Raw genomic sequence first — 72089 nt, forward strand, 5'->3', positions numbered from 1 at the left:
GGAAGAGAAAAATCAACACGGACTCCAAGGTTCTGAGCCTGAATTACTTAGAGGATAGTGGAATAAGTAATGGATTTAGAAAGTTTAAGGTGACAGGCAAGTATGAGGGGAAAGACCAGTAGTGCCATTTTAGATATTTTCAATTTGTAAGACTGGCAAAATCCTCATATGGAAATATATAAAAATCAATTAAAATTTTGAGAGTAGGGATTAAGAAGAAAAGTGAGGACTTGAAATATGGATTTGGAAATTATCTGCATTGTGATGGCAAATAAAGACAGGATATAGCCTGACTTTAGGATTATGTCACCAGGGGAGAGAATAGAGAGAAGAGAAATTCAAGTACAGAACAACAGAAATTATTCCAAGTTTGGTGTTTCCATCTCTGCCCATACCAAGACCACTGGCTCACTCCAAAGAGCTTTCAGCCTTCTGGATGACCATTTATGATTCCACACATCTTGTATGTAAATCAGGAGTTTTTTCAAATGTTCATAATTCTTTGTAGAAGAACTGCCTAATGCCTTTTACTGTGGTAAGCTGCTTTTGAGGTAATTTAATACAAATCCTTCATCTTACACATGAGGAAGCTAAACCCTGAGAGGTAATGTTGTCATGGTTAGTTGCAGAGCAGAAATTCAAACCCACGTCCTTTGATTCAGAATCCATACTCTTTCCACCAAACTATGCTCATTTGTCATGGAGTACTTTATACACATCATCCTTTCCATCACAGGCTAGATAACCACAAATGTTGACTCTAGACGTTTTCACTTTTTTTTTTTGGTGGCCTAGAATTCTAATGCCTAGATCCTTGGACAATGGCTTTCAAAATCAGAACCACTATCTTCATGGTCATTCCCTCCACACTGATCAAGATTGTACAATCTACATGATCTTCATAAATTTCTTTTAAAATGATAGAAACAGATCAGCTAGGTGGGGCAGTGGATAAAGCACTGACTCTTGATTCAGGTGGACCTGAATTCAAATCTGGCCTCAGACACTTGACACTTACTAGCTGTGGGACCCTGGGCAAGTAACTTAACCCTCATTGTCCCACCAAAAAAAAAATAAAATAATTAAACAAAATAAAATAAAATTATAGAAACATACATTGTGGATTTGTGGTTAACTCATATTCAGTGATCTCAAAATTGTTGCTAATCCCCAAACAATGTGAATTGTAGTGTCCATTGAAAATATTAAGTATCTTTTGGTGATGAAAAAAAAGATAAACTTAAAGATGTGCAGTTTGGTGGCAGCTCCAGCTGGTAGTTTCACTGTAGTGTGAATAACACTGTATTTCTTAGATACCCCACTGATTGCAACATCAGGAGAAAAAAAACAACAACACCCCTCCCTGCTACTTTGACATACACACACACACACACACACACACACACACACACACACACATTTCCCAAGCTAGCACTGGTATTTTAAAAACAGTGTTTAGACTTTTAACACTAAAATTTATTCTTTTCCAAAACTCCAAAGGGAAAAATATTGATGTGGTTTTTACTTGAGGTAGGGAAAGAGGGTAAATGGGGTTGTTGAACCTTAAACAATCTGGTGCCCTTCTTTGCCCTCATAGGTGACTGGAGAACCTGTTCAGACCATTGGAACACTGTTGTTAATGTCAATGTTTGCCTTCCTAACTTTACACATTTTTTGTCACTTTACGACATGTTTATTGGTCTTGGAGGGCAAGGGATAAAATAGGAAACTGAAATCTTGTAACTATGGCTGACTTGCCTATTGTGTAGATAAGCCTCATTTAAAGGCTGGCTGGACACTTGTGTGGCAGCTGGACAGAGCAAGGGAATGAGCAACTACAGCCATTAATCCCCATTCACATCTGAGTCTCTGTAAAATTTGTACCAGCAAGTCTAGAGTAGTTAAATATATGGCTCCGGTAATTAAAAAGGTTACAGATGAATATTATTCAGTCTGCAAACAAATCTGCAAGGGGGTTCAGGAACTCTACCTTGAGGATTATAGCTTATTTGTGGAGTTTCAGCAGGAAACAGCTAATTATGACACCTGCACAACTTTATCCAAATCGGGCCCTTGAGATTTCCCACCTTGTGTAGAGAAGTCAACCTTAGCCTTTCTGAGTTTGTAATCCACAGTTGTCGTCATAGGTGAGAACAGAATAATCAAGCAAAGCTTTGTGAATAGCCCTGATGGAGAAAATGGTTTGGTTAATGGTACATACAACTTTCATTTATATCAAGACAGCTGTCCTGCGTATCCTACTGCAGAGAAGTTGGCATTGGCATTGGCCCCTTAATGGACTCTATTTTTGCTGAGCATATCAGTGCCCCTTTTGAGAGTGCTGTAATTCTGTACAACTGACCAAACTTTACAACTTTACAAACTTACCTGAACTTTACAGGGTATATACACCATTTTAAGTATCTGTAGTTTCACTGGGGTAGGAATTCTTTCTAGTAGTTCAGATTGTAACATATCTATGACTTAGTATCAAGATAATTTGTTTTGCATTAGCTTAAAGATAATTAATAGGGCTACAGTAAAGTTCAACTCTACAAATGTAATGCCATTCTCATCTACAGTTTTGGAAAGAACTGTCACATTGCTACTGGCATGAGATAAACTGACATACGAGTAGAGAAAGCAGATACGAAAATAAAGCAAAGGTGCTCAAGTCTTGAACTAAAATTTTGAGAGTGACCAAAAAGGAGAGAAAAGGAGGACTTCATGAGGAAGGATATGATGTCCCAGTCAGAACCCTCCATTCTATTTCTTTTTTCTTCCATTTCTTTATAGTTCTACCCAATTGTGGAAAAACTTTCATATTCTAATAATGTCAATGACTGCATGTGATGTGGTCATCATGACAAAGGACTTTGGTTTGGCAGATGAAAGATGGAAGCAAATTAGAAATTAGAAATATTATTGTACTATTTACCCAAGAAATAAAAAGGTTTGAGCCAAACTAATAATCTCAACATTTTTGGAGTTTTCTCAAAGGCATACTAACTGTCTGTGAGTCAGGGTTGCATAGTAGAAAGAAGGTCAGAGTTGAAGTAAGGAAGACATAGGTTCAAGTCTTGCTCCTTACTGTGTAGGTATAATGACCTCTAAGTGCCCAGACAACTCAAATATGTTGTATATCTAAATGGGATTATGATAATTTTCACACTTGGAATTCACTAAATCAGTGATATCACACACACACACACACACACACACCCCAAAAACAAAACAAAAGTGAATGGACAAATGTAAACTTAACTAAGTACTGAATTCTCAAAGTAATTTACTTTGATAATGCTCATGAGCCTAGCACCTCACCTATATGTCCTTGTGAAATACTAACATGTTCCAATATGTAGTTGCAGCTTTAAAGGAACATGTCAACCTGATTACTAGTGTGTGTTTTTTAATCCTTTGTTGTTCTACAACAATAAACAGAATTTTTCCTCTTGATGATGGACTGTCCTTTCTCTGCTGAGAAATGTAGCAGCTGCTTTAGTGATACTCATAACATTTTAGAGTAGATTTTTATTGATACCTTTTGTTTTTATATCTAGACATTGCTCTGTATCTCTCTTCCAAACTCCTTCCCAGAAACCATTCCTTATAACAAATATTTTGAAGGGGAAGACAGAGAAAAGAGGAAGAAAATAAAGCAGCAAAAACAGATCAATTATATCAAAGAAATCTGATGTTATATTCAATGTTTCACATTCATTAGCCCCTCACTTCTTCAATGGAGTAGGAGAAGGTGCATATCTTTTTTCAAGGACCAAGTTTGTTCTCTATGATTTCACATCATTCATTTTCAATTGTTCATGATGGTTGTTCTTTCCATTTACATTGTTTTATTCATCATGTATATTGTTTTCCTGGTTCTGCTTACTTCACACTGTATCAATCTATGTCAATATTTCTATACTTTTCTGTATTAATCAGATTTGTTGTTTTGGTTGTTTTTTCTCCCATCAAAATATTCCATTACAGTTATGTTCCTCAATTTGTCTGGCCATTTCCTAATTTATGGACATCCCCTTTTTTCCAGTTCTTTATTACTACAAAAAGTGCTGCCACAAGTATTTAAGGACACATTTAACATTTCAAACATTTTCCTTCCATCAGACATTTCATTGTTTTCTAATGTTCTACTCTTCACAGGGATGCACAATGGGATATATATTTCCAATAGAGTTTTTGCAACCTAGAGAACATCAAGTCATCTTTTTAGTACAATTTTTTTTGTATTCTCACTTTCAAACAGTCTGACAAATCCCACAGTTCCTAATGTGTCCAAGATTTTATCCACCAAAACATTATATTTATAGATCTTACTGCTGGGTCGTCTCCTTCAGCCTCCTACACAAGGACAGAGGTTTCTCTCTACCATTTCCCTAAGTGTTACATCCAATTTTCCCTTGAATACCTCTAGTACTAGTGCCTTGACAGCTTCCTGAGGTAAATTATTCTACTGCCTGATTGACCTTCATGGTTCAGAATGTTCTTTTTCCCAAAGTCAAACTTTCATTTCCTTCTTCTAATTTTGGACCACATTTCATCAGATTCTGGTGAATGGAACAACTACTCTAAAGAGACTTGAATCTTAATGGTTTCTGGTATTCTAATGACAATTATACTAATGTTGAAGTCACACCTTTCGGTCAATGAAATATTAACCTTATAATATATTTTAGCTTTGGAATTTTATTATTCCTGTTGAGATAATCCTGTGTATTTTATACCCTGAATGTTCCCAGCAAGATAGAACACAAGGTATGGAGTTCAATTAGACCAAGAAAATAATTTTCTTGTCACCAAAAATAAACTTCAGTGTCTCAATATCTAGATATTCCTTCTGATTCTGATTACATATTAAAGTTACTATATTCTTTATTCATCTCCCCTCTTCTTGTCCTAAAGAACTGAGATGTTGGATGCTTTCTCATTCACCTTCCCCTTTCTAAGGCCCTGCAAAGGATGGAGAGAAGTAGTATCCATAATCATCCTTATGCCCCTTGTACACCATCCATTCCTATGCAATGATGTATAAACTGGCTTTTGCTAGATAGTCTGTTTGGGGCAGTCCTAACAGTAGGGAAGGAAAAGGATAGGCACACACCAAAATCTCCTGTTCACAGCAATACAGAGTAACCATTGGGAAGACAACAGTGGGGCCCGGTAATACAAAATGTCATTTCTGTGCCAGGCTCATCACCAGGGCAGGGTAATAAGGTCAATGTGAAAACAACTGGAAGGCATATTCCCAAGTAAACATGGACTGAGTGAAAATGGCCCAACCTTATGTTGTAGAATCCAAACCCATTGAGTCAATTGCCAGAAAACATGACATGACCTTTCAGATTCAGTGAGCATCAGCTCCAAGAGCAGGCTGCCGTGCTCTTTTCCATTTCATTGCTGCCCCCTGAGGGCTTCAAGTCACCGGAAATAATAGCTTGGGTTCCAAATCTGTACTCATTTAATGAAAAAAAAATAAAAAAAAACACCCATGGCATCCAGTTTGACCCTGGTGGCAGAATTTTTTTTATATGCTAAGCTCAATTTCTTCCAACTTAACATTCTAAATGCTTTTATAAAAATGTATTTTCTATCTCTTATCTTTCATGGGCTTGTAATTTTCACGAAAGACCTTTTGGTTTGAATATCTCATGAACTGGTAAGAAAGAGACCCACTAGGTTTATATTTGTGAATGAAAAAAAATCTATATTTTCAGCAGCTGTAAGCTAAAAGATGGGCGAGCTATTACAGATTTGCTCCTTGGTTTACATGATGGAAGGGCCCTTCCCCCTCCTCTCAAACTTTATAAGTTTAGCTGCCACACTTGAAATCTATGGTTTTACTAAAGGGACAACCCCTCCCCCTTTCTTTCTGCTAGCATCAAAAGTATAAGGAAAACTCGTTGAGCTCCAGTAAATCAGTGGAAGGGAGGTCTTTTTCCCTGCCACCCACCCCAACCCCACACTGCATGCCAGCCATGAGTTCATGTTGTCCTAGTCAAGCCTGTTCCGGGACAGGGCCACTTCCTATTTACATCTTCTTCCATTTTTAACAAGACTTTATGAGATTTCATAAGGCAGCTGACATCAGCCCCCTTTCTGGGCACCTGAGCAGTAGGATATCTATCAGCTACCAAAGCAGTTGTGGCAAAAACATCAAGAAAGGCACAGTTAGCTGAGAGGGAGTTATCCAGTGAGAGACTTTTGAAAGAAAAAAACCCACTTGGCATTGTTCAGTCTTTACTCAGTGGGGGCAAAATGTAAAATAAGTAATAAGCAGCTCGTTCCAAGAAACTTTGTGAATGTACCAGTGAGATCCCATTATAAACTGATTATAAATATTCTATAATACTTCTCTGTGTGGTAATAGAACTATCTTCCTATTCCATACCTTATTCATGTTTTAATTCTGGCAGCCTTTTCTCCCACTTCCTGTCCATACCACCCTACCCCCCACCACTACCCCCAGCTAGGGAGGACAAACCAAAAGTTCCCATGTAGAATAGGGATTGGTGATGGTTGCCAGCCCCTATGACTTCAGCCTAGTTGTACCTGACTAGTGAAGGTGCCAGAGAGTTAAGGCTACTCCACAGTGGTGATGCTAGCTCTTAGACTGAAACTAAAAGGGAGGCAATCCTGAAGCATCCTAACATTTTGGGAACTTTCTCTTGAATCCTGACCCCACTTTTGAATCATATTTTTTAAATTATTTATCTGAATGTGTTCACGCTTTTAAAAAAAATGGAAGTTGTTCTTTCCTTTAGAAACTCTATTAAAACAACATAGGTAGGGGCCGCTAGGTGGCGCAGTGGATAGATTCAGGAGGACCTGAGTTCAAATCCGGCCTCAGACACTTAACACTTACTAGCTGTGTGACCCTAGGCAAGTCACTTAACCCCAATTGCCTCACCAAAAAAAAAAATAGGTAGGGCAACTAGGTGGCACAGTGGATAAAGCACTGGCCCTGGATTCAGGAGTACCTGAGTTCAAATCCAGCCTCAGCTACTTGACACTTACTAGCTGTGTGACCCTGGGCAAGTCACTTAACCCCCATTGTCCTGCAAAAAACAAACAAACAAACAAAATAGGTAGTTGGATATCATCTTAAAGTCAAGAAAACTTAATATGCTTCACCTTTCCATCTTCAATCAGTGGAAAGGTAGAAGAAAAACAACCAGGAATTTGATGAGCTGGAGAACTTATCTGTTTTAAATAGCTGATACCAAGGCCTACTATAAAATCACCATAGTCTTAGGACTTTGCAAAGATTCTGATTTTTATAAACTATTCATCAGGGAAAACTCCTTTGGAGAAATTCTAAACCATTTATTATTATTTGCAATAATAATTGTAGAACCATATTCATGTAGGCTAAAGTTTATAAAACACTCATGTGAGCTTCATAATAAGCCTATGAGGTAGGCACTACTGATATTATTATAGTGATATTTCACAGATGAGAAAATTAAGGCTCAAATAGGTTACATGACTCCTAAGATGCAGTAGGGTATAATGGATAGAGTGCTAAACTTACAGTCAGGGAGACCTGAGTTCAAATCCTAGCTGAGCCAGGGCAAGTCTTTTCTCTGTGTCCCAGTTTATTGTTGTTGAGCCATTTTCAGTCAAGTCTGACTCTTCATGACCCCATTTAGGGTTTTCTTAGCAAAGATACTGAACTAGTTTGCCATTTCCTCCTCCAGCTCATTTTACAGATGTAGGGGTCAAATTTAATATGGGGAGAGTTAATTGAGTGGCTCACCGTAATATTGGGGTTCAGAAAATAATGAGGGACCTCTAGACCAAAAGTTTCTTCCCTTCCTAACTGCCTTTTTAGTTATTTTTCCCAGGCCAATAAGAAAGGAATTTAACAGCCTCTTTTCCACAAACAAATCAGGTTTTATTAATGGGAATAAAATACACAGCAAAGGTGAAATTAATTAAGCCAATGACAAGGGAATAGGGAAAAAGAAAAATGGATAAGCTTCCTGGCTCTAGCAAAGACTGACACAATCCCCAAACTTGCTTCTGGCTCAGCTAATTCAAAGAGCTGGGCTCGTTTTTATTAACTCACCACCTGGGGTTCGTAGTTTCAATAGGAAACAGCTGTGCAGACTCTCAGCATTCTGCTCCCAGAAGCTCACCAACAGGAAAGATGAGCTCCCCTCAGTGAGCATTCCCTTTTCTACTTTTACTCTCCCTCCCCCAAAAGAGAGGTCCTTCAAGCTGGATGTTGGAGAGCGGTTCCCCTGCTGACATCAGCAGCATATGTCACTCAGGGCAGGCCAGGTGTGGCCCATATCCAATCATCCCTAGCTGGTTTCCCAAACAGTACTAGATCATTCAAGTGGGACCCCTGAGCATCTGCCAAATTCCATTATTTTATCATATTCCCTCCTTTGTTTCTTTAAGGAACGCTGAGCATTTCCTTGATGAAACAGTTAAAAATAACAGAATATAATACCCTATGCTAATAAACAATATGTTAATAACAATATAGGAAAGGGAGAAAGGGAAAATTTTGTCCAGAGGGGCAGTCTCTCATGGACCTGTGCTTTGACAATGTCCACAAAGGGAGGGCCTCTGCAGAGAATACATATTACAGATGGCATATATAATAACAGAAGGGAAAAAAAAATGTTCATTTAAAGTTTTTAAAATCTTGTCTTCTTTGAGTGTTGAGACATCATCAGGGAAACTATTCTGGTCTGGATTCTGGACTCTGGTTGTCTCTGGGTACTTTTACTTCTTTAGCTATTTAACTGCTGGATTTTCACTAATCTTTAGTATAGCATTGTCAATGACCAAATTAAACAAAGAGAGTTCTTCAAAATAGAACTCACATTTAAACTTGATAAATACAGCATATCACACAGATGAGGAACTAAGGCAAACAGGGTGAAGTGACTTGCTCATAGTCACATAGCTGGTAAGTGTCTGAGGTTAGATTTGGACTCAAGAAGATGAGTCTTCCTAACTCCCAGCCCAGCACTCTATCCACTGTGTTACCTAACTGCCCCTGTCTTAGTTTTCTCACCTGTAAACTGAGGGAGCTTATCTCTTCAAGCTCTAAATATATGTTTCTATGACTTGCCAATGGGTATATAAGTACTAAGTGCTAGAGATGGAATTCAAATCTATCTCTCTCTGATGCTAGGTCCAACATTATATCCATTAAGCAACAATACCTTAAGTTGTGACTGTATAAGATGAGAAAATCTTATAGCAGGGAGGGGATATAACAAATTTAGAATGTAAACATTTCATTTTTATCACAGAGGATTGTCATCATCCACTGGTTCACTAAATACAAGTTAATTGTTTATGTATTGCACATGTAGAGTTCCCTTAAGGATAATGGATGCTAAGAGCTTTCCTAACAGAATGTGTTTCTATTAGAGTATAAAATGATAAATGGAGGTGTGTTTCAATATATCCCAGGAGCCAAGAACTGTTATTCTCTAAGGGTTACAAAATACTTTGTATGGAATCATGAGAACTCAATGTAATTGCTAATTTATCATCTAAAATTCTTTCTGGTCACAGGTTTGTCTTAACCAAGCTATATAAGCTACATCATCTTAATTTTTATTACTTATGGTATCTCAATATTAAAGTGTTATATGCAAATGTTATATTAATGAGAAAATGCCACCTTAAATACTGTCATTCCATTTTACCATGTTTTACTTGAGAGGTATGCCAAACAACTGATTTCTTTCTAATACTTCCAGTGAAGTTCACTCCACAAAGAACTCAGGTTTAGAAAAGAAAGATTGGCTTGCTTGTGCCAGCTCAAGGTACATCAAAGCAAAGCCATATCTGATATCTTACATGCCCCCACTAGAATAGAAGTTGGCCATAAATAAACCAAATATTTTCTCATTTACATTGAAAAGTTTCATTTTAGTCAACATATCTAACACATCTATATGACTACAGTAGTCTCCTAATTGTTCTACCTGACTGATCTTTCACATGGTTAGCAAAAGAATCTTCCCAAGGTACAGTCTGATTCTGATACTTCTCCTGCTCAAGAATCTTTAGTGGCTCCCAATTGCCTCTACGATATAAAATCCTCAGATTTACATTTAAAGCACTTCATATTTTGGTTACAACCTACTTTTCAAACATTTTACATAACACCACTTTGCAGTTCTATATTCCAACCAGTCTATGCTCAATACAGTTCAGTCATTTTCAGTTGTGTCTAACTCTTTGTGTCCCCATTTGGGGTTTTCTTTGAAGAGACACTGGACTAGTTTGCCATTTACTTCTCCAGCTCAATTTACAGATGAGGAAACTGAAGCAAATATCTGATTTGCCCAAATAAGTTATTTACCCAGGGTCATACAGGTACTAAGTGTCTGAGGCCAGATTTGAACTCAAGAAGATGAGTCTTTCTGACTACCAACCTGGCAATCTATCCACTATACTGCCTAGATGCCCCAATTCTGTTCAGTTCCTCAAATGTCATATTTTATGGCATGCCTCTATGATTTTATACCACCTGACCCCCTCCCTAGAATGGCCTCTTTCCTCAGCTCCACATCTTAGAATACCTAACTTCCTTCAAAGGAAGGAAGTTCATGGCCTAGTTCCTATGGCAATGTACTCTTCTTTCTCAAATCAGTGTGTGTTTACTTATCAGTTCACATGCTATGCTCCATTATAGAACATGAGCTCTTTGAGATCAGGAGGGAGTTATTCTTTTCTGTCTCTGTAAGCCCAGTGACTAGTACTGGGCCTTGCATGTAGTTGGCATTTCATAAATGCTTATTTAGTTAAGTCTATTAAGACCATAATTTTGTATGATACTATGCTAGGCATTATAAATTGTTCATGATTAGAAATAATCCCTTTCTTCAAGGAGCTCCCAAGTTAACTTAATTTATATTCAAGCTAGTGACATTCAGAGAGAAGACATTCCAGTAAGTAAACAAGGCAAAATGGCAACTAGATAGAAATTCAAAATTTATCATAATATCTTATTCATTTACTAATTTTAAAATTAGATTAAAGTGAGTTCCTATAGGCAGAGGGATAACAAAAGACAGCTATATGCTTGCCTTGATCATTGGGCCATTGGGTCCGTAATTACAGAAAATAGTTTTAGATGCATATTCATTCCCTCTCTCCTTCCCTGTCCCCCCAATTTTAAGGGTAAAATAAATGATGTTTGCATTCCAGATGACATAAGCATTAATCAACTGTTTGTATAAAAATTGTGGTGAAAATAGAATGTTCTCAGGAAAGATTATTTTTCCTGATCAGAACAAGGAACTGGCATATTCTGTGCCTTGCACTTCTGCTTGGAGGGCTATGGCAATGAGCAGAGTATATCACCCTCAGGGCTTCCACTAACTGGCATGATGTAGGGTACCTTAGTTAACCTAATGCATTGTATATAATTTATCAATATATTTCACATCATTCTTCTCAAATAATGTAATACTCAGAGCTGCAATTTGCTAGAGCCCATAATTAACACATGCATTCCAACTGAGCAAATTCCATAAACGTAGGGCATAGAACTCCCTTATCACATAAAGTTAATCCAAGGGATAGTTAGCAGTCCTTCCTATATTGAATAAAGGAAGCAAATGAACACTTATAATGTTCTGAAACAGAATGGCATTGCTATTAGGTTGCCTAATGCAGTATTTTACTATTTACTGTTGTACATAATGCATCATCAGGCCACTGACAGCAAGCTTGAATCAGAAAAAAGGTGTGTGTGTGTGTGTGTGTGTGTGTGTGTGTGTGTGTGTGTGTGTGTGTGTAAATAGATAAAAATTTGAACACTGGTGAAATAACCTATAACTTTCAGAGAAGTTGATGATAAATACATATAACTAACAAAGGAAAATGGTCATCTTGTTATTTTTCTTTTAAAATTATTTTAGGCATGTTGAGATGAATAGGCAAAGAAAAAAGTGGACAATAGACAGCTTCTCTGGGAGAAAGATAGACCAGGATACACCCTCAGAAGAAGATAATAACAAAGTCAAAGCTCCACCATCCAAAGCTTCCAAGAAAAATATGAATTAGTCTCAGTCCATGGAGGTGCTCAAAAGGGACTTTGAAGAGAAAGTAGGAGAAGTAGAAGGAAGATTTAGAGAGGTAGAGGAAAGAATTGAAAGGGAAATGAGAATGATGCAAGAGAGTCATGAGAAAAAAGTCAACATCTTGAAAAGCCAAATGGAAAAGGAGAAACAAAAGCTCTCTGAAGAAAATAATTGCCTAAGAATTAGGATTGAACTAATGGAAGCTAGTGACTTTATGAGAAACCAAAATACAGCAAAGCAAACCCAAATGAATAAGAGAGGGCATTATGAAATATCTCCTTGGAAAAACAGCTGACCTGGAAAATAGATCCAGAAGAGATAATTTGAAAATCATTGGACTACCTGAAAACCATGACCAAAATAAGAGTTTAGACACCATCTTTCAAGAAATTGTATGGGGAAATTGCCCTGATATTCTAGAAGCAGAAGGTAAAATAGAAATTGAAAGAATCCACTGATCACCTCCTGAAAGAGATCCCAAAAGGAAAACTTCCAGGAATATTGTAGCCAAATTCCAGAGATCCCAGGTCAAAGAGAAAATATTGCAAACAGCTAGAAAAAAAAAAAGAATTAAAATACTGTGGAGCCACATTCAGGATAACACAAGATCTAGCAGCATCTACATTAAAAGACCAGAAGGCTTGGAATATGATATTCAAGAGGGCAAAAGAACTGGGACTACAGCCAAAAATCACCTACCCGGCAAAACTGTGTATAATCTTTCTTTCTTTTTTTTTTTTGTAGGGCAATGAGGGTTAAGTGACTTGCCCAGGGTCACACAGCCAGTTAAGTGTCAAGTGTCTGAGGCTGGATTTGAACCCAGATCCTCCTGAATCCAAGGCCAGTGCTTTATCCACTGCGCCACCTAGCTGCCCCTGTGTATAATCTTTCAAGGGGAAAAATTGGACTTCAATGAAAAAGAGGACTTTCAGGCATTTGTGATGAAAAGACTGATTTGTGATGATGCTGAGAGGAGCAGAACCAGGAGAACATTTCACAGTAACAGCAACATTGTATAATGAACAATAGTGATAGACTTGACTCTTTTTAGCAGTGCCACAATCCAAAACAATTTCAAAGAATTTCACAATATAAATTGTTCTCCACATCCAGAAAAAAGAACTGCGGGTTATGAATTCATATTCAACCATACTGTTTCTACTTTTGGGCTTTTTTTCTTCTTTTTTGAGATTTTTCCCTTGTGCTCTGATTCTTCTTTCACAATATGACTAATGCAATAATATGTTTAACGTGATGGCACATATATAACCTATATCAGATTGCTTTCTGTCTTGGGGAAGAGGGAAGGAAGGGAGGGTGGGAGAAAAAATTAGAACTAAAAATCTTATGAAAACAAATGTTGAAAACTATTCTTATAGGTAACTGGAAAATAAACAGTGATGTAAAAAAGGAGCTTCAATTAAACTTTTAAAACTTCTTTAGGTTTTAATCATCTCTTCTCTTTCATACAATGAGAATGCAGTTAATTCAGGAAGTATAGGAAAAGACAAAAAAAGAGATCAGAGTTGAATTTATACAACTAAGGTAAACTAAAGAGCTTAGGAATAATATAGATTTGAAATAATTCAGCAAAATATAAACTTTCTGAGGTCAAGGGCTATTTGATTTTTTGTCTTTGTATAACTGACATCTAGCACAATGTTTTTCATATAGCAGGTATTAAAATGTTTATTGAATTAAATTAAATTGAATTGAATAGCATAACTCTTCCCAAAAGAATGTTAGCTCCTCGAAGGCAAGGAATATTTTTCTTTTTTGTTTTCACTGACAGCAGTGAGATCAGAGACTCCTGGTGTGATAGAAGAGAAAGCATAAAGGACAAAAAATGTGAAACATTGATGTGTGTGTGAGAGAGAGAGAGAGAGAGAGAGAGAGAGAGAGAGAGAGAGAGAAAAGGGGTGGGGGGGACAGGGGTGAAGGGAGAAAGAGAGGGGGAGTTGGAGAAAGGAGAAAAGAGAGGCAGTCAGAGAAAGAAAGAAAGACTGGAAGAGACAGAGAAAAGGTTATTGAATCTTTATAGAACAGCCCAATGCACAAAAATTCTCAAGGTCACAGAAGGAAACAAAAACAGAGAAAACTACCCAAGTAACCAGATTCCTTAGAACTGTATTTCTCAGCTACAAAGAAATCTCACCCTGCCATTCTGGCAATTGCCTTAGTTAAAACACAAAATCCTAACACTACATTATAATGGGCCAATGTAAACATTCCTGGAGACCAAGTTTCTCCTTGAGTTTATATACTGCCTTTAGGCAACCACACAGTGGGCTAGAAGATGATGTCCTTAAGATAATATTGCTGCCTTTCCACTCCTATAGCTCAATTGCCCTAGCTTCATGGTTGTGATATTTTATACCCAGCTTAGATTCCATAGCCAAACATTTTAACAGTATTTTTGATAATACCCTAGAATTTGTTGTCATTCTTTTTCCCCAGTACCCAACCCTAGGTAGGCCTACTGTCCACATGTCTTTGCATATACCCATGGCCTGACATCGGCAATCAACTACATAATTGCAGTCTCTGACTGTGGCTGTGCCAGCATATTAATGCTCTCCAAGAGATAGGGAAGAACACAAGCCATCACAATAAAGAAACTTAAAATTTTCAAATCAGGTCGTCAGAGATTTAAATAGTCAATTCCTTGGCACTCCCTGACTTTTGGTTTTCTAAATGCATATAGGTACTTCTTAATCTTTACCTAACAACTGCTCTTCTGGACTGTTTTTTGTTTCTTAGTTTTGTTTTGTTTTTGCGAGGCAATGGTGGTTAAGTGACTTGCCCAGGGTCACACAACTAGTAAGTGTCAAGTGTCTGAGGCTGGATTTGAACTCAGGTACTCCTGACTCCAGGGCCAGTGCTCTATCCACTGTACCACCTAGCTGGCCCTCTTCTGGACTGTCTTAACCCTTGAATCTAATCATTCTGAAGACACCCTGGTACAATACAAACTTAATTGGACTCTTTGCTTTCTCTGCTCTCAACTGGAATGCCCTTCCTTCAAGTCTTCATTAGAAACTGAATTTTCCCTTTACCCAAAGACACTACCCAGAATCTCATAGCCACTGGAACATGCTAGCCCCACCTTGGGGAGATTGTGATAATATTACTCAGATCTACAAATAGACATCTTACAGCTACCATCAGACAGCTACTTCTTCTTGCTGTTCAGTTGTTTCATTTGTGTCCGACTCTTCATGACCCCAGTTGGGATTTTTTTGGCAAAGATATTGGCTTGGTTTGCCATTTCCTTCTGCATTGCAAACCCCCAAGGTTTGCAAACTCCAGACTTGAAACATTGTAAAAGCAATTGTCTCAAACCTCTGAGAAGCTAATAATGTTACATGGAAACTAGGAAATGTGAATGCACCAGATTCCTAACTAGGACATGATTTTTATATAATAGCCCTAGAACTAGGTTAAAGGAAGAGATCTCCCATACTTTTTTATTATGTAAAAAGAGGTCCTCCAAGAGCTCTTAGTGAGATGCAAATTGTTTTTGTATTGTATTTTTTCCTACTTCCAACATGATGGTTTCTCCATGACTTGGTCCAAAGTGTACTTTATCATAATTCAGCTAATGGAGGAAACTGTCCATTTGTCCACCTTCCTTAATAATAGATCCTAGTACCTTAAAATCTATGCCAGATAAACAAAAATTATGACATTCCACCAAACTAGAAATAGCTTTGAGTATAATTCCCATCATGGAGACCAGGTCATTTAATATAGTAGGACTATATATAGGGGGACTATAATATATGGGGACTGTTACCTCATAGGCCATACCACCTTCAGAGGTACTTTAGCCTTGTTTGTACTATAATAAAACTTATCAAGAACATGAGTAATCAGGAAAAATTAATCATTGAACTGGTTAGAATTCTGATGCTCTTTACTGTTATTTTACATTATTATAGTCATTATATAGATTTTTCTCCTAATTAAACTTACTATGCTCTATATCACATCATAGAAGTTTTCCCAATTTTTTGGAATTCTTCATATTCATTGTTTCTCCCAGTGCAGTAATATTCCATTACAATACCTAGTTCACACATTCCTTAATTGATGATCGTCCCTTTCTTATTCATTTTATTCTATCATAAAAACCAGTATTGCTATAACTATTTTTATGATATTGGACTACTACTTTGATTGCCTTAGACCAGTAGTGATGTAATTGGGCCAAAGAAGATAAACAGATTGATTAATGGTTTTCCAATATAATTACAAATTGTTATAAAGGAAGGCTTCACCAAAACTGAATTATTACGCTGTCTTCTCCCAACTCTTCCAGCATTTGCCATTTTACTCTTTGTCAATGTGATAGGGCTTAGTAAAATCTCAAAAATTTTTTAATTCCTGCATATCCTTCTTCAAGTTGACTAATCAAGAAAAATTCAATCTGGGACAAGAATATAGTCACAGCTATATTTAAAACATGGAACTAGCACTTCAAAAGGATATAGTACCCCATTAAGGTACATTCTGATAAAAACCTCCAGGCTACTCAATACTACATCTGATGGCCACTAATTATAGATAAGTTATAGAAATAGAGATATATACATGTGTGTGCATCGTGTATATGCATGCACACACATAACTGAAATGGAAAACAGATCGTGACATGATTTCAGAATAATCAAAATACATGAAAGCCATGGCCAAAAAAAGTCTAAATTTCATATTTCAAGAAATCATTAAAGAAAACTTCCCTGATCTATTAGAACCAAACAGCAAAGTGAATATACAGGGGCAGCTAGATAGTTCAGTGGATAGAGCACTAGCCCTGGAGTCAGGAGTACCTGAGTTCAAATCCGGCCTCAGACACTTAACACTTACTAGCTGTGTGACCTTGGGCAAGTCACTTAACCCCAATTGCCTCACTAAAAAAAAAAGTGAATATACAAAGAATCCATCAATTTCCTCCTGAAAGAAACCACAGGATGAGAACTCCAAGAAATGTCATAGCCAAATTTCAGAGCTTAAAACACAAATTTTTAAAAATACTTCAAATGATCAGAAAGAAAGCATTTAAGTACTGAGAAGCCACAGTCAGGATCATGCAAGATTTATAAGCCACTACCATAAAGAAGACTGTATCCTAAAAGGCAAAAGTTATAGGCTTAAAACGAAGAATAATGTACTCAGAAACACTGATCACAATCTTACCAAAGAAAAAAATGGGCCTCTAATGAAAGAAAGGACTTACAAGCATTACTAATGAAAAGACCTGAGTTGAGTAGAAATTTTGAAATACAAACACAGGAGTTGAGAATCAAAAAGGCAAATATGAGAAAGCAGACTGCACTTAAAAAAAGAAAAAAATACTTTCTAATGGAAGGGATGATACGTCTCCACTCAGAACCATGATATCATCAGGGATTATAAAGTTAAATATGACAGAAGGCCTGGGAATGGCTTTGTTATATTTGATGCTCTGAAGGAAAAAGGAGAGGAAAAGGAGTATACTAGGGAAAAGAAGAGAGGACAAGTAGGGGAAATCTCATGTAATCAAGTATGCAAATAGGAGACTATACAAGAACAGCAAAAGGTGTAGGAGAAGCAAGCAGCATTTGAACTTCACCTTCTTCTCAACTGGCTAGAGGAGCATATAATACACAAACACCCAGAGTTGGATGCAGATTCATTTCACTCAATGGGAAAACAGGACCTAATGGGGAGAGAAGAAAATTAAGAGTAAGAGTAAGAGAGAGAGTATATATTAAGGGGGGGATTAGTCATAAGTAAAACAAATTCTGACTATGAAGAATAGAATTTCAGAAAGAAGAACTTAAGAGGGAAGAAATAAAATCTAAGAGGTTTTTTACTGGAGTCTAAGCAAAGGAAAGAGGAGTGCAAAAGCAAATTGAATCAAATATAGAGGAATATCTTCCTTCTTGCTTCCTCCCCTCTTCTTTGTAAAGAATCAGAAAACAAAGTGAAAGATACTGTACAGAATAGGAAAGAGGGAAAAACATAATTATCATAACTGGGAATGAGAATAAGACAGCCTTACTCTTTTTTAATTTTTATTTTTATTTCTTATCCATTGTTTTATTTTCCCAAATTACATGTAAATGCAAATTTTGGCATCAATTTTTTTAAACTTTGTGTTCCAAATTTTCTTCCTTCCTCCCTCCCCACCCCCCCCAAGACCTCAAGCAATTCAAAATAAGCTATAAATGAGCAGTCATGCAAAACATTTCCACATTAGCCAGGTTGTGAAAGAAAAAAGACAAAAACAAAAACAAAACTTCAGATAAAGGAACTAATAAAAAAATTATACTTCAATCCATATTTAGACATCACCGGTTCTCTCTCTGTAGATGGACTGAATTTTTCATAGGACCTTCAGAGTTGTCTTGGATTATTGCATTGCTGAAAATAAGCAAGTCATTCATAGCAAATCATATTACATTATTGCTGTTATTTTGTATACAGTACATTTCACATCATATCAGCTCATGTAGTCATTTTGAGTTTTTCTGATAGTATCCTGCTCATCATTTTTTATAGTAAACTACATTTATATAGTACTTTAAAGAGAGATTTCATTACAATAAACCCATGAGGTTGATTCTTGCAACAGTAATAGATAACATTTATATAGCACCTTATACCTGACAAAGAATTTTCTTCACAGTAGCTCAGCAAAGTAAGTACCACACATTTTATCATCATCGATCAGTTCTCATCATCATCAATCCATCTTCAATGAAATCAATTAATCCCCATTTCCATCCAATCATCATTATCATCATCTTACATTATTCTTGCCTCTGCTTCAAAATTTTTTTCACAGTTACTATTGTTAACTGTTTCCCTCCATCCTATTCCCTTCCCCATGATATTTACTCTATTTTCTATGTCCTTTCACCCTATCCCTCCTCGAAAGTGATTTGCTTCTGACTGCCCCCTCCCCCAATCTGCCCTCCCTTTTTTCACCCCTCCCTCTTTATCCCCTTTCCCTCCTACTTTCCTGCAGGGTTAGATAGATTACTCCACCCAATTGAGTGTGTGTGTGTTATTCCCTCTTAAACCAACTCTGATGAGATTGAGGTCTTTGAGCCAATTCTGATGAGTTTAAGGTTCATTCACTGCCCTGCTTGTCCCCCATCTCTCCCCCAATTCCATAAGCCCTTTCCTATTTCTTTCATGTGAGATTTCACCCCATTCTAGCTCTCCCCTTCCCCCTTCCCTAGTGCATTCCTCTCACCCCTCAATTTTACCCTAAAGATGTCATCATGGTTCAGCTAAGTGACACAGTAGACAAAGTGCCCACCCTGGACCCAGGAGGACAGAAGAGCCTTACCCTCAAAAAGTATTGATGACCCAAAAAGGGATAGAGACCACAGAAAATAAAAAGGACAATTTTGATAACATATAATCAAAAAAGATTTTGCACAAAGAAAATGAATGCAACTACAATTAGAAGGCAAACAGATAACTGGGAGAAAAATCTTTGCAACAAATATCTCTGAAAAAGGCCTCATCCAAGATATATAAAGAACTGCTTCAAACTTATAAAAATAAAAGTCATTTTGGGGGTGGCTAGGTGGTGCAGTGGATAAAAGCACCAGCCCTGGATTCAGGAGTACCTGAGTTCAAATCCGGGCTCAGACACTTGACATGTACTAGCTGTGGGACCCTGTGGTTACCCCATTGCCCTGCAAAATAAATAAATAAATAAAAATAAAAGTCATTTCATGATTGACAAATGGTCAAAGGATGTGAATAGGAAGTTTCCTAAGGCAGAAATCCAAGCTACCAAAGGCCATATGAAAAATAAATACAACAGATTAGAGAATTTTAAATTAAAGCAACTCTGAGGTTCTACCTCATATCCATCAGATTAGGAAATCTGATTTTAAAAAAAGAAAATGGCAAATGTTGACAGCCTGAAGGAAAAAGACATTAATATACTGTTGGTAGAGTTCTCAACTTATCAAAACATCATGGAAAGCAATTTGGAACGACAACCCAAAGGTTGCTAAATTATTCAAGCCCTTTGACCCAGTGATACCACAACTTGGCCTATACCCCAGCGATCAAAGAAACAGGAAAAGGAGTCAAATGTACAAAAGTATTAATAGCAGCTCTTTTATAGTGGAAAATAACATGAAATTAAGGGAGTGTAAATTATGATAAATGAATGCAATAAAATACTGTTATTCTATAAAGAAGTAATGAAGGGGCAGCTAGGTGGCACAGTGGATAAAGCACTGGCCCTGAATTCAGGAGGACCTGAGTTCAAATCCGTCCTCAGACACTTGACACTTACTAGCTGTGTGACCCTGGGCAAGTCACTTAACCCTCATTGCCCCGCAAAAACAAACAAACAAAGAAGTAATGAAGCTGGTACTGGCTAAGAAATAGAGTGGTGGAGCAGTAAAATAAGTTAGGCACACAAAACACAGTAATAAATGAATATAGCAATCTCCTATTTGAGAAACCCAAAGACTCTAGCCCCCAGGATAAGAACTCACTATTTGACAAAATTTGACAAATTAGAAAAGGAACAGTTTACTTGTCAGATCTTTGGGGAGGGGAAGAATTCATGACCAAAGATGAGATAGAGAACACTATGAAATGCAAAATGGATCATTTTGATTACATTAAATTTAAAAGGTTTTGCACAAACAAAACCAATGCAAACAAGATTAGGAGGAAAGCAGTAAGATGGGAAACAATTTTTACAACCAGTATTTCTGATAAAGGCCTCATTTCTAAAATATGTAGAGACATGAATCAAATATATAAGAATACAAGTCATTCCCCAATTGAGAAATAGCCAAGAGATATGAACAGGCAGTTTTCATATGAATAAATTAAAGCTATATACAGTCATATGAAAAAATGTTCTCAGTCACTACTCATTAGGGAAATTCAAATTAAAACTACTTTGAGGTACCACCTCATGCCTATCCAAATGGCTAATATGATAAAAAAGGAAAATGATAAGTGTTTGAGAAGATGTGGGAAAATTGGAACACTAATGCACTGTTGGTGGAGTTGTGAACTGATCCAACCATTCTGGAGAGCAATTTGGAACCATGCCCAAAAGGCTATAAAGCTTTGCATACCCTTTGACCTAGCAATACCACTACTAGGTCTAATCCCAAAATGATCATAAAAAGGGAAAAGGGCCCACATGTACAACAATATTTATAGCTGCTCTTTTTGTGGTGGCAAAGAGTTGGAAATTGAGGAGATGTCCATCAATTGGGGGGATGGCTAAACAAGTTGTGATATATGAATGTAATGGAATACTCTTGTTCTGTAAGATATGATGAGCAGACAGATTTTAGAAAAACCTGTAAAAAATTACATGAACTGATGCTGAGTGAAATAAGCAGAACCAAGAGAACATTGTACACAGTATCAACAACATTGTATGATGATTAACTGTAATAGACTTAGCTCTTCTCATCAATACAATTACCCAAGACAATACCAAAAGAATCATGATACAAAATTCTCTCCACATCCAGAAAAAGAACTATGGAATCTTAATGCAGATTGAAGTATACTATTTTCACTCATGTTGTTTTTTTAGTTGTTTCTTCTTGCATTTTTTTTCTTTTGTTCTGATTCTTCTCTCATGACATTACTAATGTGGATATATATTTAACATGAATGTAATGTATAACCTATATCAGATTGCTTGCTGGCTTCTGGAGGGGAGAGGGAAGGAGAATGGGAGAAAAATTTGGAAATCAAAATCTTACAAAAATGAATGTTGAAAACTGTCTTTACATATAATTAGAAAAAATTAAATATTAAGAAAATCAAAAATAAAATTAAAAAGAAGTAATGAAGCAAACTGTTTCAGAGAAATTTGGAAGACTTGTATGAACTGATATAGACTAAAGGGGACAGAAACGGGACAACAATTTGTATAATAATAACAATATTGGACAGATAAATAACTTTGAAAGACTTAAAAACTCTGATCAATGCAATAAATATCTGTTACTCTAGAGGACTACTAATGAAACATGCTACCCATCTCCTGGCAGAGAAGTGACAGATTCAGCATGCTAATTGTGATAGAGATTTTTAGACATGACCAATATGAGAATTTGGTATTTTTAACCAAGCATATTTGTTAGAAAGGTTTCATTTTATTTTGTTTTCAAGGAAAGGTGGAGAGGTTTGGAGGTAAAGAAAATGTCTTTTTTGTTCATTGAAAAACAATTTAATTCAACTTTTAAAAATCTTTAGCTATAATCCAGGCTAGACTTGTTAAATGGTGTTGTTCAGTTGTTTCAATTGTCCAACTCTTCATGAACGCATTTGGGATTTTCTTGGCAAAGATATGGGAGTGGTTTGCCATTTCTTTCTCCAGCTCATTTTACAGATGAGGAAACTGAGATAAATAGGGTTAAGCAACTTGCCCAGGGTCACACAGCTAGTAAGTGTCTGAGTTCAGATTTGAACTCAGGAAGATGAATCTTCGTGACTCCAGGTCCAGAACTCTATCCACTGCATACTGATTCTCAAAGATGTCACATATCTAATATGATAAAGTATGTTTTCAGGAGGAATAATTTAATAGCATTAATATCATTTCTCAAAATCTTGTAAGCTCAAAGAAATAAAAAAGAATTAATAGAAAGACAAGGAAAAGGATCATATAAGATGAGCAGGCATGGATATGAAACAGATAATCTGCATCTCTAGAAGGAATACTCTCAAAGATAAGCTCATAGACCTATCAATGTATTATTATATTCTGTTTAAGAAGGCAGGGAAATCTATAATTCATTTTAGAAGAATTTCCTTATAAAGTTTTTACTTAATTTTAGGAGTTAACAATCCACATGATCAAAAATAGGGAATTATATGTATAAATTATAAGTATAAATACAGTGGTTTTTGTTACTATTCTGTATCACAGAGAATATATGAATAAAGCCATGTACATTTTACAATGTAATCACAATAAAATTAAATGGAGATATTTATGGGAATTATAGCCCAGTTTAGATAGAATTGCAGTTACTGCAGTTGCTCAAGTAATAAAGAAACTGATAGATTTTTTCACTTAAGAAAAATGCAAAGGAATTCTAATAATCATATAGAAGATTACATCCTTTCTATGTATTATTTAATATGTCATACAAGTATTATATAGTATATATTTGAATTTTTAGAGATTTAGAAAGTAAATTATTTGAGGCCTGAGAATATGGAGGAGACAAAGATAAATGCAGATCAAGAAACATAGAAAAGTAGAAACCCAATGTTTAAAATATATATATCTCCAAGACTAGTGAGGTTAAAACTAAGATTATTTTTAAAAACTAAGATTATTCCCAATGTAATAGCAATAAGTTCTCAAACTTCTATTCATCTGAAATGATTGGTGGAATTCTGCCCCCATAAAAATAACTTGTTATTTATTAAGTTCCACCCCCCTTCAAATGGAAGCTGAGGCACCTTACACAAATAAGATAGAAAGGTATATTAAAAAATCAGTGCTAAAAATTTTTTTAAATCAGCACTGAAGGCCTTCTAAAAGAAGATGATTACATCACAAATTTAGCAAAGATAGGAAGAGTAGACAATTTAATGTATCTACATAGATAATCACAGGATGGGCAAGGCAAGGGTCATCTTCCTTGACTAAGTGGTCATCGGTTGGATGCCTCCTCATGTATGGGCAATAGACCAGAAGGATGACAAAGGGCAGACAAACAACAAAAATAGTTGAGGGGTGTGGGGGATTTTCTATAGCATTAGGAAAAAACCCACCTACACTAGACTTGGTCACAATGATTAGGCAAAAGGTGGAGATCCAGTGGTTCTACCATCCGCACTTGCCTTGATCACTGGCTTATCAGTGGTTAGGAAAGTGAACATGTAACCTGTAGTTTAAAGTTTGGGGGCCTAGTATAAGATAGAATCTATCTAACCTTATCTAATTATCCCTAAATATAAAATATATCCCCCTAATCTTATATAATTGTAATACATATGTGTATTAATATTAGTTGATTAAATTGACTAAATGTATATTCAAAGATAAGTATAGCAGAAATAATCACTACCCCTATGGAATCATATTAAACTGAATAATACTGATTGGAATACAATAGAGGTTAAAAAAATCATTCAACACAAAATTCCAGCTCTTGTAGAACATTAATTGTGTCACTTTTGTCTTTTATCTCCAGCAAATAGCATTATTCCTAGCACATAGTAGGCATTTCATAAATGCTTGTTTATTTAATGAACCTTCACTACTTAGATTTTAAGGGACTGAGTTTGCAGAGGCAAAGCAAAATGAGGTATCTTAAGCATGACTGGCAAGGCATTAATCACCAAGGAGTTTTGATGATTAGAATTTCCAGTCTCACTATCCTTGTTCAATGAATAAATCAGTAATTACTTAGCAGAGATTCTGCTAAGGGTCCATAAGCTTATTTTTGGCAATATTTTGATCACTATTTTAATTGGGTTTTTTGTAATTGTGTGTATTTTATACATTTAAAAATATTCTCCTTAGAAAGGGATATAGGCCAATGGGGTCCATGACACAAAATTTATAAGAACCCCTGACTTAATGAGTGTCTTGTGCATGTCCAGCACAAATAGTATTGAAACAGGGAGTATCAAAGAAGTATAAAACTGTCATTTGAACAAAAAAATAGATTAGGAAGAAGAGGGGACAGGTTTACATTAACAGAGCAGAAGAATAATGTCCTAGAACAGTGATTCTCAACATTTTTTATTCCTTGAACCTTTTTTGATAACAACAAAATGTATTATAAACTCTTAGAGTAATTTAATATCTACTCATAATATTCTTTTTGATATATTAAGTGCTTAAAATAACTTCAATAGTTTTACCCCCAAAAAGCTCCAAATTGACAAGTATATTATGTAATTATAAGTATAAAATACAGCATTGTGTTCTGCCTATAATTATAGAAACTCTAAATATAAAATTATAGTACTCTAATTATAAAATAATTATACATATTTTTGTGTATTCATATTCTGTGTGAATTAAAAGATACAATCCAGCAAGACATCATATGTTTACTATTATCTAAAAGACTTTCTATTAAATATCTTTATTTTACAAAAGTCATAGAGGAAAAATAGATTTGTAACATAATGAGCAATTCGTTACTCCTTAAGGCACCATTAGAGAAGTTTTAGTGTAAACCCCTTGGACCATCATCACAAACCACCAAGAGGTTGTCAAATCCCCCAATGGGAAACACTAATGTAGAATATTCCCAGAAAAAAGTTACAGTTATTCTCCCATGCCTTTAAGATGAGGTTCAGAAAAAAAATGATAAAATAATGACTTCCAACCAGGTATAAATGATTTCTCCATTAAACACTTGTTGACTTAATAGCTTGGTTAAGAATGCAAAAGACATCACCATTCCTACAGAAAGCAGGAGAAGCTTTCTAGTAATCTTGGCTAATCCTTTTTCATAATATAGTAAACAGCTGGTACTTTTCTGGAAAGAGCTCACTCTGCTAAGGGAGTGTGGAGGGGGGACTATCAAGTCAAATAAAATGGCCTGTTATTCTTTTTATTTGTAAATGGAGGATAAAATAAAAGTACGACTTTCAGAAGAGCCCCAAAACTAGGCTTCTGCACAGACCCAAAAATAAAAGAATGTCAATGAAAGGAGGGACTTGAACCCTTGTGAGTGCCAGTTTAACAGCACTGCTAAAGAAAGAGCCAATCCTTCTCCAGTACTTAATAAAGGGGGAAACTATCACCCAGAAGTCTGGGGTAATAAAAAGTCTTGACATCTGTAGATAACGAGGTAACATTATCCACAGGGAGCTAATTTACTGTGGTGAGAGGGGGAAGAGTGATTGTATAACAGGAAGGTTCCACTGAAAGTAAGCTACTGCTAGGTAAGCCCCAGAAAACATAATCATTAGTCCTGGGTTTCACCCTCCATTATGCTAAATGCTCACTTACATTGGCTGGAAACATTTTCAAAACAGTCCAACCCAAGGGAAAATCCATTCTTAGATTTTATGAAAACTATTTTTTTCAAGATTAAGAAGAACCCTGGGGGCATTTTAAGGATACCAGTACATAGGGAAGCCACAAGAACTTTGTGGGGATGGGGAAAAAAACTGAACTAGGAGTCAATTGGCCCTGGGTTTGGGCCCTGATTTTGCCACTTACTAGCTAGTGACCTTAAGCAAGGTACAGTATCTCTAGGCCTCGGCTTTCCATAATTTAGGGGGGTGAGGCTATCTGATCTCTAAGAGTAGTATAGAGGAAAGAACACCAGCTCTGGAGTTAAAGGACCTGGACTCAAATCCTACTTTGGATGTTTTCTGTCTGGGGTGATCTTGGACAAGTCACAATCTCCATGGTCCTCAGTTTCTTCATCTGTAAAATAAAGGGGTGGAAGGGATGCCTATGAAGTCTATCCCAACCCCATCTATAATCCTTTGATCTCATCCTACTCTAGTATCCTATTATTTCTTGTCACTGGGGAAGCAATGAGCATGATTTTGTTGTTTGTTATTGTTATTGTCATTGCGGAAATGGTGGTAGTGGTTTTGGTGTTATTATTTTATGAACTACATTTACATTCTCTGTCTTTACATTTGAAACTAGCCTGGGATTTTTTCTCTTTCTTCTGCACTCAAAAATGTCAAAATCCTTGCTACCTAGCTTTACATTGCCTTACCTTATTGGTTATAAAGCTAAGGTTATAAGGCTAATCAAGTCAATGGTTAAAGCACATATGACTCATAAATTGTTCATCCAATTATACCAGGACTTCTCATGAATACAATCTGCAAGGAAAATGAATGCTCAGAGAACACACCAAGAGGAAATTGTTAAAAGTTCAGCATGGCAGGGGACAGATAGGTGGCACAGGAGATAAAGCGCAGGCCCTGGATTCAGGAAGACCTGAGTTCAAATCCATCCTCAGACACTTGGCACTTACTAGCTGTGTGACCCTGGGGCAAGTCACTTAACCCTCGTTGTCTTGCGAAAACAAAACAAAAAAAGTTCAGCATGGCAGATTCAGAGTAGAGGTAAGAAGAATTTCCTGATGGTAAAGGTTGCCAGTATTAGAACTGACGATAATGAAGAAAACAGTGACTTGCACTTAAGAAAAACTATAAATGTTTGCTGTTCTCCAAAGGTTGTCCATATGAGTTAATTTATTTGTCAGCCTGCCTGAAGGTAAGAGGGTAGACTAGATCTTTATTCTCCAAATATTTTTCATCAAGGATCTATATTAGGCTTTTTTAAATGTCATGAACCCCAACATGTACATATTGACTTATTATAAATCATATACAAATACCGCTATACTAATGTGAACAGCTAAGTGGCCCAGTGATAGAGTGCTGGACCTGGAGTCAGGAACATTCAAGTTAATGAGTTCAAAATCCAGGTCTTAGACACTTACTAGCTGTTCAGCCCTGGGCAAGTCACTTTACCATTTGCCTCAGTTTTCCTCATCTATGAAATAAGCTAGAGAAGGAAAAGGAAAACCACTCTATTATCTCTGCCAAGAAAACCACAAATGGGGTCATGAAGTCAGACCTGACTGAAACCACTTAACTATTATGGTTATTATTTTTATACATTATAAAATGTAGACATAAAAAACTCAGAAAGTTGTTAAAAGATGAAATAATATTATTTGATCCTAGGAATCAATAACAATCCCCTGGAGTTGATTATTATAGGAGTGACATGGCCTAACCTGTACTTTAAGAATATCATTTTGCTGACTATGTGAAAGATGGATTGAAGTGGAGATAGGCTTGAGGAAGAGTAAACAACAATAGAATTAGAATTGGAAGAGAAACCATTGAGCGCAACACCTTACTTTAAAGATGACAAAACTGAGGCACGGAAAGGTTAAGTGACTTGTCTGAGGTCACAAAGCTAGTAAATATCTGAAGCAGTATTTGAACTCCAGGAGTCTACTTCCCAACTCCAAGAGTCAGCACTCTCCCTATTCATCCTGTGTCACTCATTTTGTTCCATTTTTTAAAATCAGGGAGGAGACAAGATTCTTACGTATCACTGAGCTAGAGCCACAGTCAACCTCAGGTGGTTAGAGGTGGACTGATTGTACAGCACATTTTCCCACTATCCAACTGGTTGACCAAATGCCTCCTGGGGTCAGTCTATGGTCTTGCTTTGAAATAATTGGACAAGGAGAAAGGGTATCTCAGAGAGCCACACCTCTGTGACTTGCCTTCTCCCCATGAGAAGAAATCCAAGGACTTCTCTCTTGGTTTCCTTTCCCTAGAACCTAAATAAACTATTATTTTACTCTAAAAAAGATAATTGGACAAAGGGGGCAGCTGGGTGGCACAGTGGATAAAGCACCGGCTCTGGAGTCAGAAGGACCTGAGTTCAAATCCGGCCTCAGACACTTACTAGCTATGACCCTGGAAAATCACTTAACCCTCATTGCCCCACAAAAATAATAATAGAACAAGATGACTATGGTCAAAAGAGCCCTGAATGTGGAATCACAAGATCCCAATCCTGCCATTTTCTAGCATCCATATAATTAAGTTGCCTCTCTGTAATTCACTTTCCTCCTTTTGCAAAATGGGGGTAAGATTTTCCATACCCATCTCACTGGGCTGGTGTAAGGATCAAGGAGGATAATGAAGGGGAAGCACTTTGTAAACTGTAAAGCACCACAGAAATATCAGCTATGATTTTCAGCCTTGAGTCCTATACACATGAATTAAGGAAACAGTCTTCTTTTCTTTAATGCCCATAACTCTTCCTGAAACAGATCTATCCAAGGGATAGTGTTGTAACCCTAAAAAAGGTCAAGAGGACAGTATGCTTTTGCTCATGCATGATATTGACTCCATAAAGAAGAAATATCATCATTATGAATAATTTCTTTTGTTCAACCAGTGCTCTATTCACTTTATGACCAAGATTCCAACCTAAGCTTTCCTTTTTTTTAGTTTGCTTGGCTGGTGACATTATTACCTTGTACCTGCAGGGACATCAGATATTAACAAATGAACTTGTGAATCACTGTTTCCCACCCTTACCCCCTCATTTTACCATGGAAAACATTGGCTAAATTAAATACTGCTAAAGTCATTGAGGGGTCAGACAGCTAAGAAAAGTATCCTAGTTATTTAGAAAGAGAGAAATATAAATATTAAGAAAATACAGGTGAAAAGAAAACAAAAGAATGATAGAAAGGAAAAGAGGGATGTGAAAAAGATAGGTAGAATGATTTAAAGGTCTCTGTGATGGAAATTAATGAACATATGTCCAGAGATACAATAAGCAGTCTTCATTTGGAGCATTAACAGTAAGTCCTGAGATACATCCTGATATCCAGTTATTTCTCCTGTGATTATTTAACATTTTGTTTTTTGTTCAGTTGTGCAGACATCTTCAACTCTTCATAACCCTGTGGACCATAGCATGCCATTCCAATGCCATATCTTTTAGCATTTTATTACTATTAGATTTTCTTGGCAAAGATACTGGAATTGTTTGTCATTTCCTTCTCCAGGGCATCGCCTTTCTCAGAATTCTCTACTATGACCTGTCCATCTTGGGTAGGCCTACAAGGCATAGCTCATAGTTTCATTGGGCTACACAAGCCCCTCCACCACAACAAGGCAATGATCCAGAAATAATTAACATTTACTAAGGAACAACCATGAAGGTTGTGTGATATATTAACTGAGTGCCAGGGATGAAGTCAGGAAGCCCTGGGTTCAGATTCCATCTGTGTTACTTAACTAGCTGTGTGATATACATTCAGCAACTCCCTAAGACTTATCTATGTTGTCCTAAACAAGCTTAGGTCTGTGCTGATGAGTTTCCCATACTGACTAAATTGAAGATACTTTTAATATTTGCATAAGTATCTATATAGCTTGGTGCATTTAAAAAAAAGACAGGATTTGATCCTACTCCTATCAAAAAAGATAATTAGGATAATTAACCATATATTATCTATTAGCTCTCCAATGGTGCCATCACTTCTCACCTTGCCACCACCCCAGGACATATGGTTAGCAACCCATGTCTGAATACATTTATCTCCACATAGATGACAGAAATGCTACAGTAGGTAAGTTATGTCAATCTTTGATTAAATCAAAACTCTAAAGATGATAACCTGATCAAAGCTATTCTTTACAATTTAAACAATCTAACAATATTGTTTATTTTTTATTGGACAACAGGTTGTCACATAAGGATCCCTATTTACAAATTATGGGATTCCTTGGAGCCCCAAGTTTAACTTATTGCTACTATAGTAGCCTTTATCTTAGTCTATTAATCTAAGAGTCATGGACCTTAGATTCTTTTCACATACACCTTCATACCTGAAATTCCAGTCCAGTACAAATCAAAGGCAGTCTAGCAGAACCATTTCAAGATATGTGTGGTCTCTCGATCAGCCCCTAGATATCAGTACCATCGTCCTGTTTTGCCAAAATTAGGCATAGTCAAATTCTTGTATTATTTAAGAATTACCAGGGAGCATTGTAATGAATTGACGGGGGATAAAGCCTTTAATCTTACCATTAGAGATGGGGCTTGAAATGCAAATGCTTCTGGAAGAGGTAACATAATGTCTTAAATTCATACTAAAGGTACATGTGACTGATATAAAAATCTTTTCCTGAAACTATAGCTTGATGGGAAGAAGAGAAAAGAAAGAAAAGGATTTGCTTTAAGTAGAAGAGAATACCCCCTCCAAGTGAAGACTGAGGAAATCAAAGACAAATTTCACTTATATCATAGTTTTCCCTAGAGTAGGCCCTGTTCATCATATCCTCTAGGGTCCCCAGGTCAAAGAGTAAATCCTTTGTTCTTACTACCCAAATATAGTCTTCTTCAGAGCTTATCAGCAGTATCAAAGGTTCTTTCCAGATACCCCCTTAAACTCCTTACCCCCTTGAACCTTCAGCAGTTGGACAGCTCAGTTACTTTTTCACACCTCTAGCAAGTAGATCATAAATAAGTGTTCTTACTGAGATCCCTGGTGGCAGCTTTACTGTTGCACAACTCTTTCAAAGAGAGGTTGATATCCATCTTTTAAAGTCACATGTTGAAATTTTTGAATAGTTGTACTAGTTAAGCAACGTAAATCCTTGAGTTCCTGAGTTTTTAAGTATCTTACCAGGTATCTCTTTTGCTGAGCTCATGTTCCTACTATATTTGACAAAACTAAAATTTAACAACCCATTAATCAACTAATCAATTCATTAACCAGTGCTTTTTTATCATAAAAGTATTTTATTACTTTCTAGTTACATGTAAAGATAGTTTTCAACATTTGTTTTCATAAGATTTTTAGTTCCAAATTTTTCTCCCTCCCTCCCCTCCCCCTACACCAAGATAGGTTATATATGTACAATCACATTTAACATATTTCTGCATTAGTCTCACTGTGAAAGAAGAATCAGAACACAAGAGAAAAACCTCAAAAAAGAAAAAACAGCCAAAAAGTAGAAACAGTATGGCTCAAACTGCATTCAGAATCCACAGTTCTTTTTTTCCAGATGTGGAGAATATTTTCCATCATGGGTTCTTTGGAATTTTCTTAGATCATTGCACTGCTGAGAAGAGCCAGGTCTATCACAGTTGATCATCACACAATGTTGCTATTCCTGTGTACAATGTTCACCTGGTTCTGCTCACTTCAGTCAGCATCAGTCCACTTAAGTCTTTCCAGGTTTTTCTCTTTTGGGGGAGAGGAAGGGAGGAGGGGGAGGCAATGAGGGTTAAGTGACTTGCCCAGGGTCACACAACTAGTGTCAAATGTCTGAGGCTGGATTTGAACTCAGGTTCTCCTGAATCCAAGGCCAATGATTTATCCACTGTGCCACCTAGCTGCCCCTTTCCAGGTTTTTCTCAACCAGTACTTTTTTAAAAAATCAGTCCTTACCCTCAAAGAGCTTGCATTCTATCTGGAAAAACAGCATGTAGCCATATAAATCTATGTGGACTATATACAAAGCAATTGCAGAGTAATTTTGAGGGGTGGCACTAGTGACTGCAGGTTGGGGGAGAAGGAATCAGGAAAAGTTTCATGAAGGACATGACATAAGTTAAGCTTTTAAAGGAAACTAGAGAGTCTAAGAGGCAGAGGTAAAGAGGAAGTACATTCTAGGAATGGGAAAAGTCTTATACAAAGGCATAGAGATGGTAGATGGAATATGTGTGAGTAAAAGTAATAAGGCCAATTTGTACAGATCACATAATGTATGAAGTTATTATATAATAAACCTATATAGGTAAAATGGAGCCAAACTGTAAAAGACTTTAAATGACAAGTAGTTAGGAAAACTGAGTCCTAATTTGAGTCCTGGGTATCCTCAAATTTAGCTGGGTAAGCTGGCTAAACTCTAATAATGACCTAGATTTCACAAATATTTAAAGTTGAAGATCTTTTTGTAAAATATAATACAACCTTTTTTAAACTAATAACAATGAAAATATTGCAAGAGACCCTGTCATGAACAAGATATCCAGCCTGGCTTGTACTCTTCCAAGAAATCTGGATCATTCAAGTAAGCATTTGTTAATGAGTCCTGCTGTTAGGTAATCAAAAAACCTACAGTCTTATGTTCTTACTCTTCAACACTGATTATGTGCCATTAACTGTTGGATTTTTTTCCCACATTTTCACTTTATAATTACTCCAGAAAGAAGAGAGCATTTTCTACAGCTGACAGAGATGATCGAATGTACTTCTGGCCCTGCTAATGAATTACAATTACATCATGTAGCCTTAGGTTTGCACCAACCAATAGCAAAATGCTGTCACATGCGTTGCTTTAAAATGAAAATTTTGAACCATGCTGCTGAGAAATCAAATGACTATTTATTGATTTCTATTTCTTAGATACAAACATATAGTTCAATTTAACAAGCACCCAATATGTGCAAGACATGTACTAAGTATGGGGGATGCAGTACCCACCTTCAAGAAGGTTATGGTCTAGTAAAAAGAACTATATCATAAGCTCAAATAAGTATATACTAAATATAGACAACTTATTTGGGATGGTAGAATACTAAAACTGGAGGAATCAGGAAAAGTCCCATAAGAATTAATACCTGATCTCAACTTTTAAAAAAGGCCAGGGTTTCTATGAGCCAGAGGTTAGGAAAGAGCCTTTCAAGCATGGGGAAATGGCCTAAGAAAAGCACGGGGCCTTTTCCAGTTGAAAAATGGCCAAAGGACATGAACAGGCAGTTTTCAGAAGAAACCTATATGGCTCCAAATCATTACTAATTCAAGAAATGCAAATTAAAATAACTCTTAGTTTGATTAATTTGACCAATAAAGAAAAATGGCCAAAAAATGAATAAGGCTGTGGGGAAACAGATTTATTAATGTAGAACTATGAACCATTCTGGAATTCCAGCCATTCTCAAAAGAAATATAACACTATGCCCAAGAATCTATTTAGTGTGTATGCCCCTTTGACCCCAGTGATACCAATACTAGGTATATACCCTAAACAGATTAAAGAAAGAAGAAAAGAATGCATATATCCCAAAAGTATTTATAGTAGCTCTTTTTGTGGGGGCAAAACAATTGGAAATTGAGGCATTTATTGGGGCATGACTGACCAAGTTATGTCTTATGAATGTAATGTAATACCATTGTGTCTTCAGAAATAATGAAGGAGATGGTTCAGAAAAACCTGGGAAGACTTGTATGAACTAACACAGAGTAAATTAAACAGAATGAGAATGATTTATAAACAACCTATCATAAAAACAAACAGCCTTTAAAGACTTGAAAACACTAATCAAAGCAAATTAACAGTCTCAATTTCAGAGTATTCATGATAAAACATACTACCCACATTCTGAGAGAGAGATAATAAGACCCAGATACACACATGCGTGTATACATATACACATACACATACACATAAAATATACATATAAATGACCTGACCAATTCAGTTATTTATTCTACATATTTGTAACAGGGGTTTTATTTTTTTCTAATGAGAGTGAGAAGAAAAGAAGTCAGATTTTAATTGATTGAAGAAAATAAGATTTCATTTTTAAAAAGGCATGGGGGCTATAGCTAAACTATTATATAGAGGAGATACAATATCAGATATGGGACACAGTAAGCAGGCCAGTTTTTTTGGTCCTTAAAACACATGAAGGGGGAAGGGAAACTAGAGCCAAACTGTGAGGAACTTTAACTGCCAAAGAAACTGTATTTTCTTCTAGAGACAATAAGGAGTCCTTGAAACATTTTGAGTAAAGGAACAAACATGGTCAGATCTCAGCTTTAGGAATATTATTTTGACAGCTGTATGGAAGATAGAGATGAGAAGATACATAAACAAAATAGAAAAAGAGAGAATTAGTAAGATAAAAATAAAAATTAGAAAGTCAATAAATCAACAAACCTAAAATAAGTACAAAAATGAGTTATTAAGAGTTAGAGCAGCATGCAAATTGGAAACCAAAAATAATATTAAGTGATGAATAAAACTAAGAGCAAAAGATACAAAATTTATAACAGTTTAGTCACTTTGATTAAAAAGAAGTGACAGAAATACAAATGGACAAAATATAAAATAGAGAAGGTAAAATAATCACAAAACCAGAAAAAGTAAAAAGAATTATAAAAGTCTGTATGGTGTCAAGTACCATGTTATTATTGTTATCCAGTCATTTTTCAGTGGTATCTGACTCTTCGTGACTCCATTTAGGGTTTTCTTGGCAAAGACACTGTAATGGTTTTGCCTTTCCTTCTCTGGCTCATTTTACAGATGAGGAAACTAAGGCAAACAAAGTTAAGTGACTTATCCAGGGTCACACAGCCAGTAAGTGTCTAAGGCCAGGTTTGAACTCAGGAAGATGAGTCTTCTGACTTCAGACCAAGAACTCTATCCACTGTGCCTCCTAGCTGCCCTATGGTAAGAGCTTTACAATATTATCTCTGATCCTCACAACAGCCCTGGAAGACAGGTGTTATTATCTCCATTTTACAGATGAGGAAATTGAGGCAAATGGAGATTAAGTGACTTGCCCAGGTCACACAGCTAGTAAGAATCTGAGTCCAGATTTGAACTCAAATCTTCTTGACCCAAGGCCTGGCACTTAGCATTTTATTTAGAAAAACCTAGAGAATCAGTAAAGATATTAATTGATGCAAATATTAGTTTCTACAGATTTGCAGGCTGTAAAATAAACCATTGAAAATCAATAGCATGTCTATATAATGATAATTCCTATGGTAATTATATCAATAATAATAATGCCTATATAATAATATCAAAGCGACATTAATAGGAAAGTGAAATAGCATTCCAAAAAACTACAAAATTCATAAAATAGTTGAGGAACAACGTGCACAAAGTATAACGTATAGGTACAATTTCTGGGTTTTTTGTTGTTGTTTTGGTTTTTTTTTGTTTTGTTTTGGTGAGGCAATTGGGGTTGAGTGACTTGCCTAGGGTCACACAGCTAGTAAGTGTTAAGTGTTCTGAGGTCAGATTTGAACCCAGGTCCTCCTGACTCCAGGGCCATTGCTCTATCCATTGTGCCACCTAGCTGTCCCTATAGGTAACAATTTCAAATGTGCTCTCTGAAAGAAATTTTCAAAAAGCTTAAATAGCTAAAGGAATATTCAAGTACTACTGGCTAGGTCTTAGTAATATGATAAAATGATAATTCTATAACAATTATTTTGTAGTTTTAAATGCTATCAAATCAAATTATCAAAGGGATATTTTACAGAACTTGATAAAATGATCAAATTCATTTGGAAAAATGTCTAGAACATCAAGGAAAATATTTTTTAACAATAGTAAACATTTTTATTTAAAGCTTTGAGTTCCAATTGCTATCCCTCTTTCCCGCCCTCCCCTCCCATTTCCCCTGAGGTGGTAAGTAATCAGATATAGGTTGTACATGTGCAAATTATGTAAAACATTACCATATTGGTCATTTTGTGTAAGAAAACTCTGAATCATAAAAGAAAAAAATGAAAGTGAAAATAGCATGTTTCAATCTGTGTTTAATAAATATCAGGTTCCTTCTTTGGAGATGGTTAGTATGCTTCATTATTAGTACTTTGGATTGTCTTGGATCATTGTACTGCAGAAAATAGTTAAAGTCATTCACAGTTCTTAATCATGCAATATTGCTGTCACTGTGCACAAGGTTCTCCTGTGCTGCTCATTTCACTTACAGCAGTTCAAATTAGGTCTTTCCAGACCATCAAGAAAAATATAGAAAATATGTAGAGACAAAGAAAGAATAGCACTCTCAGACCTCACATCTTATTACAGAGCAGCAATCATCAAAACTATTTGGTACTGTTTCAAAAAGTAGAGAATCACATCAATGGAAAAGACAAGATAAAGGAAAATCAACCACAATGAAACCTGTTGTGTTATAAACCAGAGAACACAAATTACTTAAGAAGAAACCCCTACTGGATAAAAATTTCTGGGAAAAGTAGTAAGAGATTCTGGCAGAAATTAGGTTTAGACCAGTACTTTACACAATATTCCACAATATATTCTAAATTACCTTAATATTTAAGATAATACTATAGAAAGAGATCATATACCTCTCAGAGCAATGAGTAGATATATTTTTACCCAAACAAGGTTAAAGGTAATTATATAAACTCAAAAGCTTCTTCACAAAGAAAATTAATCCATCTAAGATAAGAACAAAATCAATCAAATATTTAAAAAATTCTTTGTATAAAATTTCTCTGATAAGGTTATAGTATCCAAGATTATATATGTGTATAGATGTATATTACAGACATATACATATATACAACCATACATACATTATATATGAAGAGAGATGGAGGGAGGGAGGGAGCTTTTGATCTTACAATAGATCATAGATCTAGGGCTATAGATGCAGATATTTGAAGATTTTAATGTATATTTATATGTGTGTGTATATATAGTAATATAGTTTAGGAGAATGTTTTCCCATTTTTATTGTTAATTATATGTTCATGAGTAAACAAGCTAGACAATAAATTTAATATTCTCTAAAAAGATTCTGTAATTCCTGAGACAGTTTTTGAGACTCTCATTGTTTGATCTGGTTTGGGGCAAAGCTAGTTAAAGCATGTATTAGATCAGTTTTGCAGGAACACTATCCAGCTGGATCATCAGCATCCATCACCTGAAAAGACTTGCACTCCCAACTACACCCAGAGGACACCCCAAGAATCATCTGTGTAAGACTTCCAAAAGACTTAAAATGGACATTTTCTGTTTTCCTTTTCCCCCATTGCATACACTATATGTAATATCCACTTACTAAGGGGAGTGCACAGGGTCCCCACCTGAAGACTGATTTGGAATTGATTGAATTGGGTGAGATGGAGAGACATGACTGAGAACCTACTTAAGGTTGATTAAAATTGAGACCACACCTGGCTGGCCCTGAGAGGGTGTTGTTTTCAGAGGCTGTGGACCATATCAACAGAGACCACTCTCAAACAATTGGCTTGAAGGATGGGGAGGGAGACAAGAAGTAGGAGGTGAGGCCAGCTCCCTGGGTCTGTCTGTTTCATTCCAGAACTTCAGATTGGTGGCTGAGGAAAGGAGAAGAAGGAATCCATTCTGAACCCTAGGTTAGAAAGGTTTTCTTTCTCAATTCTCTGTACTCTACATACTTGTTCTATCTTTACAAACTTCTAATATACTATTAATAAATGCTTAAGGCCCAAACACTGTTGCTTAAGTTTCTAATTTATAAGTAAATTCTATCTAGTTTCCCCCCAACACTGGGGGACAGGTAAGGGTACACACATTAGATTTTAATCATATATATGTATATTATATACATATATTTATAATCCCTGATAAGCATCTGATCTCCAAGATCTATTGGGAAAGTAAGACTGAGATCTTACAGGATTAATATAACCTTACCATATCTCAACAAACTTTGGAAACCATTGGTAAATAAACCAACATCCAGGAGAAACAAGTTTTGAAGCATTCATAATAGTTCCCAAATAGGCTTGGCTAATTAATGATTTTAGTACCCTCTAATCTTTATATTATTTTTGTCTCAAGTAAATTCATATTTTATTTGGGAGATCAATTCTATTTATAGCATTCTAGCAGAAAAATGTATAATACATTAGGGTTCCAGGGGAAATAAGATTTGGGCGTGGGGGAGAAATCCTCACCTTTAAGTCAAATTCTGATAAAGGGGGGAGTAGGATAGATGATACTGAAAATACCTAAGTAAACTAATAGTAGAGCTGAATGTCTAAAGCACGTTAATATTTGCAAGGAATTTAATCTGTAGAATCTCATTTAAATCTCATAACAACCCTATGAGATGTAATAACATGGACTTATATCATCCATTTTGTAAATGAAACTGAAACACTCAAAAAGGTCACATAGTTTGTCCAAGGTCACACAGCTAATAAGTGTCATAATCAGGTGTTTGAAACCCAGGTGTCTTGATTCTAATCCCAGGGCTTTCTGCCTCTGCTGAAGTGTCCTTAGCATCTATCAATAGTGTATGGATTCCATAATTCAGATCCGAGCTCAACAAAACATGAACCGACCTGAAACAGAAAAAGGTTTAACGATGATAATCATAGCCCTCATTACTCCTTTCCAGAATCTAATCTATTTTATTAAAATATTTGGTTTTCACCAAAAAGAAGACCATTGAGAATATTGAACATATGGAGGACTTTTTGTGAAAATGACAGTCAGCTTCACCTAACATGTATGCATTAGTTAGTGTCTTTAAGTCTTAAGGTCTAAGTTTTCAATGTTCTCTGAGGAAGAGTAATAAACCACCAAAGAAATAGAAGGTATCCAATAATTCAACCAAAGTGTATCATCTAGAAAGGTAGAATTGAATATCTAAGCACAGAAGTAAACCGTTTTTGCTAATGAATGGATGACTCATTTTGACTTTCTGGGCTGCTGTCCAAAACTAATTTGTTTCCAAGCCTTCAGTTTGCCAGCTGAAGTGCTTGAATTAATAGGCCCCCAAAATATTTCTTTGGATACAAAATGTAAAAGCTGCCAGCACTTTCCAATGATGTTTCAAGAAGCATATTTAAAATTCATTGAAAAGAAGAAAACTTCAGTATCATTAAATGCACTTGAAATGCAACCTATCACATACACACACACACAAGAATCAGTGAAAGTTACTCCATTCACAGGAATTACTTTTATTATGGATTTAGCTTTTGATATCAAATTAACCTACATAGAAGTCCTACTCTGTGACCCCCTCCTTGTATGGAGGTAACCCTGGAATCCTGAAGGCTATTACAAGTAAAAGCACAAGCTCAGAAATATCCTACCAAACTTAAAAGACCTTGAAGAAAGGCCCAGACTACACTGTAACTATCACCCAAGGACTATCCAAGTACAGTAATACTCATAACTGAAAGCTGGATATCAAGTGATGATAATTTTATCAATGTTGTCCCAAGCTATGAATATAAGCATAAGCCATCTTATCTTTATGCCTCTGCAATGATAGTAGCAGAATGGGGGAAACAGGGAAGAGGAATAAGAATCAAACAGTTTTTAGACCATCTACAAACACTGGTAATCATGTATAAAAGATCAATTTGACACACTGCTAGAGGAAATTAGCCATGTCCATATTGGCATTCTCACTGTAAAGGAAAAGCAGAATATAATAATAAGAAGAAATAACAAAAACTAGAATTTATTTAGGACTTTGATGTTGATTGGTTCTTTACCTATGTCATCTCAACAACTCTATGCGATAGAGGACTATTATTATCATCACCATTTTACAGATGAGGAAACTGAGATGCAGAGAGGCTATAACACATGTCCAGGATAAAACAACTAATAAATGTCAGAGACAAAAATAAAATCGGGTCTTCCTAACTCCAACTCCAATGTTCTATCCACTACTCCATATAACTACTTCTGTGAGCATTGATTCAGATAACATGACAGTAGTTAATAACCTTTTTCCTTGTTACCACTTGTCTGTACAGAATAGAAGGATCCCATAATCATAGACCTTGAAAAGAACCACAGAAATCATTTAGTTTAAATTTCCTCATTTTACAAATGGAGATAATGCAGCCCAGAAGAGGGAACTGATTTGCATAAGGTCACACAACTAGGTGTTAACATTTACATAAAAGACCATAAAAAAGTAATCTTCTTGCTTAAATGGATTCTTTTTTTGAAGACTGAGTTTCTGTGCTAAAGAGTAGCTGTGCCTAAAGGATAGCTAGCAGATTATCCTTGGAGAGGAAAATAAATGTATTTTAATTTGTTTCATTATAAATCCAAAGGCAACAAGAAACATAATTTCAGAGGCAGCATGATACAATGGAAAGTGTGCTGGATTTGGATGTCAGCTGAATTTGAATTCAACTCCCAACTTTGCCAGGAGCAGTTAGGTGGTTTGAGGAAGTTCTGGAGTCAAGAAGAACGGAGTTCAAATGCAGCCTCATACACTTACCTGTTTACCCTTGCAAGCCACTTAATCCTGTTTGCCTCAGTTCCCTCATCTGTAAAATGACCTGGAGAAGGAAATGGCAAACCACTCCAGTACATTTGCCTAGAAAACCTCAAATCACAAAGAGTTGGACATGACTCAACAACAATAAAAAACAACAACAGCTGCACTCTTGACTACTATCCACGCAGTTTTGACACTTATTAGACAAAAGAAAACCTTGGACAAGTAATCTATCCTTTTTTCAACTTTAATTTCCTCAACTAGAAAATTTGAGAGTAGAACCTGATGGTATCTAAGGTCCCTTGAAATTCTAAATCTACAAGAAACTTAGACATCTTGCCTTGTACACACTCTTGGTAAGAGAAAGAAAGACTCCATGAAGATAATTGCATCTTATGCACCAAGATCTGTTATAGAAAATAAAGTAAAGAAATTCAATTAAGAATTTGACATGATCCTCTAAAGCAGTGGTTCCTAGTCTTTTTTTTAATCATCAACCTTTCTTATGAAGCCTATAGACCCTTTCTGAGAAGAATGTTTTTAAATGCATAAATTAAATTACAAAGGAAACTAAAGTTTAGTGAAAAGAAAGATATATTTTTCCCATTGAACTTCACAAACTCCTTGACATGTATTAATGCCTCATGGAAACAAAGTTAAGAAGCCCTGGTCTTTATTAAGTCAGAATATACCTTGATACTTAGTGACTTCACCAGCAAAACAGGCACAGGAGAAGATGGTGAAAATTCTGTTGAGATATATGATTCAGGATCAAGGAATGAATGTTGCCAAACGTTTATAAATTGATCAGGAAACTCACACTTGTATAAAGTGTGTTCTTTTGTTTCTCTTTAAATGTTTTGGTACTCTTCTTTTTATATCACTCTTGCTTATGTCATTGTTATTTCTCAATAACTATGCCCACCCCCACCAAAAAAAAAACCCTACCTTGGAACAAATAAGTAAAATCAAGTAAAACAACTAAACACATGTTGGACATGGTTTTTTTTTGGGGGGGGGGTTAAAAAAAGGCTTGATTTTATACTGATAATCTACTACCTCTCTTCAGTCAGGAAGCACATTGCCCTTCAGGGAGAGAGTAGGAAGGTGGTAGGTGTGAAGGGTATTGAACCACATCACCAAAAAATAGCAGTCATTTCAGAATCAGCTGTCTGTGTGCAAATTAGCTATGCTTAAAGCAAAGGTCCAAGCAAATATTGTATTATCAACAAAAACAAACCAAACAAACATGCAAAATAATTAGTAGTACATCACATAAAGTCTTAACAATATTATACCATACAGCTTAAAAAAGTAAAGTAAAAAAAATTAACAAAGAGTAAATAAGGCTAAAATGTTTCCCCTATATTCCCATCCAATTCCTTCTGAAGTGCCATTATCTTTGGATTTGTGGGGGGGGCGGGGTTAATGACAAATTATAAGAAAGGATAAAGACTTTTTAAATTACACTATAGGGAATTATGGAAAATCTAACCCAACTAGTTTTAAACAACCTGTCACTTCTCCCAAAATGAAAAGTTATCATTCATAAGAAAGGCTTAACTTCTGAAAAAGTCAGCAAATCCATGGATCCAGAAGAATCTAGAAAATGCCTCAGCAAGCAGAGATAAATTCATTTTGAAATAGAAAGAAATGGTAGTCAAGTACAACATTAATTTTGGTATAAGCTCATTTGCAAAATATCATAGAGGATGATCATGGATCAATATTACTTCTTGAAAGAGTAATGAACAGTTGAAGAGATAGAGAACCTAAGAGAGCTTGATATGTAATCCAACTAAGCTAGATCAAGAAAAGATTTGTAGGTGAAACCAGAAAGGAGATAACAGACATAAAATGGAACAGATATTTTGATGCTTCTATAAAAATTCTTTTTAATGATCATAGAAGAAAAAACAACAAAAAGTCTACCACTTCAGCACCCAGTGTAATAGAATAATGGCCAGTGAGGGCCCAGTTCCCCATTATCCCAGCATGCTATTAGTCTAATGACAATGACTCTTAAGAAAATGAAATTGTCAGTCTTTATTTAGCCAAATACATATAGAATTAATTTCTGCAGAAGCAAACCATTTTAAGGCACTCAAGTAATGAATGTTCATAAATTCCCAAAAAGAAGAAGGTTCCAAAAGAATGGAAAAGATCAGGGGTGGCTCTTTTATTTTTAAAAGGAAGCCTAAAAGAGTAGTAACTACTGATCCACATGCCTACTTCCTAATTTCTAAAAATTCTTAATATACACATGAGAAAGAGACAGACTTTAAACATCATTTTCCACAACTACATATCTTCTGTCACATAATTGATGGCGAGTATGAAGAATATAAGGTCCTACTGAATCTTCTGTTTGAGAATTTATATAAAACATTTTACTCCACAAAACTAAAGTGTAGCTTTAAAGATGTCCCCAATAAGGAGTCTCCCTTCCATATGTTAACATTATGTTAGGTTTTCTAGCAGATACAATTATAGATAAAATTTTGTTTAATAACCTGAGTATCAGCATCAAGCATGTTTACCTAAGGTATTCCCCAGTGTGACAGAGGATGTTTATATTCTGTGCAAAACAGAGAAATATTCCCTATTGAAATGAGGTTCATCAAATCAACTAGGTGGTACAATGGATAGAATTCTGGGTCTGGAGTCAGCAAGAATTGAGTTCAAATCCAGCTATAGACATTTCTTTACTTATGTAACCCTAGGCAAGTCACTCAAACTCTACCTGAGTTTCCTCAACTGTGAAATGGGAATAATAATAGCATATTCCTCCCAGGGTTGTTTTGTATATCAAATGAGATAATATTTTCAAAGCACTTAACAAAGTGCCTGACACATGACAGGCACTTAATAAATGCTTGCTCCCTTCCCTTCTCTTCCAAATTCTTCTAGTCATAGGTGTCATTGTTCTCATTGACTCAAGCTCTGAATGACTATAGGAGACTCTCAGAACAAAAAAAAAAAACAAAAAAAAAAAAAAACCTTTTACCAATGGAGATCAAAATCTGCTCTTCAACTTAGAGTCTTAGAAGATTATCTGGTCATTGAGAGGTTAAGTGACCCGTGAAAGGCATATAGCCATTATTTGTTAGAAGTAAGACTTGAACCCAAGTCTTTCTGATGCTAACCTCAGCTCTCTATCCACTACACTGTACTGTCTCATATTTGTGTAGCCTTTTACAGTCTGCAATTTTTCCCCTCACATCAACCCTTTTGAGGTCCATTAGTGCAATATGATTATCCCCATTTTATGGATGAGGTTAGGTGGGATTTAAGGAGGTTAGGTGACTTACTCTAATAATATAACCAATTAACTGTCAGAGCCAGGAATTAAATCCAGATCCTCCTTGCTCCAATCACAATGCTCTTCTCTTTATACCCCACTTTTCCTTGTCCCTATTTCTTCTCTCTCTCTCTCTCTCTCTCTGTCTCTCTCTGTGTTTGTCTCTTTGTCTCTCTGTCTCTCTCTGTTTCGCTGTCTCTCTTTTTCCCCTACTGCGTTGAAGTGCATGTGTATATGCACACACATACAGACACATAATGTAGAGGTTTCTCTGTATGTGTATTTTTACATATTGAGAGAGGAAACATGGCAAAGCACATACACAGCTAGTCTTGGAACCACAAAAATCTGGGTTGAAATTCTACCTCTGATAACTACTAGTTCTGTGATCATGGACAAGTTATTTAACAGTGCAGTGCCTCAGGCAAATTTCTAAAGCTATGAGTCACAACATACAAAGAAGTTCCCAATATGTATTGATGAAAACCATAACAGGAGTTCCTTGAGATATCAACATAGATATTTTATACACATAACATCCATATAATACATAGAAAATAAACTGGAACCAGAATTGAATGGAAAGAAAACAGGGTTATAGCAAATTTTAGAAATTGCATAGTGCTTTTAATGATCCTGGACTGTTTTCTGTTGTAAAGTCCATTTCTTTTAACACCAATATTCTCCTATTGAGTCTACACAAATGGTTACAAATAATAGAACACAATTATGGAAGATTCCAAACATTGGGTGAATGAAAAACATATGGGAGATGTAAGTAGACTGCAGCATATTACTAACAATGACTCACATGTGAGAAGTAGTTATAAAAAAGACATTATCAAGGACACATGTGACCAGAAAATGAGAGACCACTTATGTAGTGAAAGTGAAAGATAACAGATGGACATCTGAAGTGCTACAGTGGTAACCTTCAATGTATTCAAAGGAAAGAACGACCTCCAGCACATTGGACAGATCCTCCATCGAAAATTTATGAAAAGACATGGACACAAATTACACATGGTGAGAAGTGTAAAGATCATAACCTTTCTACCCCTATCAAAGGAAATATCCACATTATTGAGGTTCTGGATACATTTAAGTATCTCAATATAAAATGAACTAAGTAGGCCACAGATGAAAGTTGAAAGCAACCTAAAGAATGTAAATGATCATTTGAAACTTTGGTAGAGCTGAGATGTTATCCACATGATCACCTTCTCCATTCTTCACAACCCCTTCATGCCTTCTTGACCTGCACAATTCTTGTCCTTGTCTTTTACACAAAGTTTCCATAGAAAATCTACACAAAGTATTGGAATTCATCCACCTTTTTTTCACTTTGGAGGGATTAATGCACCATCAGACTATCTGATTATCTATTATTCCTCTTTCTCAGTTTATGACTGGTCCACATTCTTTATTAATCATACATAATTCTATGTCTCTTCTCATACCCCTCAGCATTCATTAAATACCTAAGTCTACAATGTTTAAACCATCCTTTGGTTATTCTTCTCACTCCAGGGTGGTGAGAAGAAAGTTTTAGAAACACTGAAGTCCTATTTAATGTGACTTTTTATTATCATACCCATTATTTGTAACCATTTAACATTATTGGAATGATTTTGGCATAAAATTGAAGTACACTTTTGATAGGAAACAGTTTGGGGTCATTAAAGGCACTGCACAGTTTTCCAAATGTGATCCAACCATATCTGCTTCTCTTGCTCAATTTTAGACCCAGATTATATAAAACAAACTAATTTTTTTTAAAAATTATTGTTCAATATAAGTGTTATCTTAAGACAATTTGGGGGTTTTCTGCTTTTGAAAAATAATGCTAGGAATTACACTAAAATTATAATAAAGCAGGAAAGGTGATTATGGCATGTTGAAAATCTCTTAACACTGGGAAAGAATTTTATGTTTCTTATAAATATAGAAAACCTTTAAGGACCCACATTGCACTTATACTGTAGTATTTCTACTCTTTCCTGCCAACTCTTTCCAGATTATATTTTCTCACTGAACTCCTATTCATCAAAACATAATTAAACAGATCAAGAACTCTGAATTTCACCAGCCTGTGATTAAAGTGCTAAAAGTATCTCTGTCCATAAAGCACACTGAGATGCTAGGTAACATGACACAGTGGAAAGGACATGGGGCAAGGTAAACAGTAAACTGGGGAAGTTTTATAGATTTGAATAGGCCAAAGAATACACACAGGTAAATTACCTCTTCAGTTGGGAATGGGATAAGATCTCAGCCATCAAGGAGAGAGACAACCATGGTGGGGTGAGACAGGGAAGGGGGGATTAGAAAGAGAATATATGTTCTCAGCAGTCTCTAGGATTGTAAGCACAAGAAGTCAAGGGATATATTAGGGAGCCAGTTTATCTGATAAATCTGTGGTTCTCAGGGTTCTCAAAAGGTTCCTCTCAAAAGTCCATGTTTGCTTCTCTCAACTGCCTCCCTCAAAGTCCTCCAGCCATCTGGAGAAATCAGTTCTCATACTGTTATGCAGTGTCAGGGCTCAACATTTTCTCAGCCAATCGGGAATTTGGTCCCCTTATATTTATGTAACATAGCACAGTCACAAGGCTGCCCTTCAAAGCACCCCTTAATTTGAATGGGAGAAAGCATTACAAATGGTCATTACATTCAAGAAGATACTTTAGCATCTGACTTGCTGCTACACTCTAAGGACCAGTGGGCTTTTCCATCTGACATGTAGCTGGACCTTCCTATATATGTTGTTTCCTTGGGTTAAAATATGAGCTCCTTGAGAACAGGACTATCTGTCTATCTTCTATCTGCATATTCAGGGCTTAATAAATCCTTTTTCATTTATGATAAGATTTAAAGAAAAAAGAGACCTGAAAGGTCATTGAATCCAACCATCTCATGTTATAGATGAGGAAACAGACCAAATCTGTTAAGTGGTTTAACAAAGGGTACAAAGCTAGTTGGTAACAAAAGCATGATCTGGACCCAGTTCCTCTTGACTCCAAGTCCAGCACTCTCGACACTACACCACTCTGACACTCCATTCATCTCACTTTAATTGACAATATATAAGTAATAAGACTCAGCAGACTGAGTTACAGAACAGTCCTTGATAATGTGCAACACTATTTTGGTTTTACAAAAGATGCAATACAATAAGCCAACTTCTGGTTTCTCATATCTTTTTTGGAAGGGTGGGGAACAGGAAGTTGTTGGGGAAGTGACTAGACAACTGTTTCCAAAACATGAGATATGTTCTTTCACCTGTCTGAAATATGCATCTTATTGCAATCAGTTCAGCTCCATGTTTAGAGGTACCATTTTCCAGTTCCTGAAGTGGCAGCCAGTAGAAGAACTTATCTCAGAGAGAATCAAGATAGTCAAGAGACCTAATAACTAGGCAAGGTATTGAAGATAGTAAGGTTCTACTTGTACTTCCTTGTAATTGTATTAGAAAAAATTAATAGGAAATCAGTAATCTTTGAGGATATGTCAAAGGAATGAAGAATGGGGGAAAAATGTCACTGTGCAAGGGCTTTCTACCAAAATGAAAGCAATGATTTCCAACCCAAAGCAAGCATATTCGCGTGCTACTGGTGGGTGGTGCCTTTTGAAATAGTTCCATTTCCCTTTCCACCAAACTTAAGTGATACTCCTACCCAAAGGGTTCTTACAATGCTTAAGGATCCAAAAAAGGAGAAAACTCTGGGGGACATCTGGTGAGAACATTTCTCAGGCAAAGACCTGAACAGGTGAGAGAGCCCATTTCCAAAATGTTGCACAGTCTAAACTTAAATCTTCTACCCTCAGCAATAATAACAATAATAAAATTATTATTATTATTATTATTATCTCCTCTCCTTACAATGTTCTGTCCCATGTTCTGAAGTATGGTTATTTTGAGAAAAGGTTTCCACTAATAGCATTAAACCAGTGGAGTCTCCCTTCTCCAGCAATTATTAGAGAGAAAGTCCTTCAACCAGAGAAGTTCCAAGATTTGCACCAATTAGAACTTTAATTAGTTGATTGCATTTTGATAATGGCTAACATTAGTTTTGGTGAGAAAGGAACGACAAACTTAGACACCCAGACAGAAGCCTCAGATTCCAAAGAAATTATTCAGACAAGTAGCACTTGATTTCCTTTTGTTTTTTTCCTCCATTTGGACTACATTAATCAAAGAGGTTTATCTGTTCCCTTTGCTCCATTCTTGTCAATACTGATCCACAAAAATCAAAGAACTGTTGGGATACAACAGTCAAGCTTTTGCAGATACTTCATAAGCAGAGCTATAACTAGGGGAGGTAACTGAGACTGCCCAAGGGTACAAAATGAGAAGGGTATTTCCTCCCCAGAGTGGATCTTCAGCATATTGGCCTCACAGGACCTATGTCACCTAAAAAACTATGTAGATCCTATCCCTTTCCTGACCTACTACCAAGCCTTCACCTGCCACCTCCACTCCCCAACTTTCTCTCAGGTGTTGTATAGTGATACTTCATCAGACCTGGGAAAACTGTCATCTACAGCCTGAATTTGTCCCAGATGCCAGAATTCCTAGTTCTATCTCTGCTTACAGGGTACAGCCATTCAAGCAATTTGATAACACCAAGTAGTATAAAAATCCAATTATTCTTCTTAAGGCTTTTCCTCAAATCTATTGCAACCAAAATAATAACAGTCCTACAAAGCTTGGGAATCAAACCTAAGTTGAAAGAACAGCTTTGCTGAACATGTAATTTCATGTTCATCACAAAAGATTCCCCTGTTGATAACTGTAACTGGGGAAACAAAGGAAGAAACAAAGTAACAAAATGGCAAAGAATGAGAAAAAGAGAGAGGAAGGAAGGAAGGGAACAAGGAAGGAAGTGAGGAAAGAAGGAAGGAAGGAAGGAAGGAAGGAAGGAAGGAAGGAAGGAAGGAAGGAAGGAAGGAAGGAAGGAAGGAAGGAAGGAAGGAAGGAAGGAAGGAAGGAAGGAAGGAAGGAAGGAAGGAAGGAAGGGAGGAAAGAAAGGAGGGAGGGAGGAAAGAAGGGAGACCATATTGAAGTCTAAGACCCAAGGAAGTTATTGTTCCACATGCAGTAGTGTCCTTTGTGTTATTTCTGTCTCCACTAAATCAAAAATGTCTCAAGTCATATTACCTCAGTTCTGCCAACAAGGCAAACACCTAAATCAGTGGCCTAGTGCTAACCTGACTGACTTAAATAGCTCAAAATTTGTGAATTTTGACATAATTACTGATTTCCTCAACAGATTTAATGCCTAAGTTTATCTTCACTTTAATCCAATTTCATGCCTAGAGCAGAGCGAACACAGCAGAGCGTTGTTCTTAACCTTCTGATATCATTAATTATTGCTACATTGGGAGTTACAGCATGGAACAAACAGGTTTTTAAATAGAAATCATTTGTCTCTCAGCAGGGAGACTCAACAGTTTTATTTCCTCAAACTCAAATCACTGCTCTTGAGTAATCTTGTTTCATGGTGATCTTCCCTCTGTGACCCCAGTCCATGCTAAAAATCTTCTCTCTCTGGTCCCTGGATCAGTCCAATTTGCCACCTGTAGCGAGAGGTGTCTATTTCCCCCCTTAATTGTTGAAGAAGATTTTCTTCAAGGAAAGGGCAGTCTTTCCCCTGAGCTCTGGGCATTTGGTCAGGTTTCCTGGTGATTTTCTGCCAAGGAAATCCCTAACTCATTAAAAAAAAAATAGATTAATTGACCGGTTCAGTAACAAGTCGCTCCAGGACCCAAATAAACTTTACAAAGGGTACATTCCAATTACAACTGGGCTCAGCGGGATCCCGATAAGTAAGCCAGCATAATCTTTCTCCAGCTCTGAGGAGTTTTTTAACTCTCTTTCATCATTTAACTCCTTTGCCTCGGTTTATGCAGCAAGTCTTCCACTGCCAAGCAGTTCCAGTCCCTACCACCCAAAGGCCTAGTGAAAGATCCGGAAGGACCATTGGGTTGCTGAGAGATGATCCCTTATGCATTTTGCTCAGCCCCTATAAGTTTACAGCATCCCTTTCAGTGGGATGTTTAGGTCCCATCATCCAATAGGGAATCCTGCTGAGAAGGGAACATGAGTCCATGGAGTACAAACATCTGTTGAAGCTGTCACATCGGTGTGCTGGCAGGCTACAGCTGGAGCTCGCCCTTCTCACCAGAGAAGGTTCAACGGAGGAAGCCGGGACTTTGGTAACAAGCATGATTTGCAAAACAGGGAAGAAAGTTAAAGCCAAGTCTTAAATAGGTAGGTTGTGGCTGTGGGGCAGCTCCCAACCAAGATAAATCTGGATTTCTGTTTTTACAGTGCTCTCTCCTCTTTTGATGAGCTAAATCCTCTTTTAAAAGGGAGTGGGGGAGGGGGGGTAGAAATCTGATAAGATCAAGTACACTATCCCTCTTAAAAGATACAAAAGAGACAGAGACTTTAAGATAGAGGAATTCTAAATCTATTCCATTTCATTCATTTACGCATTTATTAATCACCTCTTGTGTATTCCTTGTACTAAATGGTAAAGGATTAAATAAAAGTAGGATGAAAAGGTTCCTGCCTTCAAGGAGCTTACAATTTAGCTGATTTTTGTTGAACTGGTTTTTACAATGAATCATACTTAAAGATAAATAATGATCCAGAAGTGAACTTAAAATTCAGCCTGCCCTGAATTTAAAGCAATTAAATTTATCAGACCAAGGTTTCCTTCTATCTTTTTTGTGCCTCTATCCCAACTTCCCCTCCCTAGTCACATATTGTTCAGTCCACCACAGAAATTATTCATTCCATAAAGAAGATTCTCCTTGTTTAGACTCAGTAATCAAAGAATCACCTTGTTCAGCAGATGTTTTCTAACCATGACAAAAGTGACTTTCAGGAATCATCACTGCTGAGCCCGAGAGTTTGCATATGGCAATATCATAGTATCTATACATTTTTTGCTTCATTTTTATGAGGAATTCTAAATTTTTCTCTACAACCACCACTTCCCCCAAAATTAATCTGTCCAAACCTACAGTCTACAGTGGTACAGAATCTCAGGTGTAAGTTGCTGATTGCTAGGGAGGGACTCTGAGAAATTAGTTCATTTTTCCTGACAATGAATCAAAATTTACTGAATAAATGATGACTAATTTTATGAAGTTGCTAAAAGTATCCCCATACCTCTTGGAGTAGTTTACACCACAGAATCTGGTTAAAGAAATGTTTCTAGACTCTCACACAGATTACCCTGGGGGTATGTAGAATAGGCCCTAAAACAATTAATCAATTCAATGAATTATTTGACTTTTAAAAAAAATATTATTATGAACTCTTCATTTATTATTAATTATATTGGGGGACAGCTAAGGTGGATAAAGTACTGGCCCTGGATTTGAGAAGACCTGAATTCAAATCCAGCCTCAGACACTTGACACTTACTAGCTGTGTGACCCTAGGCAAGTTAGTTAACCCCCATTGCCCATTAAAAAATTAAAAATAATAATTATATTGGTCCAGTACAGCTTGTGTTTCTCCCAAAAGTCTGGCCTATAAAAATTAAATCTAAATACAACTTATAATCACACTTAAATATCATAGGTGGAGAAGAGAATGAAAACCAGGCAATCATGATTTTAAAAAAAGAATAAACATTTTTATTTAAATTGAAAGAAATGTTTTTAAATCCTCCATAATAAATATTTTTCTATAGTAATTTTACATTAATTTTTTCAAGGTATACTTAAACACTTTTTTCCCTCTCAATATCTCGTTTTAAGAATATGTCCTATGTTTGGAAGAGGTCTATATTGGGACGCAGGATGGTCCTGTGTAAAAAGAGCCCCAAATCTCTGAATTTCAGGACCATGCTATTGTTGTCTAAGATATTCTAAATACTCATAAAAATGCCTTCCATAGTGGGAGGTGTATAAGAAAAATACATTAGTAAAATTGGATGGTATATACAGCATTAGTACCAACCACACTTTAAAATATTAATGTGCATTGGATGCCAAATTATTTTAAAAGGCTCAACCAAGGCTTCTCTTTTTGGCAGAAACAAATTTTTGTGCAGCAATTAGCTACACGTGCAAATATTTAACTGCTAGTTGATGGTTTATCCCCAAATGCAGTGGTTAATCAATTAGCCACCTGGCTTGCAGATCCAATTAAATATCTGCCTGTATCATACTTGATCCAAGCCACCTTTTAAAAATCAGGGTCTTAACCTATTTCCATTAAGAAAGAGTGAACTGCTCTGGAAATAAAGTTGGGAGATGGGGGAACTTAAAAGTATATATTTGAATAAGCATTCTTAATGTGATTCAAGAATAAAATGTCGGTTTATACACTTTAATCACTACATCACATCACTATTTTCCCTGGGGCTATTAGGAATGGCTAAAATGACTCTTGTCCACCAAGTCCATTTCCAATCTTTGAGGGTTGTATTTGAGAGTTGTATCAAATAACTTACTTTACCAACCACAGCTGCTACTCTAACAAACACTTGCTATCATAGTTGCCTGAATACCCCATTCATTTTCATGCTTGTTTTTATGGCATGGTATGGGAATAAGACCTGATTGTAAGGGTACTCATCCTGTTGCAGATTACATACACGGGTGCCTGAGAATTAAATGCAATCAATTATATTCAATAATTGCACATTACATAGCAAGAATTGGGAACTATCGGTAAACTCAATCACGCATAGTATGATGCAGTCCACCTTCTTCGCAAAGAATAATAAGTCTATTATATATAATTTGTTCTGTAAGAAGTCACACAATTGGAAATAACCCATGGCTGTTTCATCTCTGGTTTTATCAGCTATCCTGAACATCAGATGACTAAAAGAAGAAAAGAAAAATTACCACTCCAATCTGTCTTTCTCCACAACCCCACTCTCACCCCCCATTCTTCTGAAAGGCATTTTCTATAGCAAATTTACCTTGTTCTGGTTTTCACAGGGTACGCTATTATATCTATTCTTTCAAAGGCCATACATCTCTCCTGGAAATATTTCCTAAATTAATATGACATTTTATCCCAAATTAGACTGAAAATGAGAGAATTCTGGAGATCCATTTTGACAACAGTTTTGATATACAGTTAAGACTGAATAGCTGGTACATGATATTATCCTAGTATTTAGACAGTAGATACATCAAAGATCACTGAGAACAAAAATTATTCAAGAATGTCCAGGACATGCAGATTTCATGTTTCAAGACACTTAATGTACCCATTCTTTTTTGCACTCATCTAAGCTAATTTTCAAAAAACAATCTAAATGCTTCCATGAGTTAGCCTGTAACAAACATAATATGATATTAGTACAGAATCACAAATTTTCAAATTTATTGGACTCAGTTGTATCTATTGTGACCTGTACTTCAAAAAGAATCCCCTCTTTCCATAAAACTGACAAGACACCATCAAACTTTCATTTGATGACTGTCAGTGAGGGTGACTCCAGAGGCAAGTAGTTTGTTGCATACTGGGACTACCCCTAATTATTGCAAAAAGAATGTCCCATATCAAGCCTAAATGTGTTTCTTCACAACTTCCATTCATTAATCCTTGCCTCTAAGCTCAAGCAGAATAAGCTTGATACTTCTACCCCATGACAGACTTTTTGAATACTTATGGATCTGTCCCTAATTCCTGGCTAAATATCCCTATTTCATTCAACAGTCCTCATATGATACAACTTGAGGCTCTTTCACCATCCTGGTTGTCTTCCTTTGGAAAATTTCCCAGTTCACCAGGGTCCCTTCCCAAAATGTGGTACACAGAACTGAATTCTAGTTGTGGTTTGAGATGGCAGGGTATAGTTATATGGTATGGTTTTTTTGATACTCTAAAGAGGTATTAGTTTTCTTGACTTATCATAAGACTATTTATTCATATTGAGTTTTCAGTCCACTAAAACCCACTATATATAGCAATAATAAAATCTAGGGGAAAATAATAAAGTAGGAAATAGTATTTATTTGTTGTTTGTTTGTTTTGCGGGGCCAATGGGGGTTAAGTGACTTGCCCAGGGTCACACAGCTAGTAAGTGTCTGAGGCTCCGGATTTGAACTCAGGTACTCCTGAATCCAGGGTCGGTGCTTTATCCACTGCACCACCTAGCCGCCCGGAAATAGTTTTTCAATAACTGCATAATGTATAAAATATCTGGAAGTACTCTACCAAGCAAACACTCAAGAGCTATATAAAAACAAGTTTTTAAAAAAGTTAAATAAAGAATGACAACTGGAAGAACTATAAAAGTTCAGTCCTGGGCTGTACTAATGTAGTAAAAATGATGTAGGAATGTATTAGTAGGTCTGGGCTGCACTAATGTAGTAAAATGTAGTAAAAATAGTGTAGTAAAAATAAATTATAAATAAATACTATCTATGCCAATCATGTTACCAATTGGATATTTTTATAGGAACTAAGGGAAATAGTAACATGTCATTTGGAGAAAGAAAGAATCTCTAGAATCTCAATGTAAATAATAAAAAAAGGAGGAATGAAAAGGGAATAGCACTTGCAAGCTTCAAATTATACTATAAAGCAGTAAATATAAAAAATATAGGGGGCAGCTGGGGTGGCCCAGTGGATAAAGCACCCGGCCCTGGGTTCAGGAATAACTGAGTTCAAATCCAGCCTCAGACACTATAACACTTACTAGCTGTGTGACCCTGGGCAAGTCACTTAACCTCCATTGCCCCACGAAAAATAAAAATATAATATAATAGTTAAAAATGTAAAAGTAGATCATTGCCTCAGACACTTAACACTAACTAGCTGTGTGACCTTGGGCAAATCACTTAACCCTCATTGCTCCACAAAAAGAAAAAGGGAAAACAAAAGTAGATCATTGCAACAAACTAGATAAGGGACACATCACAATTACTGGGAACTCAGAAAACCAGTGTTTGATAAACCTGAAATCAAAAAGTATTGGGGAAAGCTCCCTATTTGAAAAAGAATGCTGGGAAAACTGGGAAGTAAAATGATAAGAGATGGGAACAGTCAATATTAGAAAGATTTTTGAAAGATAGGTGCATTAACAACAGAACTTGGATGATAGTAGCCACTTAATGTTTATTAATTGATTTATTAGTACCCTATGAATGGAACTATAAATGAGTCTTTCAGGAAGGTAAGCAATCTGTATGCTGAAGAAGTAACCCAGCATACCCTTGACCCAGAGATCTATTTCTAGAAACATACTCCAAGAAGTTAAAGATAGAAAAGAAAGTTTTACATCTTTTGAAATATTTATAGCAGCACTTTTGTAATGGGTGAGAACCAAAACCAAAATAAATGAACATCAATAAGGGAAGAGCTTGACAAGTTCTAGTACATGAAGTTGGCCTAAGTTTCTTCATCTGTGAAATGGGATGATAACCTCATTGAGTTTTTGTGAGACTCAAATGAGATGATGTGTATTAAGTACGATCACAAACTATAAAGCTCTATCTATAACCTAGGTTTATAGTCAAATCTGAAGCATTTTACATGAGACTCTCCCAAAAGGTAGACAAAAATAGTGAGGAGCATTAGTACAACAGCTTTAGACAGAAGAGACATTCTTGATTTTTCAAGAAAGATTCATTCTTCCGTACTCTCTTCAGAACTAACTCTAGGGAAGAGAAAGATTATTTTGCAGATGTGTAGAGAAAACAAGCTGCTCATTATGTCCCTGATTTCCAGCTCTCCATATAAAGATTTCAAGACATCTCCCCTTACTTAAAACGGGGACTACCTTCTTGGTTGAATTGGCAGCTCATCTCAGTCACATCTGAAGAACTCATGGGCAATTGTGAATTTTCGTGTATATTTTATTCTGCATAACTTCCTTAATTTCTGTTTGCTATTTTCTTGAATAAATGAGTTTCTTACTATTTACTATTTCTGATGGCTTTTTTAGTAACTGGCATTTTGTACAAAGGAATAAAGTCATATAATTTAAGTTTAGGGCCCCTTCACCCTTTAAGTAATAGCCAGGAAACAGCTTTTTTTAACAGAAGTAATAGTGCCCCTAGACTAGGAATATTTGGGAGAGCAAATGGATATAATTCTAGTCCTATACCCACTCTCTCAGAGACTGGAGTACAGAGCAGGCAGGCTTGTGGTACCTTCTCCTGCTCCCTTCATTGCAGAAATCAAAGTCTCCCTTGGAGAAAGGTGAGCAAGATCCCAAAGATATCTATCAATAACTCTAGATAACAAAATATATTTAAATAACTCATATTGACAGCCTACATGGGCAGGGGAAATTGTGTTACTTCAATGTACAAAGAAGTGGACTTTTCCTCAATTATCAGAGGATCCTAATAGAATTGCCAGACTTGGAACTTAAGAAATGCCTATCATTCTGCTCCATTAGTTCTTGCTGGACCAAGTGAGAATATTTCTTCACATTCAAACCCTGTATCTCTGTTTGATTTCAATTTATAATTGCTATCTCTGGATTTTCCTTTGTCTTCATCACTTTTTGCTCAAAATGTGTCCCTGGCCTTAAGGAGCTTATAATTTATTTGGGGGAGATAGTATGTACACCTCAAGAAATCCCAAAAGCCTTAGTGAAGTTTAAGCTTTCATGACTTAAATAAAACCATTAAGTTTTTAGTAGTTTAAAATTGCACCAAGACTATTGGGAAACCCTGAATGTGGGTATAAAAATGAATACAAAATAAATAAAAGGCAATTTTGGGGGAAGCATTAGAATTTGGGGAGAGTTCAGGAAAGGCTTTATGCAGAAGATTGTACTTAAACTGAGACTTGAAGGAACCTAGGGATTCTAGGGTATGCAGGTGTGGAAAGTGTGCATTCGAGGACATTTGAAACAACTAGTGCAAAAGCACAGGATGATATATGGAAAAATGTAAGGCCAGTTTGGCTGGATGGCAGAGTGCATGAAGAGAATAATACATAAGATAGGGAAAAAGTAAATTAGGGCTCCATTATAAAGAGTGTCAATGCCAAATAGAGTTGACATTTTATCAAGTGATAAAGAGCCATTCAATATATTGGGTAGAGGAAAGACAAGGTCAGATCTACACTTTAGGAAAAATCACTTTGGATTAGGATCCTTTTGCAATTGGCCAGGAGAGAGGTGATAAAAGTCTGCCCTAGGATAGTAGCTATATGAATGTAGAGAAGTAAGCAAGCAGATGAGAGAGATGCTAAGGTAGAAGCAAGACGTAAATCTGATTGGATGGGTGGAGTGAGTGAAAGTGAGAGTCAAGGATGATGCCCGGGTTGCAAACCTGGGTGACTAGAAGAAAGTTTGGACCTTCAACAAAAAACAAGCATTCTAATTCTTGGTTTGGCTTCAGCATAAGACAATAGATGTGAAAACCTCATGCTTCTTTCTCTTATTTCCATGGAATCTACTTTCACAAGAATACATACAATTATGTAAAAAACATTAGCAATCTCAGAAAAAAAGGATTAATAACAACTCTGAGCGTCCCAATACAATCACTGGGACAGTTTGTGAACCAAACTAAACACACAACTGAGTCCTACAAATGATCCATTGCAAAAAAAAAAAAAACTCCACTTAATATGGAAGAAACAATAATTATATAATTATTAGATCCATGCCAAATTAGTTATTAATTTCTTTTTTGTTGTTCAAAAAAGGTCCATTATTCAGTCCCTTAATGATTAATGAGTTAAACTAGTCTAAATAATCTTGAATGAAATATATTCTGCTTCTCTTTTTTTTAGGGAAGAGCTCATGAAAACAGACTATATTTTTCATTGAAGAAAGAAATGAATCCCTTGTTATTTTCATTAAGTTGGGACCCATTCTATAACTGAGACTCTCATGTTTTCCAATAACTTTCACAAAGTCCCAGGATCAGAAAACATGAAATTGTTTTACTTGATCATCTAAACTTTTTAAGTAGTAGCTAGATGGTAAAGCAGATAGATCACTGGTCCTGAAGCCAGGAAGACCTGAGTTCAAAAACCCATCCTCAAACACCTATTGGCTATGTGACCCTGGAAATTTTCTTAACCTCTGTCAGTCTCAATTTCCTTAACCGTTAAAATGGAAATAATAATAGTACCTACTTCTCAAGGTTGTTGTGAGAACTGAATGAGTTAATATTTGTAAGTGCTTAGCACCATGCCTAGCACATAGAAGGTGTTATATAAATGTTTATTCCCTTCCCCTTATTCCTTCTTCAACTATAAAATGAGAATAATAATAACACCCATCTCCAAGGGTTGTTGTGAGGATCAAGTGAGATCATAGTTGTAAAATGATTCCTATATTGTCACAGTATATTACCTCCAAAAAAATCTTCAATTAAAAAAAGAAATAGAATAAAAAACTAATGATCTTGATACATCACAATGACATGCGTGGTAGAACATAGTAGGGCAAAAAAAATAATAAATGGTTATCACTAACATAAGAATTATTCCTTTCTAGATGGAAACTGAGATTAGCAGTGTTAGAGGTAAAGTAAGGAGAAAGACTTTTACTTTTTCCCTTGTGTCTCTAATTCTTACATAGTAAAAACTTAATAAATGATTGTCAACTGATTGCTGGTTGTCTGGACACAATCACAACCAGGAGGACACAGCCTGAAACTGTGATGATGGAAGCAAAGGAAGCAAGTGATACTAGAAATAGATTCAGTCCTTCACTGAGATCTTCAGCCACGACTTTGTTCCAAAAGAACTACAGAGAAAAAGTGACCCCATGACTTCCTCTGTCAGTGAATGAGTTTTTAAAGAATTCATTTCCCAGACTGCTGAGGGTGGGAGTGGAGGAAAGGATTTGATGGTAGATGGACCCTGTATTCCACTAAGGGATGTGTGCAGATATGATTTTCATTACCTTGTTATTGGTCACATCTGATTAAATGTTTACTATTTCTGAAACAAAAAAAAATTTTACTTCCCAGAGTGATTTATGCAAGGGAAAGATCTGGGAAAAGAGGTGGTAAACTGGGTGGATTTAGTGTAGCAGATGTTTTTGTTAAATGAACCAAGGAGAGATGTTTGGACTTTCTTAAGACTTACTCTTTTCATGGCAGTTTTTGTCACATGTGTGTTGGTTTAAGTGCGTGTGTGTCTGTGTGTGTCTGTGTGCAGATACACATATATAGATATACACATATACACCCAGACACACATACATATATATGTATATTTTTTTAATTTCATTCCCAAATCCCATTTGCCCTGCTTTGGTAGCTTAAAGAATGTGAGAGGTCAAAGAAAATATAGGCCAATGAAAATAACATTGAAACAAGAAATTAATTGCAGAGAATGTTTAATATGACAGGGGACTACATAAATCCTATTATATTTCTTCTCTACTTTACTCAGTAGTCTGTACTATAACTATACTCAAAGGCCAGGGCAGTCTCCTAGGGTACGTTGCTACATTAGTTTGACATTTCTGGCTCCAATTAACCTTACATTTCAGCTATTTTCTAATTTTTTTTTAAATTGTGATAAGGTTATGTTTTTTCTATTAGTGTTTCAGCTGCTTATACACATAGACCTATTATAGATAACTGAAGCCAACTTCAAATTATTCCAAGACTGAGCATTATTATATTATAGAGTTTGCCCATACATGGGTAAGAAGATGGAGAAAAACAAAAATTGATCATTGTACTATCTAATAGTAAAAGTGGTATTAGTTTCATTAAATTAAAATGAAACAACTTGATCCAGAGCTTCAGAGTCCTATAAGCTCAAACCACACATTGCAGAATCAAGGCAAGGTCCAGATCTTCTAATCAATCTCTTCCTGAATGCACTAGTACTTTGAAAGGTAAAAAAAGGTGAAGCAGTCCCTCTTTCCCTACCCCACCAATGTTTGTTTTTCATGACTGCTAAGCCCAAAGTAAGGATAAAGTTAGGGGAGTGACAAGTAAGAGAAGTTCCAGAATGGAGCTATCTCTGTAACTCATCCTTTGATGATCCAGGCCTACTAATGAGAGCTGTAAATGCTGTCATCAATGTCTCATTTGTTAAGTGGACAACCAATAAAGAAATGGCTCATTGGAGTTTGAATCAGAGAATGAGTCATGTGGAAGTATCAGCTGGATGGTAGGAAAAAAAGAGCAAAGGCACTGGGAAGCTGTCACCAAAGCAGTTTTGCAAAAATTAGTCTCATAGCTTTGTGCGGAATGGATTGGATCAGGGAGAGATTATGAGCAAGGTGTAACAGCTAAAATTCTAGCTAGTCTGTCTAAAATATCTAATAAGTGGTCCCCAATAAATTATAAGCTTTAGCAAGAGTTAGACTTTTAAGCATTTATTAAGGAAGATAAGAATTTGGAGAAGAGAGAGAGAAAGAGGCCTAGATTCAGCTATCTATCTCAGGAAGCTCGCATTTCTGCTCCACGAGAATCTTGACAAAAGAGATTGAGAGAGCCAGCCTCACCCCTTCTTCCTCCCACAGCCTCCTGTGAAACTGGGAACATCCCATCCACACAGCTCCAGGCTAACTGGCTGGTAGCTTTGATAGACAGTATCCATGAGCAAAACGTCACTTCCTGATGCCACGGAAAAAACCGCATGGCTTGCCCTCAGAGCCTTCTCCTCATGGTGGAGCTTTCCTACAGTAACTCTCCAGCAGGTGGTATCACTCCAAATGTTACAAAGGGAGACCAATTAAGAGTACCACTATAATATCCCCCCAAAAGGGTTTAAAATCCTGGGCAAGGCAGGGGAGATAGAAGAGAAAGAATGAAACAAGAGACATTACTTGAAACTACCTTTTGTTATAGTTTAGAGAAAGTATAGGAAATGATGAGACCAAGTTTAGTCAGCTAATTTTTTTAAATCCTGAGTTGAATTTGAACATGGTTACATTGAAAAGACTTTTTAGCAACTGAATATCCTCTACTAACCCCCCCCCCAATAAAAGAACTTATTTGTATTATCTCTATGCAGCCTTATTCTGTCATAAAAGAAAGGTATCCTAGCAGGTCCCAGAAGTCTTCCAAAATTGAAGTTTAGTTTTAATTCAATAGGAATTCTGTAGATATTTATTTATTTATATCTTCCTAATAGAAATACATTTCTCATAAATATGTATAATTTGAAAAGAAGAGAGGCCAGGCATATAGTGAAGAGTAGAGATTAAGTGGCCAAAAGTCCTAGTACTCTACTGATACCTATGCAATGTCAAGGTAACTAGAGAGAAGTGCCTAGCATCCCTGAGATTCATGGTAGGGACAAAACTTTATATAATGAGAGGACATAAGTTTCTAATCTGCATCATTGGAGGGAGTACCCATATCATTGAGATCATGGATCAAAGATAGGGTGTTTTATTTCTTATTCGCTTTGTATGGAGACCTTCCTTTGTAGATTATCAGTGTCCTTTTACTGATTAATTTTGATTATTTTTTCCATAATTTTAAGTATCATAATTTCATAACATAAGGCTTCATTTTTAGAAGTGTTTGCTACAAAGTCAGATGCTCACTATATTTACATAAACATTGCCCTTTAGCTGGAAATATCTCACGTTCAACTCAATGATGGATTTATCTGGCAAGTGAAAAAAACTTTTCCAGATTTTGTGTAAGCACACAATGAATTAAAAAGATGTTTTTCGCACTTCAAGCAAATGTTCAGATGCTTTAGTTTTAAAATATCTTGCATGGCGTGAACTTAGCTATCAACATCCAGTGCAGTTTTCCCAAGTTTGAGACAAATTAGTTGAGAAGTAAAGATATTTTGGAAGGGGCAAAAATAGCATGTCGCACATGTGCAGTGCATCAAGTTGGTTAATTGATGGAAGTGTGGACTATGTGGTCATTCACACCAAAGCATGCATCTGGAGCTCATATCAGTGTAGGAACCCACCTCCATTTATTTCTGTTAATTAGACACTCCAGAAAGATCCATGTGTATTTAACTGAAATGTGTGATACCATATGTTCCTTGAGCACCTTGGGAAAGGTTTTTATTCACTCACTTAAATTTTTAGCTTCATGTGAAAATGTTGGAGAAACCACTTGCTAGAGCAGAGTTTTCTTCTTTCTTCTGTTTAAAAAAATAGAAAATATTATCCTGAAAATATAACATTTAGATCATTAAATTTTTTCATCAAACAAATCAATATCATTAAAATAATTCACTTATAGAAACCATAGCCACTGTAAGAGTAAGGGGTCAAATGTATCACCTCTGATAGGATTTCATTGTATTCATATAGATGAACAAAGAGAAATTTTAAATTTACATTGATAATATTCTAGCAATAGGATAGAGATATCTATCTATATTTATCTAAGATAGATGGATAGTTTTTCACTTTGAAAGACAAATTTTATGTCCAGTACATTAAAAACAAATTATTCATGGAGAAAGCCCCAAATACAAAGGTTAGAGATAAAGAAAAAAAGAAAAAAGGTCTGGTCATTGCCAATCAAGTCACCATCTTAAGAAGCTTATATGGGGAATCAAGGATGACTCCCTGGGGAGTTGAGTGGAAAGAATGGGATATATTTTATATGTGTGTGTTTGTAGTATATCTATCTATGCATACATATACATATAAACACATGTGTATTATAATTCATCCTTTATATGCATGTTGCGTTGTTCATATACATGCTGACAAACATGTAAGCTGGCTTCTATAACTGGGTATGGCCAGTTCTAACATGGAGATACCTCTGAGGGGCCTTTTGGGGCATGGGCAATTTGCCTAAGATGGAGTCTATTGTGTGCCCTACCATGTGGTAGGGGTAGCCTTCCTCTGATTGACCGATTACATCTTTAAAACTGGAAAGACAGCCATTTGCCCTCTTTTTACCTAGACTTTTCTATTTGATTCCTATCTTGTGTGTCCAGCATGGACTCCATAAATTTCAACCTGTAAAAGGGAAGAACTTGTCTTCCCCTTCTACCTGTCCTTTTACCTAGCTTGAAGAAGTGGGCCAGGTGGTGTTTTTTGTTTCTTTTCTGTGCTGTTTGTCCTTAGTTTCATGTGGCAGAGGTGCTCTTCACCTCCAGAAGTTTGAGCCATTTGGACATTGGAGCCAGGATTGCAGGTGGTTGATACAACTAGTCAGCCCAACATAGAATCCCAAGAAGGCAGGTGCCTGGAACTTGATCCCAAGGAAGGTTTTGGACTTGGAACTTCAAACTTTTTGTGTTGAAGTTCAATGTTACATGTAAGATCTTCTCTAGGATAAAGTGGACCCTTTGCTTTTGAGGGGAGCTCTAAGAAGGTTCTTTGTCTGGGACTTTTGATTATATATACACATTATACTGTACATGTACATATAAGTGTACATGTACATGTACATATACATATACATATATCTTAGATTGTGAGATCGGAGAGAAATTTGGTGATTTTTTTCAGGCTGTCAATGTAGGTTTTTTTCCCAGTGAGTGTTTCTTTACAAGTCAGTTCCATTACTATAATTTTATAAAATTTTCATCTAAGTATTGACCTTTCATATTTTTAAATTCTGTATAAGTATTGGTATACTGATATGTTCTATATTATTGAATCCTGCATAAGTACTGATATTAATTTTGTTATGAGAAATTTTGAATCACTAGATTTCCCTAATAGAAATGTCAATATTGTCTTGAATTTAAGCAGATCTAGACTGCTGGCTTTTTGGGAAAGCAAAATGACTTATAACTACTTAGGGTGAGGATGTCTATGCCTAAAATCCACAAGTGGCTGATATTCTTTGCTACTTCTCTAATTTAACTGATTTTTTCTTCTGGTCCTGGTGAGTGAGTTGCAATTCCACTTGCTTTCCTCTGGCAATAGCAAGGATCGATGGAAGAATTTTGGGGTGCTCTTTGGATTAAGGAACTCCAGGAAATTGCCTGGATTTTCTTTGGAGAGTGCCTATAACTAAAGGGACCACTAGACAATTTCAGCATGCCTTGTGTAGGAAAGAATACTTTTTGTTTGGTGTGCTCTGTGCAGAAAAGGATATTTTTGTGTAAAACCCAGGTAGATGACCTTATGTGCTGAGGAAATTATTGAAAGAGTTTCCATCCAGGATGATTTTGCTCTTTTGACAAATGGAGCAATGTAAATCCACATGAGAACAGTTCCCATAGATTAAAAAGCTCATTGTGGACCAAGTTTCTGTTCGACAGAAACCAATTTTCTTTTTTTTCCCCTTGGCTTGTGAGTTGAGAAAAGCCCTATAAGACTAATAAGGAAAACAAAAAAGACTAATAAGACAAAGCAAGCAGAGGTGTTTGGTAGACTTTTAAAATGTTTCTTATTTGGGGAACTTTGAAATGTTTCTTGTTCTGTGAATCTGCAATACTATGTATTTAGAGAGAATTGATTTTCTCTGTACATTGTGGAGTTGTATATGATATTTGGAATTTTACTGTATAGCACTGGGTAAGCAAGGCAATGGACAGTATTTAAGCCTCCTCAGATAACTTCTGAATTTGGGGTAGGAAAAAAAGAAAGAGAAGGAAGGAAGGAGGAAGGAGAGGAGAGGGACAGATAGGGAGAGAGGAAGGGGATAATGGAAAGAAAGAGGAAAGAAAGGGAAAAGGAAGGGAGGAAGGAAGAAAGGGAGGAAGGGAGGGAGGGAGGAAAGAAAGAAGAAAGGAAGGAAGGGAGGGAGGAAGGTAGTTTTTCTGGGCAGGACCTATCTGTGAATGTCTAAAGTGCTCTATACACAACATCACAACTTTGTGGAAAAGTGTATTAGTCTTTTTATTTCAGTTAAACACACTTACCAGAAGTCTAACTATTCAAATATCAAGGCCATAAGCACTCATTACCACATAGGAGTGCAATTACTATTAGGCAAAGTAACTAGCAGGAAATAAGTAATATCCCAAGTGATAGCCTTGCAGATTCGAATTTTAAAGTGATGGCAAACATCACAGAAGATAAGAATTATAGCTATGATCCTGTACCTATGTGTTGTTCCTTGAGACCTCAAAAGCAAACTACTGCATAATCATTTCTAGCCATTAGCATTGTAAACATTGCATGTGGTACTCTTCTCCCTAGAGAGGTTACTGGAATATCATTTATTTATTGAAATGCTGAAAAGTTGCCTTTGGCTGTGAAATTACACAAAGGCAAAATTTTAGATGGGGTCTTTCTACATTCATTAATATAAAATAAATTACCTATTTTCTGAGAGTAAGGGTCAAGAACTATGTTTTACATAATTAAATCTCCTAAATTTAAAATTATCTCTTCAGATTCCTAAACCAGGAAACACCTTCACGAACATGTGTACATTAATTGCCCATAATACTACAGCTGTCTCTCCCATGATCAACAAGCCTGTGATGCTTAAATTTATCCTAAAGTACAGGCAAACATTTGGCCAATGCTAATTTTCTCCTCTTTATTTTACCTAGGTTCACTCAAAGGTCAAAACATAAAGACAGTACTAGCAATTATCTAATATCTGAATTAAACTGGACAGGCCTTTGCCAGAAGCTCTCTTCATGGTGTATTTCAAAAGTTATTTCCACTCCTCCACCAACCCTCCTACACACACACTACCACTAAATCATTTAAATGTAAGTAAATAAAGACATATGACAAATTGTGATAAACTAAATGTTATCAAGGAAAGTTCTCCTTTAAAAATATAGCAAGTATTTATAAAAGCTTCAATACCCTTTGGGTTTCTGGACTCAGTTATATGGGAAATAAATATTATCATTGGTGATGAAGATGCAGGGACAATTATGTTTTCTTTAGTATATAAACCTAGAAATGGTATTTCTTGGTCAGAGGGTATGCATGGTTTTATAACCCTTTGGGTATAGTTCCAAACTGCTCTACAGAATGGTTGAATCAGTTTGCCACTTCATCAACAATGCATTAGTGTCTCAGTTTTCCCATAACCCCTCCATTTGTCATTTTCCTCTTCTGTCATATTAACCAATCTGATAGAATTGTTTTAATTTGTATTTTTCTAATCAATAGTAAGTTAGAGCATTTTATATGACTATAGATAGTTTTGATTACTTAATCTGAAAACTGCCTGTTCATATATTTGATCATTCATCTATTGAGGAATGGAATTTATTTCTATAAATTTGACTCCATTCTCTATCTATTTGAGGAATGAGGTCTTTATCAGAGAAACTTGCTGTAAAAAATCTTTCCACAATTATGATTGCTAACTATATATTTGCCTCAATCCTATTTTCCCCCTTCTTATTCTATTCTCTCTCTCTCTCTCTCCTTCCACCCTGTCCATTCTCAAAAGGGTTTTGCTTCTGACTTTTACATCCCCAATCCTCCCTCTCATCTCTTATCCTTATCTCTTACCCCTTTTCTTATCCTCTTTTGCTTCTATTTTCTTGTATGGTAAGATAAATTTCTATAGTATGCATGTTAGTTCCTCTTTGAGTTAGTTCTGATGTGAATAAGGTTCACGTATTCTCCCTACCTCCTTTATCTTTCCCTTGACTGTAAAAGCTCTTTCACATCTCTTTTATGTCAGATAATTTACCTCATTCTACCTTCCCCTTTCCCTTCCTTTCAGTGCATTTCTCTTTCTCACCCCTTAATTTTATTTATAGATAATCATTCCATCATATTCAACTCACACCTGTGCCCTCTGATTATATATATATATATATATATATATATATATATATATATATCTTCTACCTGCCCTAATAATTAGAAAGGCTTTAGGAGTTACAAGTATCATTTTCCCATGTAGGAATATAAACAGTTTAACCTTATTGAATCCCTTGTGGTTTCTCTTTTCTGTTTACCTTGTTGTGCTTCTCTTGAGTCTTATATTTGAAAGTCACATTTTCTATGCAGTTTTGTCTTTTCATCAGGAATGCATGAAAGTCCTCTATTTCATTGAATATCCATCCCCCCACCCCACCCCAAAGGATTATACTCAGTTTTGCTGGGTAGGTGATTGTTGGTTGTAATCCTAGCTCTTTTACCTTCCAGAATACCATATGCCAAGCCCTCTGATCCTTTAATGTAGAAACTGTGAAATCTTGTGTTACCCTGATTGCGACTCCATGATATTTTAATTCTTTCTTCTTGTCTTCTTGGAGTATTTTGTCCTTGACCTGGGAACTCTGGAATTTGGCTATAATATTCCTTGGAATTTTCCTTTTGAGATCTCTTTCAGGAAGTGTTTGATGGATTCTTTGAATTTCTAGTTTACTCTCTGGTTCTAGAATATCAGGGCACTTTTCCTTGACAATTTCTTGAAAGATGATCCATTCTGCCATATTTTTGTGCCTCTTTTACCAAGCTGTTGACTCTTTTTTCCATGATTTTCTTGCATCACTCTCATTTCTCCTCCCAATTTTTCCTCTACATAGCTTACATTATATTTTAAATCCTTTTAGAGCTCTTCCAGAGCCTGAGGCCAATTTATATTTCACTTTGGGCTTTGGATGTAGCAGTTTTGACTTTGTTGTTTTCTTTTGAGTTTGTGTTTTGATCTTCCTTGTTACCATAGTAACTTTCTATAGTCAGGATTTTTTCTGCTGTTTGCTCATTTTCCATCCTATTTCTTGATTTTTTCACTCTATGCTAAAATAGGGCTCTGCTTCTGGAGTGGAGGGGGTATTGTCCTAAGCTTTAGGATTTTTTGCAGCTGTTTCAGAGATAATTCTGTGGAACTGTAAGTTTTCTATTCTTCCAAGATGAATGATCTAAGGAGAGGTGTGATTACTATTCTGGCCTGTACTCTAATCTGTGAGTGACTACAAGCACTCTTTTCCACTCTGGAACTGTGACCAGTGTCCCAACTTCTCTGTAGTCTCAAGCTCTGGTGTACCAGTGCTCCTCCTTGCTTTGGGACTGAGACCCATGAATGTAACCCAGATCCTAGTATGGGAAATGAAACAGAGTCCTGTTCCCAGTGGCCAGCAAAGGGATCCCCATCCCCTCCTTCTGACCAGTTGTCTGACCCTCTTTACAATATGTGGGGCTGAAAGTTCTGGAAACTGCCACTGCCCCCACAGGTTTGCTGGGGTCAACCTGTGTTAGACTGTGCTCCACTCATACCTGTTGTAACAGAACTTTCCTGCCAACCTTCTACATTGTCTTGGGTTAGAAAATGTTTTAACCCATCCATTTGTAGGTTCTGACACTCCAGGAATTGTTTGTTTTGAGGTATTATTATAGTTTTTTGGAAAGGACAATTGAAGAAAGCTCAGTTGAGTCCCTGCCTTTTCTCTGGCATCTTGGCTCCACATCTCATAATTTTTTCCAATAGTTATTGCTCAAGGTGAATTCAGGAATCAAAGAAGCAGAAATATGGATAAATAAAAGGAAATCAGCACTGAAGGAGAATCAAAGATAATGACATCATGTTGTCACCTTTAAAATTTTTTCCTTTGTGAAAGATGCAAAATGGACCACCCAATCATAAGTGGGGAAAGAGGGAAATGGAGAAAGAGGAGTAATAGAAGGGAAGGGGAGGAAGAAAGAGGGAGAGGAGAATGGTAAGGAGAGAGAGGACAGACAAATAGGGATGAGAGAAAGGAGATGGAAGGCAAGAGAAGGGTAGATATAGGAAGAGAAAGGAGAAGAAAGAAGGAATAGGGTAAGAGAAGTAAAAAAAGAAAGGAAGAAAAAATAAATATTCTAGAAAAAGTTTATTGAACTTTTCTAAGAAATATTTCTCACCTCTTTTTCTGCAATGTAAGAATTTTTAAAAGCAAAGACCAGGAAGTCAATTACTTGTCTGTGTTTTGTAAGCAGCTCCTCTGTACAAAATCCCATTTAGGTAATGTGGACACAACAGAAAACAAACAATATAGAATGCCCATCCTCAAGGAAGATATTTTTGTCTTCAAATTCACAAAGCATGATCCATTTACAAAGCTCTTAGTGACTAAAATGTGGAGAACCAAATTTCCACTCAGTACTATGATGGAGATAGGTTAAGTGCTTTGAGATGCAAATGAAAATAGGATACCCCAATCTTGACTTCTAGTCTTTTTATCTTAATACAGAGTTTCTTTCACATTGGGTCCATGCATCCATTGACAGAATCTCAAGCCATTCTGAGTGGACCTTTAGTTTAAAGACATGACCCTTCTAGATGATTGGTACACTTTATGCTCTGGGTCACTGCAAGTGATGTCAGTTGATGCACCCGAGATCTTCAGTTCAATTAAAAAGTACAACTTGATTGATTTGGAAATGATTCTGCTGCCAAGTATCTAAGTACTGCCTCAATCAATGACCAAGACATAGAGACATGTTGCCACCACTTTTAATTCAAAATCTCTTTACTGATGAAAACTCATATACTTTTAAAGATCAATATAAATTCTTTCATTGGGCATTTAAAGGTCTTCATGACTTGTACACTTCTTATTTCTCCAATTGTATATATCACTGCCCTCCATTCACTCTATAGTTAAGCTATACTGAGAACTCACAATGATTAGAGATAATATAAAGAAAATTATTAGAAAGTACTATATATATAGTTATATGCCATCCAAATTAATAAGTTAAATGAAATGAATGAGTACCCACAAAAATATAAAATGCAACAGTAAACAAGTAATCCAAAAATGCCCTATCTCAAAAAGAGAAATTGAGCAAGACATAAATGAACTGCCAAAGTGAAAAACTCTTGGCTCAGACAGATTTACAAGTGAATTATATCAAACACTAAAAGGACAAACATTGTAATCCCTATTTTCTGTAAACTGTTCTCAAAAATGAAGACTCTAGGCATCTAATCAAGTCCTTTCTATGAGACCTTGACTTAATATGATCAAAGCCAGTAGCCTAAAACTAAGAGCTAACATTATTTATAATAGAGAAAATCATTCTCTCCACTATTATTTGATAAAATACTAGAAATGATAGCTATCATAATAAGGCCAGAAAAAGAAATTAAAGGAATATGTATTGGAAAAGCAGAGGCAAAATTATCTCTATGGATGGATTATATACTATTTCATATAGAAAACTTTAAATATTGAAAAATCAAGATAATCAAAAATTTCATATAACAACAGAATAGAAAATAAGTCCACAAATCCCATCAAAGTCAAGTCATTATAATCACCATTTCTGTGCATAAGTAGCAAAAACCTAGAGATTAAATCCCATTTAAATAGGATACTTGGAATATCTGAAAGTTAAGCTACCATACACAGGTGAAAGAAAGAAATACAACTACAAAACAACTTTCACAGAATTAAAGAGATTTCTAACTTGTGCTATAATATTTTTATGACTCCACACCTATACCATAGAAGATGACATTATCCAAAGTATTCTATAGATTTAATATTATACAAATCAAATTTCTAAGGGAGATACTTTACAAAATTAGATAAAAATAGTTTTTATAAAAATCAGATGGATGGAAGAATAAAGATTATCTAGGGAAACAGGGAAACAAGGAAGCATAAAGGATGTTTAAGTGTTAAAATGTTTCAATGATACTACAAGCACTAATGAAGCCAAACTTTCTAGGTTGTTGTTATTGTTGTTCACTGGTTTCAGTTATATCTTGACTCTTTGTGACCCTTTTGGGGTTTTCTTGAGAAAAATACTGGAAAGGTTTGCCATTTACCTTCTCCAGCTCATTTATAGATTAGCAAACTGTGCCAAATAGGGTTAAGTTGACTTCCTCAGGGTCACACATCTAGTAAGTATCTGAGACCAGATTTGAAACTAAAAAAAAGGAGTCTTCCTCATTCCAGATCCAGTACTTGTCTAGTGAGTTTTCTAGCTGCCCAAATTTTTCTGGTACCCAGATTATAAAAAATAAAAGTAGATCAATCCTAAAATAAACTAGAGCTAAAAGCATGTTTAATAAGGTTTTGGAATTTTATAGATCCACAAACACAAACTATTAGTGAAAGCATTCTATTACAAAACTTCTAGAGAAATTGGAATGTAGTTAGAAGAAGGCAAAATTTTAGATCAGCATCCTATACCATCTACCATAAAAAATTCCAACTGGATAAGTCATAGCATAAAAATATTAAAAGAATGTAGAAGGGTATATCTTTGACACTATGGAAAGTGAAAAGATTCTCAGTGAAATAGAATTATAAAATACAAAATGGACTACTTGAATTATATAAATTTTTTCAAACTTTACAATAAATAAAATCAATGAATCTACAATAAGAAAAGCTATCAATTGGGGAGAAAAGAGAATTCTTTCAATAAATTTATTTTTAAAAGGTCTTTATTTCTAAGACATACTACTCCAATTCTATTAATTCAAAATGAAATACTTAGGAACAACTATCCAAACTGCCAAATTTCTTTAAATTTCTCAGAGTATCAGAGTTGTGCCTAAATAGCTTAATATCTTGTTAAATCAATGAAGACATGTCTCAGGATACATTGGGACAGTCAGATTGAAAGAAACTATCCTTTTTTTTTCTTTTTTGTGAGGCAATTGGGGTTAATTGTCTTGCCCAGGTCATACAGATAGTAAGTGTTAAGTGTCTGAGGTCACATTTGAACTCAGGTCCTCCTGACTCCAGGGCAGTGCTCTATCCACTACGCCACCTAGCTTGTCCCAAAAGAAAACTATTCTTGAAGAATATGGATTGTGTTGTAGGGAAACTACTTGAAACTAAGGAATCAGAAGTTCCCAGTACCTCTTGCTGTTATTGTATATTAACCAAAGATGGGTAATTATACCAAAAAAAAAAAAACTCGAACAGGAAAACAACTGTATCTTTCCTCCAACATGAACTCAGATCTCTTGATACCTAGCACCTGTTAAAAATCATGTTTTTCTTCCCTACCCTGTATATTAATATGAATTAAAACCACTCAATCATTAGGTATAGAGTATTCAATAATCCATTAATCCTGAAAAGTTTTGTGGAAGAAAAGATTTTTGAGTTAACAGATTTAGGTTCAAAATACAGTTTTCCTTATAACTACTTGTATAAACTTAAGAAATCCTGTTACTTGGGCATCAGTTACTTCCTTTGTAAAATCATGTGCTTAGGCTAGATGACTTCTAAGATACTTTCCAACTCTCAAACTATATATCTATCATTCTGAGTTCTCTGTAGAACCTTCAACAAACCTTCCATTAACCACTTCCTCTTCCAGCCCAAGAAGACTTCAGTTGGTGAAATTCACTTACATATGCCATGCTGTCTCTTATGCAGTTTCAACAGAATGATAGCTAAATCCTTGCTTTCAGTAGGTCCTCAAAAGGGAGGGGAGTGGGACAG

Source organism: Dromiciops gliroides, chromosome 2 (genome assembly GCF_019393635.1).
Source record: "Dromiciops gliroides isolate mDroGli1 chromosome 2, mDroGli1.pri, whole genome shotgun sequence".
NCBI classification, from domain to species: domain Eukaryota; kingdom Metazoa; phylum Chordata; class Mammalia; order Microbiotheria; family Microbiotheriidae; genus Dromiciops; species Dromiciops gliroides.